General features: G+C 41.0%; 2 protein-coding genes across 5 annotated transcripts; one reads left to right on the plus strand and one right to left on the minus strand.

Moving 5' to 3' along the window:
• Window positions 1–11,070: 11,070 nt before the first annotated feature.
• znf644b (zinc finger protein 644b) lies at window positions 11,071–57,646 on the minus strand. The gene is made up of 8 exons (XM_044043632.1): window positions 57,423–57,646; window positions 51,823–51,875; window positions 19,704–22,115; window positions 18,507–19,052; window positions 18,345–18,419; window positions 15,093–15,191; window positions 13,163–13,250; window positions 11,071–12,878 (listed from the first exon to the last, which is right to left on the minus strand). Exons 3-8 carry the CDS (start codon window positions 22,099–22,101, stop codon window positions 12,722–12,724), a joined length of 3,363 nt encoding a protein of 1,120 aa, XP_043899567.1. The 5' UTR covers window positions 22,102–22,115; window positions 51,823–51,875; window positions 57,423–57,646; the 3' UTR covers window positions 11,071–12,721.
• LOC122780574 lies at window positions 36,279–39,256 on the plus strand. Of its 4 annotated transcripts, none has more exons than XR_006361707.1 (3): window positions 36,279–36,438; window positions 36,515–36,583; window positions 37,426–37,455. XR_006361707.1 is itself a non-coding variant. In XM_044043633.1 (3 exons), the coding sequence occupies exon 3, from the start codon at window positions 38,060–38,062 to the stop codon at window positions 39,116–39,118; it is 1,059 nt and encodes a 352-aa protein (XP_043899568.1). In that variant the 5' UTR covers window positions 36,279–36,438; window positions 36,515–36,583; window positions 37,947–38,059; the 3' UTR covers window positions 39,119–39,256. The 4 variants fall into 4 exon arrangements, 2 of the variants coding, with proteins under 2 accessions (XP_043899568.1, XP_043899569.1); XR_006361708.1 differs by lacking the exon at window positions 37,426–37,455 and adding an exon at window positions 36,662–36,890; XM_044043633.1 differs by lacking the exon at window positions 37,426–37,455 and adding an exon at window positions 37,947–39,256.
• Window positions 57,647–72,089: the final 14,443 nt, after the last annotated feature.

The raw sequence follows: 72,089 nt of genomic DNA on the forward strand, positions 1-72,089 counted from the left end.
GCTGCCTGTATGCTTTCTGGTGTGTGCGGGCCACCGTAGTTCCATGACACTCAAGATTATGTGACATTCAAACGTTCATCGTCTCCGTGACAGAAATTCGACCTGATGGAACTTTAAAGTTATTTTTAAATTTAAAAATGTGATGCATTCAGTATCATGCAGAAAATATGGTTACATATGGTTGTCCTTTCACATTTATTTTTTCATTTAGCCCAGACCAGTGAGTGAGTGAGTGAGTGAGTGAGTGAGGACAGAACAAAATTGTCGTTGTCATTGCACATTCACACTGTATGACAAAATTGGATTGCAATCCTATGAGTGCAACATCTGCTTATAAAAATGTGTGAGTTACAAACAAATAAGTGTGATTTTTTTCTTTAATTGTAATATTTGATATCATTTGAATGTGTTTTCATGTTAATATTAGAGTTTGTTATTTGTGTGTGTGTGTGTGTGTGTGCGTGCGCGCCTCTTTTACCCTTGAACTGTTGAAATAAAGACGCGCGGCTCTGAGGAGGACCAGGCTTGCTCTCCGTCTGTCTCTTCTAAAAACCCCCTCTGTTTATTTATTTTTCCAGATGCCACCTCATTATTTGCATTTACTTTCTGCAGACAGAGTGACTGCATAAGTGTTGTTGGATTTCTTCACCCTCTGTTTTCCTTCATTGTCGAGATATGAGCAGCGGTGGGACATGAAGTGTGGAGCCATGTGTTGTCAGGATCCCATCTAATCTGCATGTTTGTTTCTTAAACAGGGCATGTTCGCCCCCATACCACCACCCCCAAACTCCTTTTCCTTTTCTGCAAATCAGCAGATGCAACCCGGGAGAAGTGCAATAAAACAAACTCTTGCTCTCAAAGGTGTGCACGGCTTTGTACAGGCGCGTTTCGCCTGTTAGCTGCACATCCTGTGTCTTTTCATCTGTCAGTTATTCCGCCTCATATTTTGTCATTTGCTCTGTATATTCATTTGTCACCTAGTATTCTTTTTTTTTCTTTTTTTTCTCAGTGCCTTCATAGCCTACACACTCGCGCTTGTAATTAAATGTCTTCCTCAAATGCGACAAAGGCAAAGAAGGTTTCTTTTTGTTCTGTTGTGAGGTGTGTTTGATTACTGCAGATGTGATGTGCGTGTGTGTGTGTGTGTGTGTGTGTGTGTGTGCGTGCAGCTCCTGCAGACCTCTGCACAGGAGGAAGATGGATGGATGTGAGCAACAGCATTAAAAAAAGAAGAAGAGTCACGTGTTAAAATGGCCTTGAAGGAGAGAAACCCCCTGTCCCTGAAAAAAAGAAGTGATAAGTGGAACAGAAATGATAAAAAAAAAAGGTAGAACATTCAGGTTATAGATATTTAACAATTAAACTAAAATAAGAGGAACAGATAGATCATTGTTGTGTTAGCCTGCTAATGATAGCAGTGCTAGCTTGCCCGTAAACCACCACGATTCTAATGTTTTATTCCAATGATATGACTTCTTTTTCATCACTTACGTTTGCAGTAGTTACTATATGTTATTTAGCGTAGCCTGTTACACTCAATTCTAGCCTGTTTTTGTGTTTAATTGTTGCAGCTGCACATTATTTAGCATAGCAAGTGTAACACATATGCTAGAATACACCTCAGCTATATTTAAATATTATATCAATAAATATGCATATACTGATCCAAAATTGACTATCACCATGTAAGTGTATATATATATATGTATATATAATATATGGCAGTATCTCTCTCACTACATGTCCGTATGGGTAGGTAATCCCAAAACTCGGATTATTTGTTACAGTAGCACAGTATCAGACACATAATGAAGTAAAAAAAACTATATATATATATATATATATATATATATATATATATATGTATATATATATATAAATATATATATATTTATACATATATATACATATGATACACAAAATTCTAAAAGTTCAAAATAGAAAGGATGATCTGTGAAATACAGGACAGAACTCCACGGATAGACAAGAATAAGGAATAAACAACTGATCTGCACTTGTGGTTATAATAGTTTTTATTAATTTTTTTTAAATGCATCCTGCTGTGTTTTTGCAAATCTAATTTATTTTATTTTACTGATAATTACCCTAAATTTTGTTCATTTATTTCCTGGGTTTTATTTTTTTTTTGTACTGTCTGTCTGCAGTGTTTGTGTTTCAGTCACTTCACGTGCATTTGCTCTCAGAATGAAACGAACAGCGGCCCCTAGTGTCCATTGTTGAAACTGCAGACATAAGGCTCATCCTGGGCTTAGTGGAGAGTGAACACACACACACACACACACACCGAGTGACCACAGGTACACAATCACACACATGTTCTCTTTCTGTGTGAATAATTTCAGATCAGGCCTTGATCTTCATCTTCTCTTGAATGAAGCACAGATATGGACAGAAGATGACTGGAGGGGGGCAGAGGGGGGCAGAGCAGATATGATCGTTTGCCCCAAAAGAGACACTCAAAGACTTCTTCTTTTTTTTTTTAACCACAATTTATTTTTACAGCGATCCTCCGTCTAAATCCTGTCTGTCTCGTCATTTCTGGCTCATATTCTACATTTCTCCTCTCATTCAAATCAAACCCCTCGTGTGTGTGTGTGTGTGTGTGTGTGTGTGTGTGTGTGCAGCCTGTCAAGCCTCCAGTTTAGTGATGTTTAAAGAAAAAAAGGAGGTCAGCTTGAGCCCGGCGGGATGCAGGGCGACTGCTCCCTGACCAGTCCGCCCCCCCACACACTTACACCACATGCAGGGCCCCTGTGTTTGCAAAGCATTTCATGTGGTGTTTCATTAAATAATGACAAATAACTGTTTTCCATTATAGTCATCATTATTTATTATTACAGCTTCTTTATTAAAGCCCTGACTGTAAATGATGAACATCTCGGTAAAGATGATGTTTTGTGGTAGAACATACAGATTTGTATTGAATGCACTAATATGTATGAGTTTGTTGTTTACATGAAGCCATTTTTGCTGCCATTTATTTTTTTGTAACTGATTCCGTGAACGTCTGTGAACCAAATATGTGATTATGCTGCTATTCATGATTTTCTTAAATCCCCAAGACATACAGTATTTCTCCAAAGGCTTTGAGCCATTACTGATGTTTCTGCTAACACTTTACCATAAGGGAGGATTAATTAACATTGGAAATGCTGTAATAAGCATTCACTTACTGTGAATCCATGTTTTAACTACAACATTTAATAATATTTAGGTTAATTAAGGTAGTGCAAACTGTTTATAGGAGTAACTGAAAAAGTTAGCAAACTAAAATTAAGGGTATGATTAACAAAGACTTTACAAATACATAAGCACGTTAAACAAGTCTCACGTGAGCACAATTCTTCATAAGTGTCACAAGGAGCATTAATCAAGGGCAATAATGGTTAATAATTGCTTCATTATACTTAAGTAACACTTCATTTGTACATCCAGACATAGTTAAGGGATGCATTTTACACTTTACAATAAGGGTCACAAGGAGCCTTAGTAAAGGTTAAGTATTGCTTAAGTAATGCTTAGCAGACTTAACTAAGGATTATTTAGTGCTATTACACATAAAGGAACTGTCACTTATACATTAACTGTCAGGTAACAATTATGAACCTTGAATAATATAAATATTAATAAATGATGTTAAATAATGTTCATAAATGGTTCATTAAAACATTTATGTTAGTTAATGTACCCTTATTATAAAGTGTGACCATGACGGCTGCATTATTAAAGTCATAACTGGAAACAATGGTGCTAATTATGCAAAGGCTGTTATGTTATTTTATTTTATTATTTTTTTTTGCAAAGCAACATTTACCTTCATGTGCTTTATTTTGCAGTGCACCAAATAACTGGATGTTACTTAGTGACATGGCATCATTCATGAAAGAAGAAGTTTCATGTTGTTGGCTGCTTTGTTAAAATCCTAAGTGTAAACGATGATGCTGATAATGTGGTTTTTGTAAATCAGTCATTCACACGGAGTCCATTTTGGAGACTTCAAAGCACACTTTAAAAGTGTCTGCTTCCTGTTGTGTCGCGTGAAATGTGCTGTGTATTGTGTGCGTGGATGTTGAGCACGTATAAAACTCCTGGCTCACTGCAGCAGTGTCAGGTGTATCATCCATTTACAGCAGATAATCCAATCATACTTGTCTGCCCAATTAGCCAAAACAATTATTGTAAATTTGACTTTAATTACACCTCCATTTGAAGGCCCCGGCTGGCACAGCAGATCATCTACGGTGCGGTGATTAAAGCCCTCTCTGCCCCTGTGCTGCCTTTAGGGCAGCGGCTGATTAGGACCCGTCAGCTGCAGCAGTGAACGGAGCCAGCCATGCGTGTTGTGCAACATGACCCACTGTTGTTAGACCTTGTCAACATATTAACCTGAATTCCCCAGTCATTATGGACTTGACTGCCTCCATGAGCTGCACAAAAAAAAAAACTACACATATGTATCTGTAATTGATTTGAAAGAGGAGGAAAAGGAGGGTAGTTGCTCTGAACCACGACATCAGAATGTCCCACATAATAAAAGCTTGAATGGAACCAATTAAAGCTGCAGTTACAGTTGTTGTTGTTGTTGTTTGTTTTAAAACTGAAATGTCAAAACGAATAAATAAATAAATCTATATTTTTTTAAGGGGTATTATGCAGAGACAATCAGAAATAAACAGATTTGACAAGGAAGAGGAGGAAGATTGTTTTGCCAAAAGGTTCATATGAAGCGCATTTGATCCGTGTCAAAATATATTGATCCGCTGTCCTTTCCTGAGACAGTTGATGTCTTCCTTCATTTCTGGCCAGCCATCTGCACTGACTGAAGAGGTCAGACTCTTTGTCTTCTTTGTAATGTGCACATGTCAGCGAGGAGCTGGTACGATACTCGTCAGTGGTTGGAGACCGGTCACAATCGCTGGATTGGATAAAAAAAGACAGATGTCAAAATCCAATATGATCCCCAATTATCACATTAATGCTTCATTAAGCACGTTTGCCACCACTGTTGTGTGAGCAGAACACGAGCGAGATCGTCTAATCATGTCAGCTGGTTAGATTCATTCAAACAAAAAGGAACCATGACTCTAACTGATGAACGAAATCAAAATAGTTCAATTCATTTAAATAAAGGATATACGTGTCTTCACAGGAGCAGCATTACATACTGTAGCTATATCAGTATCAACATCATTTTGGTATTGGACACAAAAAAGTGGTACCCAGACTACATCCACATCTCCACTTAGCGCTAAAGTTTGGTTTCATTTGTCATGTTAAACAACTGTATGCTTTTCAATGCACGGAGCGTCACTTCCTGTAAGTTGTTACATAAGGGAGACTTGGACCTTTAAAGGTAACTTTAGCTATAAAAAGTTCTTCATGGTAGGCGTTTAAACTGAATCTTTGCTAGGGAAATCTAGAAAACTCTTTCTGTAGACAAAGACTGGAGAACAGCTCACAGGAAATAGGTGGGTTAGCTTATTGAAAACCGTCACAGGTACCAGAATAACTGATCCATGCTGTCCCATGTTTGGGCAGCCTTCTGTGGATGTAAATAGGAGAGTGTTTACACTGCAGCCTCTGGATTGATTCAACAAAGAATCATCACAATGAGAACTGAAGGGGAAAAGACAATAAAATGCACACGCCTAGAAGAAGGACCACTAAAGTGCTGGATGTCCACCATTGTTGCTCTTCATTTACCGCATCGCTTTCCCTCCTCTTCACTGACGTTTGGTTGGGCTTCACTGTGTCACACTGGTACGATGAATGTTACACTATTTGTAGGTACAGCTGATGCAGCTGTTGCCATCCAGCCTGCACTCCCTGAGGTGGAAACACAAGCCATATAAGGACTGACTGTTCCAAACCGTACCATGGCAAACTGAACTGCACTAGTAGTCTTTATGCTGCACAAAAGTACGTTTGTAAATGAGGATAATGGGTTTTCCGTAGCCTTTTAAATGAATTGAAGGCAAGGGCCTGGCTTTGCACTGACTTGTTGTCCACCACAGGCCACTGTAGTTCCCTGACATGCTTGGCAAAGAGGGGAATGAGCAGAGGAGAAATCTGCAGTCTCACCATTAGAGGGTCCTAACGCTTACACGCTGCACTCTTAATGACGGGACTGTGACAGTGCCAATAAAGTCGACATACGACAAATGATCATCCGAGACTGAGAGTCTTAGTGATAGTGAGCTATGAACCAATCACTGTCTCGTCTCTAATGTAGGGAATTAAAAGAAGCTGCTGTACTGTCTCTGCAACTTGAAGATGAAGCACGTATAGGAAATAACAAAATGTGAAAATAGATTTTCTCAGAACCGTTATAATGCTATCGTGGTCATGGGCGTGTCAGACAGACTTCACTGTATATTTATAATGTCAAAAATGACTAAGTTAACACTGTAGCAGAATAATAAGGGAGGTATTTGTGAAAGTATGCATGTATTACAGTACAGTAACACCATGGGAGCAGTGGGGTAATAGAATGGAAGGTGTTTAGTAATATTATGGAGATGTTATCTTACATGTAATGCAATTTTCAGCTTAGTAATTACAATGGTAATAATGCCGTAATAAGATTAAATCACTGCCTTACTACAGGCTACCATTATTATAATACTGTCATATGAAAAAGTACAAAGATATTACTTGGTGATAACTATAGAAATGAGTTGGGATTACCATAATGTTACCTGTAATAGAATGACTGCTGTACTATGTCCTCCATGTTCTTAACTGTAAATCTTTTGTTTGAAGGGTGGCGCTCACTCTAATTTATAATTAATAACGAAAACCTTCATCAAATAAAGAACTGCTGCAAATTGTATTGAATTGTTCCATCTCTTCCCCGAGTGTGTTAGTGTGCACTCCTGTATAAACAAATCTCTTTTTTCCAACGCTTGTTATACAGCCGAGGTCTGAGGGAGTGGCCGAAACCGAGCTGTCGGGGCCAAAGGTTTTATGAATTTCCCTTCAGCCACAATCAGTGCAGCTGAGTTTCCTTTGGTGTATCCAGAGGTGAATAATTTATAGGAGGATAAAAGCATTTGTGATGGAGAGCGAGACAGTCAGACAGTAGAAGGAGGAAGGCTGGCTGGGAATCCCCCCCAACACACACACACACACACACACACACTGAAACACACTCAACTCCTTTCCACCCCATGCCGTGTGGTGGCCTTGTGAGATTCCTCCTCGGACGAGTGCTTGAAGTGCAAATCTATGTTCCAACTTGTTCGTGGTGCCTGTCAGCATGTTTCCCTCTTGTCAGCGGTGGTGCAGTGTGGCTATGTGTCACCCTTGTTCCACTGCTGTAACAGGATCATTGACAGGCCAGTGACACTGCCCAAACAGATAATGGAAACCTATTGATTTTTCTTCTTCCTCCTCTTTTTCTTTTTTCTTTTTTCTTTTTTCACACAGGCCATCTGTAGGACTTATGAATAACTAGTCAGAGCACAGGTCATGATCGATGGGTGACTTATGTCACTGACACTAAATGGTTGTCCGTGTCGAAGAAGTTTCAAATATACTTTACACGCACTAATGCAATTATAAATGAATACAATTTAGTAATTGATTATTTGAATATTGGCTGTAATTGGTTGCCCACAAGGCAATAGTCCATGGCATATTGATCATGCAGAGAGCAACAACATATCTTATGTAATGAAACTCTTTCCTAAAATAAGCTTACAGGCAAAATTGTATTTTATCTGCTTGTCGCAGTTGTGGTTGGAGCATAAAGGACGTGGATGGAACCAGACATGGCACCTGTGTCACCATGTTGCATCACTGAAGATTGGAACAGTAAATATGCTCATAGTGATATCAAACACACACTTCCATGGGCACAATGTTCTCTCAAAACCCATATCTGAAATCTGCATTTACACTGGTTAACACAAACCAGAAATTTAGAAATCCTCGCTTGAAAGTCTTAAAAGTCTTGAAACCTCCACTGGAGGAGGACGAGTTTGAGCCCTCGTCCTCCATCGCACAGGTTGAAGGAGAGTCACGTGTTTTACGTCATTCGCCACTGTGTTATTTATAAGGACGCACAAGTCACATTGATAGTGTAATATCCAATCTGTCCATTTAGATCGTAGATTAATGCTTGGTATCTGATGCATTTCCACTTATGAATGAGGCCTGAATCTAATCTGATGAAATCTGAATCCATATGTTTTTTTTTTCCTGCTTACACCGTCATGGGTCATATAACATTTGTGCCTCAAGGGGGACAGTTTAACTGTAGTCTGCTGCTTGGCTAACTGTAGTCTGCTGCTTGGCTAACTGTAGTGTAGTCTGCAGCTTGGCTAACTGTAGTCTGCTGCTTGGCTAACTGTAGTCTGTTACTTGGCTAACGTAGTCTGTTACTTGGCTAACTTTAGTCTGTTACTTGGCTAACTGTAGTCTGTTACTTGGCTAACTGTAGTCTGCTGCTTGGCTAACTGTAGTCTGCTGCTTGGCTAACTGTAGTGCTGCTTGGCTAACTGTAGTCTGCAGCTTGGCTATAGTCTGCTGCTTGGCTAACTGTAGTCTGCTGCTTGGCTGTAGTCTGCAGCTTGGCTAACTGTAGTCTGTTACTTGGCTAACTGTAGTCTGTTACTTGCTCTGCTTGGCTAACTGTAGTCTGCTGCTTGGCTAACTGTAGTCTGTTACTTGGCTAACTGTAGTCTGCTGCTTGGCTAACTGTAGTCTGCAGCTTGTCTGCTTGGCTAACTGTAGTCTGTTACTTGGGTAACTGTAGTCTGCTTGGCTAACTGTAGTCTGCTGCTTGGCTAACTGTAGTCTGTTACTTGGCTAACTGTAGTCTGCTGCTTGGCTAACTGTAGTCTGTTACTTGGCTAACTGGCTAACTGTAGTCTGTTACTTGGCTAACTGTAGTCTGTTACTTGGCTAACTGTAGTCTGTTACTTGGATAACTGTAGTCTGTTACTTGGGTAACTGTAGTCTGCTTGGCTGCTCACTCTTGCTCACTTTGTCACATGAGTAAACAAATCTAAAAACTTAAATACAAGCATACTAAGTTATATTTATCAGAAACTAATGCAATGTGGGAGGAAATGTTTTCCTCTCAAAGCATAATTTCAAGTTCAGTTTTGTGAGTCTTAAAAGAGGTTAGCCTAAAGCGTGCTAGCTGCCTCTTCACACATCTCACTGTAAAACAGTATATTGTGAACAACAGACACAATGTCAACCCTGTTTTTCACCATCACATGAAAGGTGTGCAAACTACATTTAAATACACAGCTTTTTATATGTATATACATTTAATAGATGGTGTGACCCTCATGTGGAGGACAAAGCAGTAAAAATATGGATGGATGCCTCCTATATATATATATACATATATATGTGTATATATACATATATATACATATATTTAATTTAATTTAATTTTTTTAAATCCAACAACAATGGACAGTGGTATCTATCTCTAGGGATAAATCTCACTCACAAATTACCTAGCTTCTGATTTCCATGATGAAGGATTAATAAAATCACAATGTATCTTAGTGGTACTTGTATCTGTGTACATGTATTCCAGTTGAGAGGGCAGTTGTGTTCTGATGTGAGACATTTTATGAATGTGAATCATCAAATCTGATCTGTAATGAATCAGATTTGAACAATGTGGCTATTAATCTGAACACAACCTTAGTCTGACTTTGAGAAATTCAATATAAATCCAACCAACATCTCTACACGTTACAAATGTAACATACACAATAGGAAACTGCCTGATGGTGCTCAAAGGTTTTCCTCATGTGTCTTCAAATTTTAATTTGCTACATCCATAGTCAAAGTGTTAGCTCTGGATTAAATGTGGCCCTTGTGTTTTGGGCGTATACAGTTGACATTTGCAGTTTTAATGGGGCAATCTCCAGAGAGGAGGCCCCCTTTGATACCCATGGCAATGATAAGCATGCATTGGCTGCCTACCATTGGACCCCAGTGGCAGATGGTGAGTGTAGGTCCTGCAACAACACATCTTTATGTCAGCGTTGTCCCCTCCCACCCACTCACTCACTCACCCACCCCCTTCCCACTCCCTCTCGCTCTCTCTCTCCTTCTCCAGCCAGTGGAATAATGAAAAGCCTGATTCTGGTCATGGCTAACCCAATCTCATTATAATTTCTCCTTTTTTATTCATTCAGCCCCTTGGGATGCTGTCTGCCAGCAATGTGGCTTTCAACCTCCAGAGAGAACATCTTCTGAAACAGCCAGGAGACCTAATGAAGTCACAGAGTGGCACAATTATTTCCCAAAGAAGGAGCATTAATGTACTTCACAATTCCCTCCGGAGAAGCATGATGACAATTGGTTTGTACAGCTTTGATCGCTGCTTTAAATACTGCCCAAGATAAACTGCGGGGTTGGCCCCCTCTGCCACTGGTAAGTTGAAAACCCAGACATGGCGATCAAGCAGTGGATACATCAAACGCTGAGCCATGTGATGCTACAAACTGAAGTTTAAAATAACTCACAGGCCTGAAATTACACACAGTGGAACAATAGGGTAAAAATCTTACATCCAATAAGGGTTGTAAAAATATGGCAAATAAAGGGGGAGTAGTAGTGCCTAGCACTCTTGCCTCGTGGCAAGAAGACCCAGGTTTGTGCATATTGGATTTCTACAGGTATTCCTGTTTCTTTCCACAATCCAAATACATGAAGGGGATACGTCTAAATGGACTGTGGTTGTGAGTGTGAATGGTTGTTTGTGTGTTTGCCCTGCGATGGACTGGTGACCTGTCCAGGGTGTGGCCCTGCCTTTTGCCCTATGTCAGCTGGGAAGTGGTAGACTAAATAAATGTGCTTTATGCAAGAAAAAAATCTGTCATCTGAGATTAAGGATTGAAGATAGAAAAACTGGCTTCACTGACAGATCAATATCACATTAAAACGTGAATGTGAGTTTATGGTAAAGGAAAAAAAAATGCAATATGAATTACATTACAATGTGAAATATTTAATGTAAAATTAGAATTTTAGAAGTTACATTGTGAACACTTTTGGAAAAAAAACATGATACATTTCCTGTTATATCTTATCATAACAAACTTTATTGTAAAAATATTATAAACCTAATTTTGGTTTGGTGTTCACCACCCTGGCACAGGACAGATTGTGAGTCCCTTGCACAGAAAAGTACAAATACTTAACATTAACAGTAACACAGTAAGACAGATTTCATCACAACTGCAAACACTAGTGCAAAACAAAAATAATACAAGTGCAACTTAAGCATTTTCCTTTTACAGTAGATACAGCAAAAGATATTTGACAACATACAAACCTGTACTCTTAATAAAATGTCTTACACTTCAGCCTTTTTCTATACCCCATCTCTGAAATGTGAGGATTATGAGGAGCAAACACTCCTGAAACCTTATGACTGGCTCTCATAGCTTGCCGTAGCTTCAACAATGTTTATTAAAAACGTACATGTTGGCATGCTATGCTAAACACATGGCATTTTGTCTTGCCCTGATGTACTGTGCGCACGGCTGCTCTACGGTCAGACTCGTGCCGCAAGCACTTTTTACCGCTGACAGCATATAGTGGCTTTTCTAAGCCAACAACGTACATAAGTGAACAAACACTAGCCGCATTGCTAAAATGAGCCCGATTGTGCTTCTAATAATGAATGTTAGGTTGAGAGCCATATCGCGGCGCGGTGCGGGAATACTTCGAGACCTGTATTTATTTTTATGCCATATAAGTCTTGCATATAGACTGAATGGGTGAGTGCTATAAGGGACGTGACACGGGTGCAAACAAAAAAGAACATGTGAGAACATGTGATCAGAGAAGCAGGAATCAAAACTGAATGGAAATGTGAGAACAGTAAGAAAGACAATTTAATATTATAATTCAACATGTTGAATGAAGAGATCGAAATAGGAATATTACCGTTATGTTATCTACTCGAGTGTAATTGAATGTTTCAAGACATAATATGTACATAAATAAAATGATAAACCAAATGTTTATTATAGAGCTTAAATGTGTATTTAATTAAGATAAATGTAGGTACAGTTACTTTATCTGAATTATATTGGCTTTTAAAGCAGTATATACAGTATGAATATTAAAAGTCATAATGACAACACATTGCTATTCATGTGAGAATGAAATCCTTCGGAAATACAGAGGTGCCACTATAAGAGAGAATAACAATAGGTGGCTTTAACTAAAGTTTTTTTTACAAAAGTTTTCTTGATATAATTCAAACAGAAACAGAAGGTTCAGCAGAACACAATAATGAATTCATTTAGCAAGTACAGCAGTGGCAATGCTTAATTTAAACTTTGGCAAGAGATTTATTAAAATACATATATAATCAGAGGTGTCTCTAAGTTACAAGTATCATTCTATTCTATGATAATGTTTTTAAAAATATCGCTTTCATCACGATAATAACAATAATAATAATTATAAGGCACTTCTTAATCATGTGAAATGCATGCAAAATATACTTTTTCCAATATTTAGCTCTGTCACTGTGTTTTCTGCTGCTGTCATGTCCAATGTAAACAACAGGGAAAACAAATCACAAGTTGTATTAGCTAATGGGATAAGCCATTGACCATTATTATTACTTTTACTATCTTAACTATTATATGCGTACACAAGCAGTTGCAGATGAATCTAACATAACAAGTTGCATAACTTTGTGTGCCTATTAAACATGCTTATGTGTGTTTTGTGACCAAGACTCTAAAACCTCCACCATGCTGGTTCCTGAGTGAGGCACACTGTTGTGCAGAAGGTGCCTCTGTAAATGCCTGATCCAGTCCTCCTGAATAGAAAGAGGGCCCTCGAAGACTAGATCACAGAATCTGCAGAAGGACAGGAAAAGGAGGAGTCACGACTTCAAGACTTGGTGGGGGTGGATGGATTGTTTAGTTCAGTGGTTCTGAAATGTCTTATACCAAGTACCACCCGAGATAACATTGAGCTTTCAACGTAACAACGATAAAATATAGTGGTGTAGTACCACTCGCGTACCATATACCACAGTCTGAGATCCACAGGTTTAGTGTATTATAGTTTGTTTAGTTGAATCAGATCAGGATGATAGGACTTGAGTCCGAGTGAACCATGTTTACACGTGTAACCTCACCTGCAGGTGAGCGTGTACATCTGAGCGTTGAAGGAGGGTGAACTCTGCTTCTGTTCGGGCCTCAGTCTCTCCTGTTTGCGGTCACAACCTGCAATATAGTGTTCACTTCTTACAGACAGGGTCACCCCAAAGCAAACATGCTCCTCAATATGTTATTTTCCCATTACATGAATGAAATAACTGGGACTACAACTAAGAATTTGTTTGGTAGTTTGAAAAGTAAGTCACTTATCCCACAGTTAGTCATCTGTATGTATTGTTTGCGCTCGTACGGGCCCGGTAACCAGACCAAGTGACTCGTATTACCACAAACACAAGTTCTAGTAATATGCCACACTCATGTACAGTACATTCCAAACATGAAATATGGTAATTTTTTTCCCCACTGCCTTGTCTTTTGTATGCTTTACATGTTTGAGGTAAAGATAAAAGACAAAAAAAGCTAGGCTAATGTAGACCGGTGCTATGTTAGCTTAGCTCATTAGTCGTTATTATGCTACGGTCCATTTACTTTAGCGTGTTATGTTTTTTAAACGTATTAATCTAATTTTTAATTGAATCAGCTTTGTTGTAAAATCCATTTTTTATGTGTTGGGCTTCTTGTGCTTGAGTTGTTGGGGTTGGAAAACAATGGTCAGTCAGTCAGTGTTTGGAGGGTGAGGAGCGGCGGAGACATGAAAATGAGCGTTCTCGGCCCAATGAACAGGACACGACCCGACGGCACGTTAGCAACGTTTTATTTTTAATTTGTATTTTCTAATTATTTGGAGTTTGACAAAAGAACACAGCGGAATGTAAATGGCTGCATCTATCGGTTTTGTTATATATCAATCTTTTGATCTGCCACAATAATGTAATAAAGAATTTAAATGAAAATACCTCAAGTTGAGGGCAAGTTGAGGGCTCTAAGTAATTTTTAGGTGGGATTAAAAAAGAGATTAATTAGATCAATTAATTACAGATCATAGTCAATTAATCGCTCAATCTTTTTAATCTCTTGACAGCACTAATTCCAGTATGTTTGCGTCCAATCCATATAGCCATTGTTCGCTATTGTTCGCTATTGTCACAGCAAACAGTGTACCAACATGATTTACTGTGAAACAAATGCAACACAGGGCCACACGGTGGTGTAGTGGTTAGCACTCTCGCCTTGCAGCGAGAAGACCCGGGTTCGAGCCCCGGTTGGAAAAAGGGCCTTTCTGCATGGAGTTTGCATGTTCTCCCCGTGTGTGCGTGGGTTCTCTCCGGGTTCTCCGGCTTCCTCCCACAGTCCAAAAACATACAATGTGGGGATTAGGTGAATTGGACACTCTAAATTGACCATAGGAGTGAATGGTTGTTTGTCTCTATCTGTGTGTGGCCCTGCGATGGACTGGCGAACTGTCCAGGGTGTACCCCGCCTATCGCCCGATGTAGCTGAGATTGGCACAGCACCCCCCGCGACCCTCTGGTGGAGGATAAAGCGGTTAGATGATGACTGACTGACAAATGCAACACAAGTGCTATTAATGGTAAAAGTAGACTTGTGTGTATGGTGGCAGCCTGGAAACCCGTGCCAGGGTGGATGAGGTTGGAAATCCAAGTTCCAACTACAAAGAATAAAAACTAGAATTATTAAAACAAGCATTTATAAGTATATTTTCAGTGAAATGCTCCAAGTTTTTTTTAATCCTTTCATATGTTCTTCTGTATTAGTGAATGTAGTCGTCCTTTTATTTATTTATTATTATTGTTAGTATTGTTATTATTATTAACAATACTAATAATAAAATAGAATGCATTGAAAATTTCATGGTGACACATTTCTAGACGCTGCATTCATCATAAATATTCTATTCAGTTGGAGCCACTTGATCTAACGTTGATGGCAGATTTTTTAATACAGCGCACAGGAAACACAGGTGTGTACATTTTGTCAGAAACATACCTGAATCTTCAAAAAGAGCAAACCTCTTCCTGCTTGAATCGCCATGGAGACGAGCAGACAGACTGACAGCAGCAGGGAAGCAAATCTGTCTGGGCTCACCTGCAAGACGTAGAAATTCAAAGTCAGAAAAACAACGAGGCTAATGCATCGAAAACATGTTGTGTTATCATAGTTTAGATTTGTCTAGTTAGTTTAGGATCATCAAAATCTGATGGCATTTTAAAGGGAAACGCACCGTGGGACGGTGTTTGAGTTCACGCAGTAATTTCATTATTGAGACAAACTGTCTCAAACTCCTCTTTCACCTGCTTTCATTCCCAACATGTGATTTGCACTTCCCTGTTTGAAAAGTGTCACAGGAAAAGTAGAACACAATTGTGTGTCTTCAGGGGGAACAATTTTCACATACAGCACCTCAAGAGGGTTAGGGTAGAATACACACACTTACACAGAGGGGGAGAGAGAGAGAGAGGGAGAGGGAGAAATCACAGGTTAGTCTCATAACCAAAACTAACGCTGCTAAGAATCAATGTCTGTTCATAAATACTCTGAATGACAAGAGGTAAATCCAAACAAGATTCTACAAAATAAAGAAATAACTTTTCTTAATTGTACTTTTCATTTCAGTTTATAATTATCTAGATTATGATTGTTTGTGCAGTTTTACATGTTTTTTTTCCACTCACAAACTGTAAATCCATCTTCATATAAAACACAACTGGACTGTAGTGATGGGAAGTTCGACTCTTCTTACTGACTCGGATCTTTTACTCTCGGACAGTAAATTGAACTAATCTTTTTTTGAGTCATTACGTTCATTTCGTTCATTTTTACAGCGAGTGGCGCTGTATCCCTCTTGTGGGCGTTGTAAAAAAGACCGCGGTTCTCAAACACTTAACACTGTAGGCAACATCGTTTTGCTTCAGCTGACAAAGTATAATAAACAAAATGCAATTCAAACCATATGAAACCCTAGGAAAGCAAATACACACCTCAATAAAGTGACAAGTGACTTGTGTCCTGTATCCTCTCTGCCATTGTTGTTTAACAGCACGACAGTGACTCGGTAGCTGTCACGTGACCTGAGGACGGACGCTCGTTCAGTTGAGTGAATCCTGGACTAATCATTTCTATTTCCTGTCCTGCTGAGCTTATGCAGCTGTCTGCCATCATGTGGCGAAGGAAGGTACTGCATGAAAATGAACGAATCACTCACTGAGATGACTCATTACTCCCGAGTCATATAAAAGATTAGTTCATTTTGAACGAATCGTTCACGAATGACACATCACTACTGTACTGACAGTTTCACAAAGAGGCTTCTTCAGTTCTGGAGAGGCATTTGTGTTTTGGACAACGATGACCTGAATGAATGAGAATCTAGATAAATGGCGTGTTTCCGTCTGTCGTCTGTCTGTCTGTCTGTCTGTCTGTCTGTTTCCACCGACTCGCCTCAGCACGGCACGGTTACGTTGCGTTTCCACTTGCATTTTTTTAGCGAGCTGTACTCCGGTCATGGAAGTAGTACTGTACAGACAGTTTTCTAAACAACCGCTTTACAAGTCACTAGTCTCTCATTTGTGTCTTGTGTAAACCTAAGTCACCACAGTTCCATGCATGTGTGTCAGTTAGTCCATTATTTACCAAGAAGCTAACAAGAAACGACAAGGAATCAGTTGTTTGTTGGGTTCCCATCGCTGTGTTGTTTCATAGCACGATTCACCGCCACCATTTTACTGGATCTGTGAGGATGCGGTAAAATTCTCTCCCATTAGCCTGTCTTCAACTGTTTTGGCATCCTGCAGCACAATAGCTATCGCCCATCTTCACTTATAGTATGAAAACAGCTGGTAAAGAGATGAGTTGCCTGAAAGATTGCCTGAATCTTCTATAGCCCAGAGGTGAACAGCATAGAATCCTGCCAGAGGGCGTAACCTTGTTTGTGTGATGTCAGCTATCTGAGCTCTCTATATTACATTTGGTTACAGCTCGTGAGGGAAACCTTGCAAGGCTTTGCAGTTTAATTAAGATTGGAAGTTTCAGAAACAACTTACAGAGCCAAGCTTTAAGAGTGTCCATATTTATTTCCCACACGGTGAAAACAACAACTTATCTCGTGACCCTCACTGGAGCATGTGAACGAACAATATTAATATTGCAAGATTAGATGAATTACTGTTGATGAATTACAACTCCTCCTTACTGCGTTGTTGTGATCTTGGCAAGAGAAGTATTATTAACTAATCTAGACAATCACAATTGAATGTGTATGTTGTTTTGTTTTTGTTGGCTTCTTATGTTTTTAGCCTGTTGTATAAATAATAAAAATCATTTTCCCTCTTGGTCCCTGCCTGAAAAGTTTGATTTGGACAAACATTAATCAAACCTGTGCAAACACGGATGGAATTTTTGACTCAACATCAAGAGGCACCTCATGATTATTTAATATGAACTTCAAAAACATCCAAGTCCCAATATATGTTATTTTCCCCCCACATATCAAATAATTATTCTGAATTATTATCTGGCTTCTGCCTACAGTTTATGTGGCATTTGAACTGTGATACGGTAAAATTGCTGGTTAAATGCTGATGTGGGTACATGAACAGCATACAGAGAATCTGTGGAGCAGCAGCTGTGTTCTATTTAAGCTAAACAAATGTTTTATGGGTGGAACCACGTGTCAGAGTAGTGGTTAGCACTGTTGAAGCAAAAACACCTAGGGTTTATGACCTGGTCCGGTTTTGCTGCAGAGTTGTTGATCTCTGTATGTTAGCCCTGCAGTGAACTGGCGACTTGTCCACGGTGTACCGCGTCGTTCGCCTTGTGTCAGCTGGGACTTCCAACCAGAAACCCAAAAAAAACTATCACCAAGGGTTATCTGGTCTCACCTCAGAATGTATGACTAATTTGTGAGGCTGATACTTGCTGTGATTGGCCCATCTGTGTTTGATGATGGACCTTGGACATAAGTCAATAATGTGAATTGTTTTCCTCATAATTATCAATTGACTTGATTTCATTCATTGTCTACTTCTATATCCCCCATATGAGGGTCACGAGGGCCGTTGGGGCCAATCCCAGCTGACATAGGGTGAAAGGTGAGATACACCGTAGACTCACCTGTCCATCACAGGGCCAGAGAGACAAAAAACATTCACTCTCACATTCACACCTATGGTCAATTTAGAGGGTCCAATCTGCATGTTTTTGGACTGGGGGAGGAAACTGGAGAATCAAGAGAAAACCCACATGTGCATGGAGAGAACATGCCAACTCCACACAGAGAGGCCATCGGCCGGACTGGGCAAGACATGGGTCTTTTTGCTGTAAAGCAACAACGAGAAATTTGAATTAGAATATTGTGATGCCCTCAAGTGAATATGCTCAAAGCCCAGGAAACAGACTTTCTACCTTGAATGTGGTTTTGCTCCACACTTGTCGTCTCCTCACTGCAGAGCTTTCTGGCAGCGCACTCTTTCTGGCTGCTTCTTGTTGGTAGCTCCATAAGTTCTCGTCTGGTCTTGAGCAGTTTAGCTAAAGTACTAGAGGAGGCCTTGATACCTCTGTGTGCTTCTGTCTGGCACTGCATCTTCTCTGTGAAGGTCTGCACCTCATGGTTTGGTACAAATCCACCTCCTGTGGTTTGTGGCCTCTTCATCTCACACTGGAATGTCACTGGTAGAACAGCATGCATCACGTCCAGACTGCTGTTGCTGCTGCTGATCTTCTGAGAGGCTGGAGGTTGGTCCTTCTTGAGAACCCGCAGGATGTGCTCATGCTCCTTTTTGTCCAGCAGCAGTCCGTTCAAGATGCACAGCGGGGACTTAGTGGTGCCGCTGACACTTCTACCTATTTTCTTCAGGTGTCCCCTCACATGGTTGGAGAGGCCGGTCTTTGTATCAAACTGACCGCAGTATAGTGGACACATATGTTTCCCCCTGGTTTCTGGCTTCATAGCTGCATTGGAAGATAAAGTCATTAGAAGCCGTTACATATTAAAAACAAAGACTTCCGAAATTCTCTGAAATGTTCCATCATGATATGCAATGACAATATTCATGCAATAACAATAATCATTGGTGGGAATGCAAGATCTCGGTGAATCCAACCATTAGCATAACCATTAGCCATGAATGTTTATAGTGAATCTGACTTTTTACAACTTGGGAAAATGCTGATTTATCATTTATTTCATCAACCAAGTCAATGGACTACATGCACAAAGAATCACTTACAACTGAAATATAAGTCAGACCCTTTAGTTTTAGTAGAGATTCAACATGGACTACAATGAAAAAAAAGCACCATCATGAGGGGACAGATGTGGAGCACTGCTGAATTCATCTCCCATATATATTATATATATATATATATATATATAATAATTCATATATATATTATAATTCATCACTAAACACTCTTTGGTTTGGTCTTCAGACACTGACTGTTGAACATCTCTGCATCTTTGGCTGTGACAACTTACCAGAAAAAGTCAGTCATATTTACAGTAACCAGGAAGTGACTGTCAATTGCAGATCATAGGTAAACATTTTTTGTATAAAAGACACTTAAGGTTTTGATTGTCTATATTTGACTTAAATCTCAAACCTTTTCTGGTTTTCCTCATTGCGGTGCGGGTCCTCCTTCTGGTTCGCAGGCGATGGTCCTGCAGCACCACTTGCTCCGGCGTCACCATGTGTCGAGCGTTATAGTTGAATCCAGCTCGATGAAGGTGCCCTCGCATGTGATTGGACAGACCTACTCCGGACTCAAACATGGCCGGGCAGTACGGACAGCGCTTGTGTTTGAGCACTTGCGAGGATGAGACACCAAAGCTGTCCCTTTTGGACGCGTACGGCGATTCTTGTGGATTTTCACACACTGACGTTTCGAGAAACTCCTCCTTGATGACGAGCTGCTCTATGTCACTGCAGTCTTCAGCCTCATCATCTTGACTTTGGTCTTTGGCGGAACACCTCTGATCATACGGGTTCCCTTCACTCTGGTTAGCCTCACAGCCTTTCTCCAGCTCCCTGACAGCAGAGTGTTTCCTCTGCCTCTGGCTAAAACCTGGAAAAACACAACCTTTCACTTTGTCAATACTGCTTTGGAGAAGTGTTGACATGTTCCTCATTGATAGAGATTTTTGGTTAACTCGGCCTTGTGTGCTTCCCTCACAAGACACCTGGTCTAACTCAAGACTTGGAGATGATGGTAAGACCGCTCCAGTGTCAGCACGGTTCCTTTGCGCCGAGCAGCCATTTCTTTCAGCGCCGTCTTCTTCCACCGCACAGGTGAGATCAGTTGGCACGTCGAGATTGTCTCCCGGCCGCAGGCATAAATTCCCGTGCCTGCTGATCCTCCACAAATACGGCGATGGTGCTCGTTTGTTGCAGCTGATGTGGAGCTTGACCTGAGGGGAGGGGACAGTGGACGTCTGCAAGTGACCGTCCTCTTTTCCACTGAAACGCTTGGAGAAAAAGGCTTCAGCTCCAGGCTGGTGTGAACGCTGACTCTGCAGAATCCCCATTTTACACTGAAACTGGACATGTGCAGCTTTCTCGGCGTGGCTGGCGTGAATCGTTGCGGTGTCCTGAGTGCGGTGTGTGACACGTAAGTGTAGTTTGAGTGCCTGCTGTGTGAGCGTGACATAGTCACACTCGTCACAGAAGTAGTAGTGCTTCACATTGTTGCGCGTCGCCGCATGCTGGACCAAGATTTTTGGACACCTGCAAACCGAGGCGGGGTGAGGGCACAACGCTGTGGTGCCCCCGCCTTCAGATTCCACGTTCCTGAGGCCTTTGATTTCCTCCATCAGTTTCATAAGTTGCAGCTTGTCTCGGTGAATAATGATGTGCCTCATGAGGGAGTTCCTATCACAGAACAAACGCCCACACTCCGTGCATATAAAGGCCTCGCTCTTCACCTGATTATGCTTGCCTAAATGATACATCATATGTCTATGGAAATGTGTTTTTTCCTTGAAGTTAATGTCGCACATTGTGCACGAAAAGAAAGATGGATGGAGTTGCTCTGTTTTCAGCTGTTCTACTTCTTGACTAACACCTTCTTTATGTTCAGGGTCATTTTCATCATTACAGCCTCGCTGTGCTTCACTACAAACACAATGTTCTCTCTCTAACACCATGTTCCTTGAACGATTTCTGAATGGCAACGCAGAATATTTAATACCACACTGTGCAACTACAGAATCATCTTTGTGAGCATTGTCAACATTTCCAGCATCATTACGGCTGCATGTGTGATTTAAGCTGTTGTTGACCTTTTCTCCAGAGCCCCACATGCTTTTTACATGACTACTGTGCTGCTGCACTCCACTCCCCTGCTTTTCACCACCATGTAAGACCCAGTCTCTTGTTGAATCCCACCTGATTACTTCAGCATCACCGTAATCATCAGAGGAGATCTGAGATCTCATTTCTATTGTTTCTTTTGTGTGAGGTATGCTAACATGCGTTTGCTCCACGCTGTCACCTGATGGAGCAGAACAGGCCAGTTTAGACTCATTCTTCTTTGAGTGAGATGGCGGCGTGTTGACACATGGCTGTGTGGCCGGTGTTTTTACAGTGGGCCCCACTGTGTTTTTCCAAGCGTCTGATTGAAGCTCACTAGGTGGTGGCAACACCTCAGGGCTCATGTTCTTCCCCTCTTGCCACGCGGCGCCCGGGACATTGTTGGATGAAGCGGCACCTTTGTTCAGGACACGGTGCACCTCTGAGGTGGGGTGTGAAGCAGGTCCATTAACAAGTGCTCCTGAAGGCAATGAATTGCCTGCTTGGGGAACAGCAGGGACACTGCTGTATACAAATGGAATCAGCTGGGTTCCATTTAAAGGGTTTTCGTGCTCCTCGGAGGACGGGCCTGCAGCATTGTTTTTCAGACAAAAAGTGTGACTCTGTAATGGCTCCTGAGTGTGACCCGGCCTGTCAGACATTGACGCCACGTCTTTGTCCTCTCGTGCATTCTGTGGCTTCACGTCAGACATAGTAACGGTGATTTCTGAAATGTAAAGACAATAATACAAAGAACATTAACGCTGTTCTAATAATTCAAAGCATGTTGAGCATGTGTAGATGAAAATAATGCAGAAGTGAGAGGGCACCTTGAAAGAAGACTCAGTTGCAGTTTAAAAAATTAAAATTAGCAAATTGCATACAATTGCGTCTAATAACTTACAAAAATAAATACAAAATACTCAATTCTTTAATGGTCTTTATTCAGCTGGGCAATACAAATGTCCTGATATATAGATATTATACTGTATCTTACTATAAAGCTGGACCCAGAATGTTTCTCTGAGCTCATGCCAGTCTTTTTTAACATGTGTGCTTCTCACAAGACAATGAGAATAAATTATAATCAGCTATATGATATATGAAACATAAAATAGAATAGATCTTTATTGTCATTGTCACAGGTACAAGTATCCACCCTCCAAAATGCAGTAATGTCAGTAATCTAACTGTCATTGAACTGTACAAACTAAAGTACAGTTTATAACTTAAAATTGAGAGGATTCTTTTGTCTTTTTAATGTTTGATAAAAGATATTTACATTTGTGAGAACCACTGAATGCATATAAGGAGAAGAGTTAAGAAGAGTGCTTTTTCATGTCATTGTATGTCAATTTCATTCTCTGATTAATTGATATTACACTAAATGACTCTCCATCAGTTCTGCAACATCCTTTAACGCCACAACGTCACAGATATCATATCACTGTGTCGATATCCAATATCTAACAATACATCTCGTCTCATGTCACGTCAGTCTTGACGACTAGCACTTAACACTGCAATTTTCACCCATTCACACACGCATTCATACACTGCATCTATATGCAGTGCTTCTTCTATCACACATCACTCACACTCATTCACACACTGCTGGCAGAGAAGCAGTGTCGGTGTTCTGTGTTTTGCCCAAGGAAACTCTGGCATGCAGAGAGCCAAGGATCAAGCAACTGACCCACTGGTTAGAGGACAATACACTCCACCGACTGAGCCATAGCATCCCTCTAAAAAATAAAGAAATAAAAAAGTCTAAATCCTGATTTGCAACTAAACTTGACCTATTACTGGACTTAAAATGAGAGCTTTTATTCTGAAAAGAACACTTTTAAAGTTGTGTCTGACTTCCGGTCCCACTTGTCATCCATATATATTTATATATATAGATATATATAAAAACATATATATTATATATATACATATACTATGAACAGTCAAACTAACAGTAACACAACATTTTTTTTTAAACAAGTATATGATTAAATGCCCATCCAAAGTAAGTACAGCACAGCAGGTCTGATAACATGTACATGTTTTTTTGCCCCTCTCATTTACACTCACGATACTGTATTAGTAATAAAAAAAAAAATGTTTTGGGGCTATTCTTACTCCTGTGCCAAAGGAGAGCTTCTGTGGTGCATTATGATTTCCCAACACCCTCTTTCGCCACCATTGTTCACAACAAATCCTGCTGTTAGCCCTGAACGCCCTGGCGACGATGCTTAATTATGTGAGCGTTCCTCTGGGACACAACCTCCCCTGCCTTCTCCGCCTAAAGTTCTCAGCCGTCTGCTAAAATTGACCAATTTCCATGGGAACAAAGTACACCTCCAATGAGATCACAACGCGTCTTATCACTCCGTGATGGTGCCAACACAGATCTCAGCATGAGACTGTTGTTACTCGGATCCTGACAAATTGGCAGCCACACAGTCTGTCTAAAGACGCAAACACAGACCTGCACACACAGACAAAATACACATAAACAGGTGCAATAACTCTCTGTCTTTGTTTTGTGGCATATTCAGGTGAACAAACAGTGAGTGTTTACGACGCACAAACAGGTCAACACGTGCACTTCTCTGTCCAAAGCTGCTTTAAACTCAAATTCTAAGCTCAGTGGATTTGACTTCCAGAGCTGGTCGCTCTCTACAGGAAGTTGCGTTGCTAACGAAGTGTTAAATTCAGCGTTAATGAGTGGCTTCACTGTTACCACCTCTGAGGTAAAAACCTTCCCAGCTCCATATTCTCCCCATCTGTTGTGGTGTTAGAGGTTTCGACAGTGGAACAGACGTTCTATATTTAAAGCAAACCTCACCGTTAGCCCAAAACGGCGGGGTGGCGATACCATCAAAATATCTTGGTGTAAAATGTGCAAGCCTCATTAACAGCCGACTCACACAACTGGCTTCTATAAATATATATTAAACTAACACAGGCTTGACAGAAATGCAATTTTTTTTTAAAGGTGTATTTGCTGCTGTTTACGAGTCAAAGCTAAAAGGCTGACTTTACCTCACCTGAAGATATTTACAGGGATTACAGGCTTAAACACACTTCAGCTTCATACACAGATCAATGTGTTTGATCATTTTCTCAACCATGTTTCGCATTTTACCCCAAGATGCAAGATGTGGAGGCATTGATTTGTTCTGTTACACAATAGAAAACAAACTAAAACAACCAGCGCTCATGTTTTTAGCGCCAGTCAAGCGTGGGGGGGGGATTTATGGGATTTATTTACTATGTCAATTTTAAATTCTTATGATTTTACATTTTGTGTAGTTTGTTATCATTATTACCATGACACAAATCACAAGATAAATCAGCCATATCTGTAAAAACTCTTTTCTATTGTAATCATTTTGAATTTGTAAATTACTTAATTGTGTCTATTTCTTAAAACAAATACACACACATCTTAAATCAAAGGTTGAAAACCAATTTTTGGGGACCCCAAAAAGAACTCCCACAACCAATCTATGGGTCCTAGACCAATCTTTGAGAAACACTGCTGTTGACCACAACCTATTAACTAATAATCTAATTAATGATCCATAATAACTTGAGATGTTATTGTAACTTGAGACTAAACACAATGACAGTTTTGCACACCACACACTTTTTCTCGTGTGATATCAATAATGTTTTTCAAACCTGTATCTGGTCAGTGTGAGCTTTAAGGCTGCAGCGAACCATTATTTTCACAATCGATTAATCTGTCGATCATTTTCTCGATTCATCGAATAATCGTTTGGTCCATAAAATGTCATGTTCTCAAGTGTCTTGGTTTTGTCCACAAACCAACATTTTTTTGTTATATGGAGCGCAGAAACCAGACAATATTCACATTGAAGACGCTGAAGTCACAGAAAACACTCAGACCGAATAATCGATTATCAAAGTAGTTGATAGTCGATTAATTTAGTAATCAATTAATAATCGATTAATCGAGTAATCGTTTCAGCCCTAGTGAGCTTTTACATCAGATACGAAATTTCACTAAGCAATATTGCAGCTTTTAACTTTTTCAGACCGAAGTCAACCAGAATGTTTTGTGTCATTAAGAAATATTCAAAAAAGCAAATGTGCACTAAAACAAATAACATAGAGACTTGGCCAAAGCACTGACGTGTTTAACTTCTCCTCTCTTTTACTTTTTGTTTTTATTTGGTAAAATCTAGTGGTCGACTGATGTTTATCTGCACTGACAATTATTCTAAGTTACTGAGATGGATAACGCTTATTTCTAACCGAGGTGTAAGAAATAACGGTCCAACCTACTACTGTGTCTCTTCTCATTCATACGGACATTTAGATGTCAGCTGTCGTCGGTTGAGGCAGCGGCTTGAGAACACTTAACAATCAAAGTTTTTATTGAATCTTTCTTTGAAAAACACACGCCGCCATTCAACCATCTAAACCTTGCACAAGCAGCACAATCAACATAATCATAATAATAATAGTAAATAAATTAAAATAATGGGGCGCTGGGTGGTATTGAATCTTACAATAAGATCCTCAAAGGATACAGCCTGTGAATAATTTCAACCAGTCTGTGAAATCAGGCTAAACTTGACTTTTCCAGTGTTTGAGGATTGTTCTCACAGCAGTGATGATCCCAGCTAATGCCAGGGCAGCCTCTGATTTAGACACCTCTGGTGGTAGCAGGGACTTATCTCCAAGCAGACACAACAAGGGACAATCTGGCAATGTTGCTGCTAACCACTCTCCAATTGTTTTAATCATTTACACAAAGGAAAAAGAAGGGGGGCAGTCCCAAAGAAAGATGGAGATACCTATGGTATTAATACATTTCCAACACTGATTGGCCTTCATTAATCTTGAAATTAAAGCTTAACCACAGGCCAACCTGCGTAATAACATAATTACTTGAAATTACTTCAAAATGTCAGTGATCTACTCTCCAGTGCATGAGAGCTAGCGAAGGCAAAGCAGGTTTCACAGCTTATTGAGCTAACTGGTAAAGTTAATCACTGCTGCAGCATCGACAGTGTGTTGAGCTAAGAGGAGAAGCTTCAAGATGCATTCAAGAAACCTCTCAAATTTCATCACCTCTGCAAACACACATGCGGTCCACTGACTAAATGTGATAATATAGGAATAAAAAGATGTTTCTATAAATGCAATCACTGATAAAACAAAAATGGTTATGTATATATGTGTATATATATATATATATATATATATATATATATATACATATATATAAATATATGTATATATATATATATATACATATATACATATATGTGTGTGTATATATATATATATATATATACACACACATATGTATGTATACATATATATATATATGTACCCCAATTAAAATGAATGACCCACAGGTCATATTCACCATGTATTTGTGTCAGCGCTGCCCTTTCATTTCATTTTGTTTTTTTGACACATCACCATCAGTGATTGTTAGTATTGAGGCAAAGTCCTGACCAAACATCAGACGATCAATTACCAAATTGATTTGAATTATGACGACGACTTTAAGCAAACATAGACTTTTCCAAGCTCTTACCAGATACTTCACTGTGCCTCCAGTAAACTTAGGTTTTCAACTTCCTCATTTCAAAAGCAGCACAGGATCTGAAAACTCTACAGCGTTGACATGCTATATATCTGTAGACATGGAAACAAGTAGCATCATTTTTTTTTTAATACACTTCTTACATAATGTGTCACTGGAAAAAAACAAACCTTTACTTGCATGGTAATGTCATTTTTATGAAACAACATTAATTAGACCAGTGACTTCCAAAGCCTGGGTCGGTACCCACAGATGGGACATGTTTTTTTGTTTAGAAATTATGTGTATATGTTTTAATGAACATGCATAAAGAGAAGCTGTGATTAATTGACCAAACATCGCCGCCTGAGAATTATTTGCTGTTGTCATGACCAAATATTCATCATGATTTGTGTCACGATAGTTTGTCATCTTTCATAAAATATTGGCTTATTGACTCTAGACCTCATGACATCTCCCGCATTAAGTACAAATGAAATGATTTTGTTTCTTCTACCAACTCATAACTTCACCATCAAAAGTTAGAGCCATACATAATGAATGTGAAAACACTCCTGTGACACATAAACAGTCATATCTTCTCCTGGACCCCAAATATAACGACTCAAAGAACATTTGGGAAATTCTTTTTGACTGCAGATGTTTTTTTTTTTGGTTATTTAATGTCACAAACTGCAAACACAAACTTTTAAGTGTGGCAGAAGATTAAACTGATTTAGCAGGAGGAGCTTTGGTGCTGTAGGCTTGTGAACGTCTCAGCGAGTTCCTTCCTCCTGTTGGACTGGAGACCCAAGCTGGCAGCACAGCGGAAGCGCTGTTGAAGTCCAACTGGGACCAGTCAGCCAAACCATTTCAACTGCTGGATCTGTCGGTACAGATCAACAGCCAGACTCATATTCCTCTGCCATCGCCTTGACTAGAGAAATGTCTAAAAATGGTGGTGGTGTTGGTGGGGGGGAGGGTGGAGCGCCAGTCCCTCAAGTACAGCACTACACAACTTCCCCAGTTAATGGGATCTATTGATTCATTTGACACAATGTGAATTTATGAAGCTGCCGCTTTAGTGTCAGGGAATCAAAGCTTGGCTCAAAACAAACAGATCCAGTTTGACACTCCAGTAATCCCAGGGTGAGTGTGTTTTCTTAGCAAAGGTGCCACAGCAAAATAAAAGCTCAACATACTCTCAGGTTACGCCGGAGCTGTCTTAACCCCGCAGTTACACGCAGAATCAAAACACTAACACTTTTTATTACAATTTTTACTTAGAAAAGGAAAAAGGAAATTAAGTTTCAGCTGAAGTAAACATACAGCTCATGTCTTCCAGTGAGTCATCTCTTTCAAATGGAAGGTTGTGGGTTCAGTTCCTGGTTCTGCTAGAATAAATGACATTGCTTTGTTAATTGGGTTTGTAACCAGAGGGTTGCCGGAATTCTTATTTTCCTCTTTACTATTTCTTCTTGTGCTAACTTAGCTACTCGGTTGAGCCCAGTCACAAAACTAGATATAATATCACTCATTTATTTAATAAAAAAAAAACTGAAGAAAATGTAAATAGACTACAGTTTTTAAAGACACATTTTTTTCTTAAACTAGATTATTTTAGTGGTAAAAATCCCAAGAATCCAAATATATTGTAATATAATGTAACTTATTGTCAACCCACTGTAGCAATATGTAACATCTTACCCAATGTTTGCCATTGTGCAGCCCTGATATTCTCTAGAAAAACTCTATATTGTTTATGCATACAAAATTAAGAATTTATAGTATTTGGAGGGGGGAAGAACATCACATTATACTGCCTTCCTCATAGTATCCCATTGAATTGCACTATACATTAGCGCTGCACCAGAAGGTTTTTTAAAGATCACAGGTTTGGATATAGGATAAGGAAAAAGTAAAATCCAAAAACCCTGAATATGACAGAAATGCTTCACTAAGCACAAACTGCAAAGATGGAAACAATAAGCAGCAGCTGACATTTTAACTGAGTCATGCTGCGAGTAGAATATTTGTTACAGCTTTATGTTTTTGAAAGGTATCCAGTACAATACCAGTGTACTGATATGTAATTGCTATCAAGCCAAATTATATAACATTTTCAAATGAAAAAGAAAGAACACCATTGTTAGTAAATGCTGACTCAGCATTCCAATTAACTACTAATTTCTTTCAATCTAAATATAAAATAGAGAAAAATCTTAATTTTAATTTTGAATAATATAAATAAACACAGCTTTATATAAAATGGCTTCAGCCACTCACACATGGCCTCTCTCTGTATTACACACGCTTTTATCCCTCTGAATTCCTGTCACCCAAAGGTCATTTCCATAATAATGGTCTCCATTCTCCCAAATGGGATTTTGTCTGTGATTATATATGCAGGCGCATTGTGCAGACACTATCAGCCTTGTCATCCTGAATCACACAAATGTAATTACACAAAGCCTTTGATAACTAAACAATGTAATTTTATGCTCGAGTGGAAATATACACTGGGAGTTAAGGCGACTCAAATTATTCACAAAAGGAAACATATACGAGTGCAATCATTGGTGTCCTGCACAGAGCAAATGAAACGCTAATGCATGTTTATATCAGTGATGCCTTCAAGTGATATAAAGACAAGATTCACAGGCAGGGAACTCTTTGAAGTGTTCACTTAAAGCATTGGTTTGACATTTAAACTCAGACGTGAAGATCAATAAAACTCCCCATCAAAGTGTTGACTTATTACACAACTAATTAGGAAGTGTTGGAAAAGTCACACAAATAAAAACAATGGGACAGGATTTAAGGTTAAGGAGATTTGTGACTCCATTCAACTTGTGTGTTGTGATTCACAATATGATTTGTGCTTTAATAGACATTATATATACAGTGTGGAAGTGAAAAGAACAGAGATTTAGATTCAATCTGTCAAAAAGTTGTTGTTTTGTTTGTTTGTTTGTTTTAATTAAGGTTAAATATGTGAGATTATAGAACTAGAATGGCACTTGTGAGACCACAGACCTTTGCCAAGACCCATAATGCACTTTTCTGTAAGATCTGAGCCAGACCTTGCAGGAAAACTAAAAAAAAATAAAATAATAATTAATAAATAAAAACCTGGATCTGCACATTTACTCTGTAGCAAAAGGTTATGGGATTTTACCCTGTACATGCTCTGTCCCTGAATTTGTTTTTTGTTTGTTTGTTTGTTTTTGTTTTTTACAATGGAATTGTAAAGACCTGAATTATAAATAAAATTGCACAAATGGGAATATTGACTGTTTCATATTGTAAAGTAAGCACTGGTGTGTTGGCACCAAACGTGATGCAAATTCAGACAAAATCAGTGCAAAAACACAACTACATAGAAAATAAATCCTCACCATCGCCCCCTGGTGGTTGGCTGCAGTATAAGTCAAAGTTAGCAGGTGAGATGAGAATAGTAAAAGTCGACGTACATGTCAAACAAATGTTTCCAAAGACGGTTTTAGGTAGTTTATATGCAGTGGTATCAATTAGCATACAGTATTTTCAAAAATGTCAAGCCGCTGCTTTAACTCGTCAAATAATGCACCAGGAAATCGTGTTCTCCAGTCAAAGTGCAACACAATCTGCCCACAACAAACTTCGCCGCACCTCCTGTGCTGGAAAAACGTGTGTGAAGGTAGATTTACTGATGAAAAAGGGTGAAGCGAGAACATTCGGAGTGATAAAAGGGGACAGGGAGCGCGTGACAGTCGGGTTAAGACAGAAGTCATGTTCAATAGCAGGTAGAAACATCAAACGGCGAGTTCACAGGAAACCCACGCAACCTTGTCTTGAAGGAGGATTTTCTGTTGTGTGGAGTGGATTATATCTGTTGGGGCTGCTGACACGGCCTCATTTGCTGCCCATACTGTTGGAGGGGGATTAAACGATATAAACTTTAAAGCTTTAAACAATACCTTTCAAAATTAAATGGATTAAGGGAGGGATGTCTGATGGGGATTTCCCGAGGCTTTGTTAGTTTTAAACTCTACTCCTTTTAAAGAGGCGAAGAGGAGATGGGGGGGGGCAGAAATTTCTCAGGCTTGTGACCATTTTAATGAGGCAGAGGGCAGTCGACACAAGAGGGCTGCCAAAGCAGATGGCTCTCATAAACATCATATCTCCTCTGTTTAGACACACATCTTCTCCGCTCGTCTCCCCCCAAACACTGAGAGGAAAACAAACCACAAGCAGTACCCACTTGCTCGCTTTTGGCAAGCTGCGTTTTGACACGTCGAAATGGCACATTTCCATTTCCTGCATTTCACCCCCCCTTCATAACAATATGCATGAGCAGCGCAATTGATATACATAACCTCTAATCTGTTATAAGTATGCAGAGGAGATGCAGTGATTGCGGCGGTGGGTATTTTTGTGTTCCGGCAGTTAGGATGTTGACTTTTTATTAAATGTTATAATTACCATATAAGCAAAGGTGTATAAAAATATGAAGCAAGACAGAAGTTGTTGCTGTGCCTAGACTTTCTACTGCAGCTGAGACGGGGGGGGAGATGAAATATATTAAAATATGTGTAAGAAACTTTGTTGCTGCGTCTTTGCCGCAGACATGTGACCATTCAGATGAAAGGAGTCGGTGTCAAACTGCTCTCCAAATTGAGGACGGGCTCAAACACTGCTGAGAAGACATCAGTGAGCGCAGATACAGAGGCATGTCAAGCATCGCAGATATTAGGATGAAATCTCTCATTATCTTTCTTTAGAACGTAACGCCAGTGCGATACGACAGGAGCGTGGGGGTGTAGAGGGGCCCCTCTCTCAGTCACTAATGGCAACCAAAGTGGGTCCTCAGTAGTCACCTTGAATTCTATTATTAGAGCGGGACAGAAAAGCCTGTGCAGAAACTGGATCGAGTTTGTCGGCCTCTGCCTCTCTCTGATTGGTTTTGGAGACAGGGGTGTGGCTAAAATTGTGATCGCCCACGGGGTCAGGGACACCTCATGACCCTCAACTGTGGTGAAAAGTCAACAAAAGACAATCAAGACTCCAAATATTGATATTTATTATAAATATGTTGCTCTAAACCTATTTCCCTCTCATTTGAATGTTGAATCAACTCCTCGTGGTGGTAATGGCCGACTTTGGTGAAAGCAATGCAACTCATTTTAAAGAGATGGCATAAATTGCAGAGTCTGTAGCAAACAAGGAGAAGAAAAATGCAAAAACCATGGTGGTGAAAAAGTCACGGGGAATTTTAAGGCCAACAAAAGGGGATTTATCTTGTACACCATTCCCACTGGTCCAAACGTCTGTGAAGGTTCTCAGTCATCCAGGTCATAGTCATCCAGTGGTTAGCTGTAGGCGACTGGACTTGTTTGAAGTTGCTTCACCCCTCATCCAAGAGGCTCCTTCACTTCTGACTAACTGGAGGAAAAATTCAGGTATTTAGCCTTTGAAGGCTGGAAACCTGTCTAGAGAGTTGTTAAGTTGAACAATGCAGATGGTTCACCCCTGTGACCCAGTTTCAGGTTGTTAGTTTCACCTGAGTCGAGGTGTGAAAGAGGGCCGCTCGGGTCACCTGAGAGACAGAGTCTGCTATTCAAGCAGGTCCAGTCGCCTACAGCTAACTGCTAAAGAAAAGTGGTCGAAAATAAATTCACTTCTGGGTCAAATATCTGCTTGGGCTCGGATCAGCATTGGTGTGAAGGCAAGACCTCATTTCTTCTTTGCCTGTTAAAATTTGTGGCAGCAATGTAGATTCCTGCATCATTTCCAAGTTAGCATAGCTGTTAGCCATGAATGTCTCCAGCGGGACAGCTCAGTATGTCTTAATTTCATCAATGATTGATTAAAAGAGTTGATCAGCTGAGCTGAGTCGAGTTGTAGCGAATAGCCAATACACAAGCATGACTTGATTTAAGTGAGTCGGACTCTGCTACAGTACACCAGGTGGCGATATGTTCTCTTTCAGCTTCTTAGCATTTTCCAGAGAGCCGATTATGTCAGTGACCAAAACATCATTAGTTGCATGGCTAGTTTGTAGTATTTTAGGGCCATCCCATATCTTCCTAAATTCAGACTTCTCGTCATTCCACAAATGCACAGGTCTGGATTTAAAAAAAAAAAAAAAAAAACTATTTCTGAGGCAAAGCCTGGGGGCGGGAACTGGGGGAGCATGAACAGAGCTTCTAGGCCAGATTGGGTCAGACGAAATGTTGCATATGCTCCCAACCACATTATCTGGGTATGTTAATGTTGAAATTTGTACTTCGTCCTCCGATTCTTATTGTTTACAATGTGCCTGTGACGTCATAGTGGAGTTCAAATCCCTGGTACATGGGTGAAAAAAAGGACAGAAGCCTTGACAGCAGTGGGAATCTCTTGTCACTTCCCGAGGTCTACACACACACACACATGTAAGATGATTATTCAGTACTGCTTGTCAATCGTGCCTTTTCAACCTGGATCAATGCGTCATCTTGCACCAGGAGCCTGTATCAGTGCCCGTCATTAACATGTGAGTGCCACTCTATCAGCTCCAGCTCCAAATAAATCAAAGGGTCGGCCACAGAAGAAAAGGGGCTAATATTTCCTCAATAACCCCAGAGAGACACCATGGAGAGATGCAAATTGCCTCCCAGGAGAGCCCAGGGAACGTGAAGTAGAAACTCGCTGGGAGGCAACTGGAAGCTAATGAGTATAATGGTAAATGTATACAAGGAGAGGGAGGAAAAGCCTCTCTATTCATACCAATTAATACAATCTTATCAATGGAGGTGTATCTGGAGAAGGAGGGCCCCGCGTCTAAGCCCTTTTGCTCTCCTCCCCCTGTTTCATCCTCCCAAAGCATCTGTATTATTCAACGAGGGCCAGGCTGCGGTCATTAGGCCTGTGGGAGGCTGAGCCAGGCCCCGGAGTTAAGGAGATTTTAAAAACCACTCACTCCACACATCAAAACAAATTGGGCCAAATCAAAGGGGCTCAAACGTGTCCTTTTCTTTAAAGGGGACGACGGAGGAAACTGCCAGTGGTGCAAGAGCCTCAGCACAGCAGCAGCGCGCGGAGACACGGAGAAGAAAAGGCAGGAGTGGATAGAAGTGGCTCAGTCATGACATCCAGATGCATTTGTGGAAAGAGGATTAGTGAAGATTCTACTGCTGTGTCATGAAATGATGTCATTTCAAACTCGTATTTGCATAATTACCTAAAAATGAGTGTCCAATTTACCTAATACCCATAGTGCATGTTTTGAAAATACAAATAGAAACTAAACTGTGGCCTTTGCATACATGAAACCAACTAAAAAACTTGACTTTAATAAATTTGAACATGCAAAAACATGTGTTTTTTATGATAGCGCCATGTGGTGACAACGATGAGCTTTTAAATGTGGTAAAACATTACACAACTGTACTTTAAAGTGTGTCTTGTTGAGTGTTACTACAAACAAAAGATGCTCCACAGCGCCACTACTGGTCCAAATCTCCACAGCGTCCACTAAGTTACCTTGAAATCCGTACGGCCCGGCCACTGACTGATCATTTAGTTAAGCATTTTAACTTCCTGGCAACGTAGTTCAAACGTTTCTCCTTCATTTGTTTCAAAAGTAAAAAAAGAAGAAGAAGAAAAAGGTCAATAATTAGAAATATACTTGACAGACAGAGGCTGACTGCAGGAGAATTTGCCTCCTGGAGATCACCAAGGAGACCGAAATGAAGGTTAATCACCACAGAGCTTTTTACATGAATAATCCCGTACTCCAGATCTCACTGAGCATCAGTAAAAAAAACACCCTCTGTCAGCATAATTGTGCCTAACCTGTGCCCCGCCATGCTTAAATCTGGAAAATATCACATGCAACTCTGAGAATAAAACAGGAACTTGATGAGGAAAGTGCTGAGCTCGACATTAGGCAGGTTTCGCTGATTTCCCCGGGTTCGTGAAACACCTCAAATGTGACTGCTGGAATGTTCGGGAGGATCAAACCTGAATGATATCAATAAAGACATTTTGAGCCACTTTACTGTTTGATAGTATGTCATTTTTTTTGTTTTAGAACGTTCATCCAGTCACACACATTGCTCCATTATCCACACACACACACACACAGACAGACATATTACACATACTCAGCCACAACATTCATATTTGACATTCAACATTACATACACCGGCACACCTATATTCAGTCATAAACCTGCATACACACACACATACAACACTACTGTATAATCCAAAATCAATAAAATAATAATAAATAACACAAAAATGATTGAAATAATTCTTTTACAGATACCTGCATCTATTAACATACATATCTACTTTTTTTTTGGTATAAATTACATACATTATTGTATTTAGAAGTTAAGTTGTGCTATATTGGGTTACAATTTAATCTCTTTTTATTATTAGAATTATTATTAATTCAACTCCAAAATGGGCAGCAGATATCACGTATCACACTTTATAAGCTCTAGGTTTCGCATGAACAATAAATGCAGAGCTCTGATTCATCTCTTGTTTTATCACCTCTTCAGTGTGAGGTGATGTGATTACACGGCGGCGTAAAGTCAAGCTGCCTCTCAGAGTGAGGAGCTGCTACATCAGTGATGATATTCTGCCCCTTAGTGGAGGAAGTGATCCATAGCCTGAGAGAAACAGGGAGAACAAGAGGCCGCATGTTCAGAGAGGGAGCAGCAGGAGCAGGAGTGTGAAGAACATCTGCAGCTTCTGTCTTTATCCAGCCTTTGATGGACCAAAGCCTGTTTCAGTCCAGCACTGAAACACTTTCCTCAACAGGGATTAACCAAGCTGTCATTTAATTCACATGTAATCCCTTCACCACACGAAATTCACATCTATATACTTACAGATTCTCTGAAATCACTACTCAAGATCCACCTTCATAGACTTAATGTCCTTTAATCTTGTGTTTCATTGTTTTACTTACAGTTTGCATCATTGTTATTATTATTATTATTATTGTACACATAACATTATTATATACAGTACATCCAAGTGGTCCATGTTACCAAGCTGTAAGGGCCTTTGCTCACCACACATTTTCTCACGTGTTTTATTTGCACGTTAATCGTCGATACTCGACTTTTGCTTTTAGATTTTTACAAAGTTCTGCACCTGACAGGTAAAGTATATAAAGTATCTAACCAATCAAAAAGCATAGATGCATGCTGATTTCAAACAAACGGGGCGTTTATCAAATCTTCAAACAAGCATCCTAAAGTCAGTCCTGAGGAAGTGAATTCATAAACATTAATCTCGTCATTTATTTGCTTAATCCAGATCCTATTGATGCCAAAAAGGAAGTGTAGTGGTATGAGGCACCACTGATTTATTTGGTTTGACTGCACTCCGGCCGCTCTGCCTCATTAGCCAATCACTGCGCTTACCGAGGGAAGAAAAGTAGGCTGTGTCCCTCCTCCTGATCTCTCGCTCCCGGGTCGTTGTATGTGCCGCTAGCATCCGAGCACAGGTAAGCACAGATGGCCCTGCTGTTTTGTGTATATTCGCCCGTGTTTCATTCAATTAAAACCGTCATTCCCTGATAGATCCGGCGTCTTCACCGCGGTCGAGCCGATCGTTCGTGGGCGGTGTTTATTGCTGCAACCAGAGCATTGGTGAGTGATGACAGGCTTATGTTGTTTGCTGCTGTAGCCAGGGGCTAAGCTCCTCTTCCGCTCCTCTCCCTCTAACAGTCTGCTGGTTGTGTGCTGCATGGTGGCTGTCTTCCCTGCCACGACTGATCTCTTCACCCCTCTCCCTCTTTGGACGGGATGCTAATGCACCCGGACTTATAACTGTAACTGTAACGCTAAGGCTAGCGCTAAAGCTAACGCTAGCGCTAACGCCAACGCCAGGTGTAAACACAGCTGATTAACTACGGCTGCTTCGCCGCTGCTTCGCCGCTGTTTCGCCGCTGCTTCGCCGCTGCTTCGCCGCTGCTTCGCCGCTGTTTCGCCGCTGCTTCGCCGCTGTTCTGCCGCTGTCCTGTTGCTCTGTGACTGTTGCTCCGACGGCCTGGTTCCGATCCGGTCGGCCGCCTGTGGTCAACCTGTTTACCGTTGCTACGTGTGATTGCATTGTGTGTGCGTGTATGTGTGACTGTAACTCGTACTGGATGCTACGAGTCTGCCCGAACTCTCAGTCACTCGCTATTAGCTTGTGAACTGTGTGTGTGTGTGTGTGTGTGTGTGTTTTAAGTGTAATCCGGCAAGGTTTGGTTGAATTGTTTATTTGTTTACTCTTTGTTTAATGGTTGAACTTATGTTAATATGATTCATTTGAGTTAAAACTGTCAAACTGGTTAATTGTTGAGTTTATCTCTGGCCAGAGACTCTTTTGTTTCTTGTGTTTGGTTGATTTATTACTATAATTTAACATTTTTCAGTTTATCAATTGATCATTTACATTTGGTTCCTTAAATTTGAGCCCGTTTAATTGTGTTTTCCTCTCCCCTTAGCGCTGAAGGCCGACGGTGGTGGTGGTGGTTCTCCTGGGTGGTGGTGGTCCTGTGTGCTGTGTGATCCCTTTTTAAGATTTTCTTTGTTTACACGTCACCGTTTGCTGTGTGTGTGGGGTGTCCTCCTTTTTCTTTTGGATGTCACTTCCCCTACCAAACCCCTCCTCCAGCCGGTAAGCCTCAGACTACATCCCCCTTTTTATTTGGGCTCTCTTTTCTTGTTTTGTTACAGTGCCAATCTCATGATTGTTTTAATAATAAATTGTTAGTATGATCATTGAACTCCGTCTCATTCCCTCCCTGAGTAAACGAACCTGAGTGTCTTTTTGTTCTGAAGGTACTAGTCGACCTTTACTACTGGTCCTTGGCCAGAACCCAAGGTGGCGTTGTCGGTATTTGGTGTATAGCATAGTAATAACCCTCGTGTCGCCACAAACCTGGCGTTGTCGGAAGGATACACTCAGTGGAGGTAGAGACGTGTGTTCTATGTTTTCTTTGTTTTTTTGCTTTTTGATTTTCAGATTGCCGTGTGTGTATGGATGGCAGCTTGACGAACCAGCGGTGAGCGTATTGTTTTTCTCTTTGAAGTAGTGGCTCTAGCATTCTATTTAGCTGTAGTTGTAACTGTATCAAAATGGAAGGAGAGCTACAAGAGTTGAGGGATTTGGTGGCACAGTTGAGGGCAGAGAATGACAGATTGCAGCTGGAGCAGGCTGTTCCCGTGCCTGGTCCTAGTGCTGCACCTGCTATTCCTGCTGAACCTCTCCTCACACCGTCCACTTCTACCGCTCATGTAACCGAGCGACTGGTCCTTGTACCCAGAGATAGAAAGTGCCCAGCGTTTAGGGGTAGATCAGGTATAGGGCTAGATGAGTGGATTGAGGAAGCTCAGGCTTGCATGAGGGCTCGCCACCTGTCCACACTTGATCAGGCATTCTTTCTTTTTGACCATTTAGAGGGAGAGGCGCGTGAAGAAATAAAATATCGCTCGACTGCTGATAGAAGTGACCCAGCCAAAATTATTGTGGTATTGCGAGAGCTGTATGGTTGCACTGATTCGTACGTTGCCTTACAGGAGGCGTTTTTCTCGAGGCGACAACAGGATGGGGAGACTCTACAAGAGTTCTCCCTCGCGTTAATGAGTTTGATGTCTGTGGTGAAGCAAAGTGCTCCAAGCGAGATGTTAAATGCAGATGTTCTGCTGCGCGATCAGTTTATCGAAAACGTCATTGATGGTTCCCTTCGTCGAGAATTAAAACAATTAGTACGCAGGCAGCCTACTGTCTCTCTGCTGGATGCTAGGGCGGAGGCAATTAGGTGGGAGCGAGAGGGATTACCAGGGGGTGTGCGTGGCCGGAGCCACTCAGTTCCTTTGTTGACGGGCTTGCAGTGTGGCGTCCAGACTGCTTCTTTAGTGGCTAGTCCACCCCAGGCTTCAGAGCTGCAGGAGGTGAAACAAATGTTGAAGCTCCAACAGGAACAGCTTAAACATCTTACTGAAACTCTTGCTCAGCTGCAGATCAGTCAGCAGCGTAACTATTCTTACCGTGATCCGGTAATCTGCCGGCGGTGTCAACAGCCTGGCCACTTTGCCAGGGAGTGCAGAGGAGAGCGTGTCCCTCCTCAACCTTCAGTGTCTGCTTCCAGCCGACCAGTCTCTCGGCGGGATCCAGCTCAGCATTCGGGAAACTAGCGCCCGTCGAACTGCGGAGTCAAAGTTCGGGGGGAGTTGCCACTGGCTCACCTGTCTTGTGGGGGGATCGGAGAGAAGCTAAGCTAATCAGCACTTGTCCACACCTGGATGTGGTTATGGGGGGAGTAACAGTTCCTTGTTTAGTAGACACTGGGTCCATGGTGTCCACGGTCAGAGAAAGCTTTTTTCGTCAATACTTTGAGACTTGGGACCAAGAGAAACTTAAATCTTGCCATTGGCTTCAGCTTCAAGCCGCCAATGGATTGCCCATCCCATACCTCGGTTACTTGGAACTCGAAGTCGAGCTCTGTGGTAGGATTTTGCCAGGGTGTGGGTTATTGGTGGTCAAGGACCCTCCAGCTGATGCATCTCCTCCTGCCCCGGGTGTCTTGGGGATGAACATTTTACGAAGGTGCTACAGCACCTTGTTTGGGCAACATGGCTCTGCCCTGTTTAAGTTAGCCACCGTCACTGAAGCACCAAAGTCAGTGGTGCAGGCATTGCAGAGGTGCCATCAAGCCTCTCTGACTTCCTCTTCTGATGCTATTGGCAAGGTTAAGCTGCGAGGCAAGAAAGCTTTCCGCATCTTTGGTGGCACCATGCAGCTCGTTCCAGCCACCTGTTCTGCACAGCATTCTGGGACGACTGTGCTCTTTGAGCCCTTAGATCGGGGTCTCCCCGCTGGACTGCTTGCATCTCCAGCACTGGTTCGAGTTGAGGGAGGTACTGTGTATATACCTGTTGTGAATGTGGGAACATCTGATGTGCTGCTTTACCCTCGTACAGAGGTTGGTGCATTGCGTGAAGTTTGTGTGGTGAGCTTACCTTCTGGTATTGAGGAGGTTCCATCTTATCTGGCCACCGTTGCATCCCAAGCTGTGGTTCCCACACTGCAAGACCAAATAGATGTGGTTGATCTATCTGCTTTGCCAGCCGAAGAACAGAAGGAAGCCAGCCATCTTCTTTGGAAATATGCTTCTGTCTTTTCCGCTCACGATGGAGACCTGGGGTGCACCAACCTGATAGCACATGAAATACCTCTTCTTGACGACACTCCCATCCGTCAACGCTATCGACGTATTCCGCCATCAGAATACGAAGTGGTCAAGGAGCACATTAATCAGTTGCTTGGTGCACAGGTTATCAGGGAAAGTTGTAGTCCGTTTGCTTCGCCGATTGTGCTGGTTAAAAAGAAGGATGGTAGTCTGCGCTTGTGCGTAGACTATCGGCAGCTTAACCACCGTACTCGAAAAGATGCATTTCCTCTCCCTCGGATTGAGGAGTCGTTGGATGCACTCACAGGAGCCCAATGGTTTTCCACTCTGGATTTAGCCAGTGGCTACAACCAGGTCCCAGTGGCAGAGGCTGACCGACCCAAGACAGCGTTTTGCACTCCTTTCGGACTGTTTGAATGGAACCGCATGCCCTTTGGGTTGTGTAATGCGCCCAGCACTTTCCAGCGACTTATGCAGCGTGTTTTTGGAGATCAGCAGTGTCAGTCGCTGCTCTTGTACCTGGATGACATTGTTGTTTTCTCATCTTCCTTTCGACAACATCTTGAGAGACTGGAAGTGGTACTGCAGCGCTTACAACACGAGGGCCTGAAGGCCAAGTTGTCAAAGTGCTCCTTTTTCCAACAGGAGGTGCGTTACTTGGGCCACATTATTTCGGCCGAAGGTGTTTCCACCGACCCGAGCAAGCTTGAGGTGGTGGCCAACTGGCAGCCTCCCACCACCATCTTGGCGCTGCGGTCCTTTCTCGGGTTCGCAAGCTACTATCGTCGTTTTGTGGAAGGCTTTGCCAAGTTGGCTGCCCCTCTCCATCGCCTTGTAGCTGAACTTGTGGGGTCCAAGTCTAAACGGTCTGAACCAGTCGTGGACAAATGGACAGGAGAACATCAGCGGAGTTTTGAAGCCCTAAAATCTAAGCTCACCACCGCACCTGTGCTGGCATACGCTGACTTCTCCCTTCCTTTTATCTTGGAGGTTGACGCAAGCCATGGAGGCCTGGGCGCAGTGCTTTCCCAAGAGCAAGAAGGAAAAGTGCGGCCCATAGCCTTTGCCAGTCGTAGCTTAAGGCCGACTGAACGCAATCCTGTCAATTATAGCTCCATGAAGCTGGAGTTTCTGGCACTAAAATGGGCTATGGCTGATAAATTTCGTGAATACTTGCTTGGCCACAAATGTCTTTTTTTCACAGACAATAACCCGCTTAGCCATCTATCATCGGCGAAGCTTGGAGCCCTGGAGCAGCGTTGGGCAGCCCAACTCGCGTCATTTAACTTTGAGATCCGTTACCGTTCTGGCAAGAGTAACACAAATGCAGATGCTCTGTCTCGCTTGCATCCTCCCAGAACCACGGACCTTGAGACCCTTGTCTCTGGTACATCACTTCCTCAGCCATTGCAACAGGCTCTCCAGGCCAGTGGGCCTACAGCCTACCAGGCTGCTGTTCAGGCCTTGCCTCCGCATCTGCCTGCAGATATTGGAGAACTTCAGCGAGCTGATTCTGTGACCCAGGAAGTTCTTGTGTTTTGGCAGCAGAAACGATACCCGAATTATGACGAGCGGAAGCAGTTCTCTCCACCAGCCTTGGTGCTTCTTAAGCAGTGGGAGCGATTGGTTGAACGGGCCGGATTGGTGTACGGGCAGGTCTCTCGCTCTGACGGGGGAGAACTGGTTTTCCAGGTACTTTTGCCAGCTGCTCTGAGGGACAAAGTCCTCATGGAGGTCCACCAAAATCACGGGCACCAGGGGGTGGGCAGGACTTTGGAATTGCTCAGGCAGCGGTGCTACTGGCCTGGGATGTCGTCTGATGTGAAGCGCTGGTGTCAAACCTGCGAGCGGTGTCAAGTGGCTAAGGACTCTGGGCCACCTGTTCGTAGCTTCATGGGACATCTGCTTGCTTCAGAGCCTAATGAAATCCTGGCAATGGATTTCACCAAGCTTGAACCAACCCATAACGGGCTGGAGAATGTCCTTGTGCTGACAGATGTTTTCAGCAAATATACACTTGCCATTCCCACTCGTGACCAGCGTGCCTCTACAGTGGCACAAGTTCTCGTCACGGAGTGGTTTTCGAAGTTTGGTGTTCCAGCACGCATTCATTCCGATCAGGGTCGCAATTTCGAAAGTGCACTCATTCGACAGTTGTGCGGTCTTTACAACATCGAAAAATCTCGCACCACACTGTACCATCCGGCAGGTAATGGTCAGTGTGAGCGTTTTAATCGCACTCTTCATGACTTGCTGCGTACTTTGCCTCCCTCTAGAAAGCGTGACTGGCACTCCTGTCTACCTCAGATACTGTATGCCTATAACACCACACCGCATCAATCTACTGGGGAATCTCCGTTTTTCCTCATGTTTGGTCGTGAGGCAAGGCTCCCTGTTGACTTTTTGCTGGGAAGAGTGCAGGATCCTGTTGATGGGACAGTAAATGACTGGGTCCGAGAGCATCAGACCCGGTTACACGTGGCTTTTGACGGCGGCCGAGACCGGCTGAGGGAGGCAGCCCAACGCCGGAAGGAAAACCATGACCAATCTGTCCGGTCAGAACCACTGGTGGTGGGCCAGTCAGTGATTCTAAAGGAGTTTGGTTGGAAGGGGCGTCATAAGATCCAAGACAGGTGGAATCCGGTGGTGCATCGAGTGATTAGAGCTCCCCCTGGCAATGGTGCAGTGTATACAGTTGCACCAGAGGATGACCCTGCCAAAATCAAACGGGTACATCGAACGCTGCTTAAAGCCATAGTTGGGATGGCTGCTTCAGGCGACAACCCTGCTCTTCTTCCCATCCCCCTTGGCTGTCCGGCAGTGTCTGAGAGCTCATCTGACGATGAGGACTTGATGGCTGTGGTAAGGGATCCCCTTCCCCCATCACCTGAACACTCTGCTGGAGAAGCCCAACCGGCACCAGCAATACTCGTAGCTTCGACAGTTCCGTTGCACCCTGTTCTTTTGACTTCTTCAGTCTCTCCCTCTCCTGGGAGCAGTGACACCGCTGAGCTACGTGCAGTACCCTTACTCTCAGCACTTCCTGCCCACTCGACGGCACAGCCCCCTTTCCTAAGCGCCGCTCCCTTGGCTGTCCCTCATTCAGGGAATGATGAAGTTGTCCGGCGACGGACCACTCGATCTACCGCTGGACACCACTCAAACCTTCATCACTTACCCAGGCCTGCCAACGAGGTTGCTCAGGAGGGGCCTTCAGCCGTTCAGTCAAGTGCTGTGTCTGCTTTCTTTAGACCGTGGTCATAGAGTTGAGATCTTTAAGTGCATCGTCGGGTCGACGATGAAAATGGGGGGGGTGGATTGTAGTGGTATGAGGCACCACTGATTTATTTGGTTTGACTGCACTCCGGCCGCTCTGCCTCATTAGCCAATCACTGCGCTTACCGAGGGAAGAAAAGTAGGCTGTGTCCCTCCTCCTGATCTCTCGCTCCCGGGTCGTTGTATGTGCCGCTAGCATCCGAGCACAGTTAAGCACAGATGGCCCTGCTGTTTTGTGTATATTCGCCCGTGTTTCATTCAATTAAAACCGTCATTCCCTGATAGATCCGGCGTCTTCACTGCGGTCGAGCCGATCGTTCGTGGGCGGTGTTTATTGCTGCAACCAGAGCATTGGTGAGTGATGACAGGCTTATGTTGTTTGCTGCTGTAGCCAGGGGCTAAGCTCCTCTTCCGCTCCTCTCCCTCTAACAGTCTGCTGGTTGTGTGCTGCATGGTGGCTGTCTTCCCTGCCACGACTGATCTCTTCACCCCTCTCCCTCTTTGGACGGGATGCTAATGCACCCGGACTTATAACTGTAACTGTAACGCTAAGGCTAGCGCTAAAGCTAACGCTAGCGCTAACGCCAACGCCAGGTGTAAACACAGCTGATTAACTACGGCTATTTGGCCGCTGCTTCGCCGCTGCGCCGCTGCTTCGCCGCTGCGCCGCTCGCCGCTGTTTCGCCGCTGCTTCGCCGCTGTTCTGCCGCTGTCCTGTTGCTCTGTGACTGTTGCTCCGACGGCCTGGTTCCGATCCGGTCGGCCGCCTGTGGTCAACCTGTTTACCGTTGCTACGTGTGATTGCATTGTGTGTGCGTGTATGTGTGACTGTAACTCGTACTGGATGCTACGAGTCTGCCCGAACTCTCAGTCACTCGCTATAAGATTGTGAAGTGTGTGTGTGTGTGTGTGTGTGTGTTTTAAGTGTAATCCGGCAAGGTTTGGTTGAATTGTTTATTTATTTACTCTTTGTTTAATGGTTGAACTTATGTTAATATGATTCATTTGAGTTAAAACTGTCAAACTGGTTAATTGTTGAGTTTATCTCTGGCCAGAGACTCTTTTGTTTCTTGTGTTTGGTTGATTTATTACTATAATTTAACATTTTTTCAGTTTATCAATCGATCATTTACATTTGGTTCCTTAACTTTGAGCCCGTTTAATTGTGTTTTCCTCTCCCCCTTAGCGCTGAAGGCCGACGGTGGTGGTGGTGGTTCTCCTGGGTGGTGGTGGTCCTGTGTGCTGTGTGATCCCTTTTTAAGATTTTCTTTGTTTACACGTCACCTTTTGCTGTGTGTGTGTGGGGTGTCCTCCTTTTTCTTTTGGATGTCACTTCCCCTACCAAACCCCTCCTCCAGCCGGTAAGCCTCAGACTACATCCCCCTTTTTATTTGGGCTCTCTTTTCTTTTTTGTTACAGTGTCAATCTCATGATTGTTTTAATAATAAATTGTTAGTATGATCATTGAACTCCGTCTCATTCCCTCCCTGAGTAAACGAACCTGAGTGTCTTTTTGTTCTGAAGGTACTAGTCGACCTTTACTACTGGTCCTTGGCCAGAACCCAAGGTGGCGTTGTCGGTATTTGGTGTATAGCATAGTAATAACCCTCGTGTCGCCACAGAAGTAAAAATATAATGAATAGCCTCTAGGGGGCAACACCACTGGTTGCAAGAGAAACTTTTGTTGAATTCTATGGGAAATGTTGCTTCTACAGCTTACTTGACACAGCATCAGCCAGCAGTCAAGATTATAGGTGATGTCAAGAGCAGTTGCTAATTGGCTTAATTGCATCATGTTGGTGAGAACAGAGAGGATACATGAAAAATAATTAGCAATTTTGTGCTATTTCATTTTGTCACCGTTGACGCACAAAGGCCTTGATATGCATTTCTACAATGATGATATTTAATATGATATGACTGTCATAGGGGCCACACGGTGGTGTAGTGGTTGCTTTTGCAGCAAGAAGGCCCAGGTTTAAGCCAGAGTTGGAACAAGGGCCTTTCTGCATGGAGTTTGCATGTTCTCTGGCTTCCTCCCATCCAAAAATATGCAATATGGGGATTAGGTAAATTGGACCATAGGTGTGAATGGTTGTTTGTCTCTATGTGTGGCCCTGCCATGGTACCCCGCCTATCGCCCTATGTCAGCTGAGATTGGCACAACGCTCCCCATGACCCTCCTGTGGATGGATGACTGTCATGGTTAGGGTTCTCCTCTGTTTGTTTGTCCCTGGTTTCCATGGTGGCCCGACCTGTGTTTGCCCACTTTAAGCTCGCGCCCACTTCGTGCCCTTTTGAGGCTACATGGACACTAAGTGAGTGTACTGAGTGGGCATGAGCTCGAAGTGAGCAAATTATGCAGGTCCCATGTGGTTTCAGTAATATCGTCCCCAGAGGAAGCCCATGTGGACAAACACGGGAGGGGACACCATGGAAACCACGGACAAACCCGCTTGGGACCCATATTGTCAGCCCCAATATAACACTTAAGGTGTCTGACACTGACATGCTGGCTGGGGAGTTACTCTTTGTTGTTTTTGTCAAATAAACTCTCTGAACTTGGTCTGTCTTGTCTGTATTCTGTACACTGGGTCCCAAACGTTATTGCCCCTTAACAAAGACAAAATGTAAGAATTTTCTGAAAAAGATTGAAATCTTTTTGAAGGATTTATTCAATGACTGAGTCCCTGTGAAATTGAGTGTATCAACGGCACAGAAAAGTACAATAATGATTTTAAAAAGGCAGCAGAGGGGTACGCTAATGAACAAGAGTGACAGGTTTTTGTCACTAAACATGTTTAACTGTGAATCCATATCTTCCTTTTTGAAGTTTTGTTGTGGTCATCTGCTACCGATCAGTGTTCTTATGCTCTTGTGAAAGTGAAAGAGATTAAGAAGGAATGTTACATTACATTACATGTCATTTAGCAGAGGCTTTTATCCAAAGCGACTTACAATTGAATTGAGTACAATCAGCGAGGGGTGTTACTGGTCATTGGCATGGAAGTGAGAACTGTGTCAGTTTTGTCTAAATGCCTTAACTTATATTACATCTCCCCGGTTATGTGACTAATGCAATAATGACCGTTAAATCATCATCATTTTTATGATATGAAACTTGACTTTTAATATTGATTATTTCAGAATCACTGCGATCACTGGACCCCTTCTTCGTGACATTGGCTGCAGACTAGATAGCCAAGCCGCTGTCCTTTAACTTAAGCCGTAATTGTAATAAAATAAAATAAAATAAAAGTCGTCTTTGGTACTTCCTCTGCTAAATGGAGGTGAACCTTTGGAAGTTAACAACTATAGGCTATTTTGATAGTCAGTGACCAACTGAAGCTGTTCTTAAATTCAAACGGGATTTTAACAGATTTCTGGTTTTAGAAAATCAACACAGTGCTGTTACTGTCACTTACACACATACATGATAAAAACACTACTCCAGATTCATCATCTCAGTCTGTCCACCTCCTCTTTTCTTAAGGTCTCTGAAGCCCCTTTTCTACTTATGATCCCAGCTCGTCTCGGCACAGCACGGTTAAGGTTGGTTTTCCACTAGAAAACAGTACCTACTCAAAGTGGGCGGAGTCATCGCTGCACGGCTGCGTGAAAACTGCCGCGACTTCGTTTTACACGTGATACAAACGAGTGACTTGTAAAGCAGTTGTTTTCCGTGTAACTGAATCATTAGAATCAGAGACTTAAAATGGTTTGATTCTTTGTGTGGGACGTCTCTTCCTGTGACGGCACTCGGACCAATCAGTGGCCGGCAGTCTGGTGACGTCATGCATAGAACCTACTCAGCTCGCTTGGAACCTCGCCGTACCAGGTACTAGTGTAGTGGAAACATAACTTAACTGTGGAAACATGCCATAAAGGAGTGCCACAGGGCTCAGTCTGAGCACCCATTTTATTCTCTATTTATATTAATAATCTTTGTGAGTATGTACCATTTTTATGCCGATGACACGGTACTCTACACTGACATTCTGTATGTGAATGTCTTCAGTCTCTAAATACTGTTTATCGCTGTGCTTTAACCCTTTAACAGGCAGCGTATCACAGACGACACTTATGTGCAAGTGCACTTTGCATTACCGTAATTAAGCGACAGTTTGTGCTGATGGAAAAATTCCAAATTTGGTTTCTGAGAGCTGAGAAGTTGCACGTCAAAACCAAACCTGTGGTTATTACGGTAATTATACTCACACTGTTGCAGGAAGCCGGTAAATCAGTGTCTTTGTCACCAGAGAGGAAAGAGTTGGAAAAACACCTGTTTTAGAAGAATTCTTTGGCCGTTTCTGGACATTGAGACAAACATATACTATTATTATAATGTTAAAATCTCAAATTTAACATGAAAAACCTGGTGTTTATGTACAACTGCAGTGTTTTGTTTTGTTTTAAATAAAAACTTTTTCTTCATTTTAAATTATGAATACACTATTTTAACAGCAAATTGTAAATAACAGATATTGAAAGTTATTCTTGAAAAATGTGCAAAAGCACTTACTCTTAGGACATGTTCTGGCCCTTTTATGGTTACATTTTGAGGCTTAGGTGTTAAAGGGTTAAGGTTTTCTACAGGTTGCAGTCACCTCACTCATGACTGTGACTTGTATGCCAAACCTGAGTGTCCTCCTTTGAGTACACCGAGGTATTCTCACTGGGTGACACTGGGTTGGTTCCGTCTTATTTATGAGTTTGGATTGAATTGGGGAAATGAGCATTCAGTTATTTATCGCTGATGTACAGCACTTTGTTGTTGTTTTTAAAATGCTTTATAAATAAAGTTGGATTGGATCAGATTGAAGAATCCATTGAACAGTGCCTGTGTTTTTAATTGTTACTGTGATCTCAAGGACTGCACTTTGTAATTGCCAAACTGTTTTGGAATTAAATTATTGTCTATTTCAATGTATTGTCTGTAATGTGTCTTTTAAACTTGTATTTATTATGACGTGTGTTGCTCACCTGGAAAAGAGATCTCAATGGGACTTTTTCTGGTTAAATAAAGGTTAAAAAAAATGAATGAATGAAAATAAAATGACCTTCATGACCTGGATCTAACATTTGAATCAACATTTAACAAGTTTGTGTTACATTAAAATAGTATTATTTTTTAATTGATGCTGTGCAAATAAGTTTGATGAAAAAAATGGCCCAGATATTTATCTGATTATCAAAACAAAGGCAGTGACTAGTGGCAGCAACATTGAGTTTACAGCCTCTTACGCATATAAATGCTGTTTAAGTTAATTAAAGCAGGGGTAGGTGGTGAAAAACAGAGGTTTGAGTCAATGCTGGAAACACCTTATGTATTCTGTTCATATGTTGGGTTATTTGACATGGACACAACATACCATTGTATTAAACATCTCTGTAAATTGTGAGTAAAGTTTTATTACAATTATTGTCTGACTTCAGTTTCTGGTTAGTGAAGGGAGGTGTGCAAACAGACAACAGGAGACTCAAAAAGCAACAGTATTTCTTGTCATCCCACCTGTAATCTAACCTGATGGCCTTTACATACACAATAGACTGTCCTTGAATGAAGATCTCTGTTGCTATCTCATTATTTTATCAAACTAAACTGCAGAACAAATCTGGTGAAAATAATGTGATTTTGAGGTATCGCCAACATTTACAACAATAATCCATTAAACGACTGAGCTTTAAGAGGGAAAGCACAGTGAAGGAGCAGACACCAGCAAATATTTACAGATTATTCAGCAGAATTACTGTTTCTAAGATATTTCACAGCAGTGTTCACCACACTTTCTATACTGTACAAGGACATGCTTTTTTATTGCAACTTAGTGTTACACAAATCACAAGATAAATGGTGACACAAGCAAATTTTGTGCACAATCTAGCTCAGGGGTGTCAAACTCATTTTTGTTCAGTGGCCACATACAGCACAATTTGATCTTAAGTGGGCCGGACCAGTAAAAATAGTAAAATAATAGCATAATAACCTATGACCAACAAAAACCCCTTTGTTTTTTCTCCTTTGTTTTACATTTAATGAAGGATAATTTTACAAAACATGAAATTTCTTGAGAAATATAAATGAAATTTCAACAATATCATGCCTAAATTTACTATTTACTATTTGCATAAAATTTTGTCACAGGTATCTGGAATTGAAAAATATTGCATTTGACCTTACGTTTAGATTGTAATCATAGTGTGAAATTTTGACAAATTCATCCTTTGGGCCGGATTGGACCCTCTGGCGGGCCGGTTCTGGCCCCCGGGCCGTATGTTTGACACCCCTGATCTAGCTACTAATTTACAGCCATTTCTGTAACACCACGTATTATTCTGCAATGTAAACAAATTGGTATAATAAAAAACATGGGGAAAAGTCTTTGGGAAAGACAACTCTGGACATCACTTGAGCTTCTCATTTATTTCCAGTTTCAACATTAAAAAAAGCTCCTCGCTGTGAACGGAAACTCAAACAAAGACTACAAACACTAGTTGCGTATCAGTGATTCTGTTTCACAGTGAAAAATAATCATCAGCCATCCTGTCACTCCCTGCAACCTGCCAAGTGTAGGAGCAGAGGCACTGACACATGTAACTGACATCTCAGATTTAATTTGACTGGTAATCACACCCAGCTAGAGTGTCAGAGCGTTTCACACATCTGAGCTACAGTTTCAGGTGTTAAAGTCAGTAAGAAGACGTACAACTGTGCCTCCGAGCGGTAACACCTTACCAGAGACGCTCATATTGTAGGTTGATTCTCCACCATTATGATTGTAATCATGCTAATACTCGCAGATTCTTTACACGCGTCTGCTTCATTTTCAATTAAAAAACATCCAGTGCTCAGTTTGAGCTCAGTTTCATCTGTACATAAAACACCGCGACGCTGCATGTCACCATTTTCAGAATCAGAAGCTGATAATGTAGTTTCTCTACATCCTACAACTCCATCCTAAAAGACCAAGGACTCATCATTCAGTCATTCTTTGAGCGACGGTGAAACGACAATATAATTTAATTGTTGTCCTCTGTATGTCTACTGGAATTATGGATATAAAACACCAGAAAAGTGTGTTTGCACATTTTCAATGTCAAAGTAAAGCTACAACTGCTGACTGAAAAATGTTATTAATCCAGAATAGTTTTTTTGTTTTTGGTAGGGATGATACGGTGAGTAAATGAATCATGCACCTCAATAAAAAGCACTGACTGAAGATTTTTGTCACAATCATAAGTGGGGGAAATTGTGAGCAAAAATGCAGATAAGCTCGTCAACATGTAGCCTGCATCATTCCAGGACATCCTGTTAAACGCAGGGTGGGCGGGGACAAGAAAGTCAATCCTCGGGAAACACAAGATCTAAACACACAGTCACAATAATTGATATTTGAATATGTGTGCATTGGTCTTTTGTTCTCAGAAACTTGATTAATGTTGCTGGGAAGATACTTTATTTTTAAGTCCCAAACATTTATGACCCAAAGTTTTGTTTTTATGATGGTTTACAAATGATTTATGGATGTAAAATATAGTCTCCACCCACTGTTTCCCAACACGCACACCTCACGGTGACGTTTTTAAGACATTATAAAAATCAAATGAGAAGGAGAAGCTCTTTTTGCAACCAGCAGTGTCGCCCCCTTGTGGCTCTTCAAGATATTGTTATATTCTGCTTGACAACAAGAGGGAAACTACAGAGGGAGGACTACATCCATTGTTTTTATTTACTGTCTGACGTCATCATCCTAACAAGTTAGAGACCTTCAGACTGTAAGTGTTGGTGACAGTGTAGAACCTGATAATCTAATTTCCCAATAATGTGATCATCACTGTCCTGATGATTGTTCCAATATTGGGAAGTGCTTACATCATCAGGGTTTCATGCATGTTGCATGGATTTATGAGGAGATCATTATTATTATCATCATCATTATTATTATTATTATACTGTCATTATTGAGAATGACAGTATCAGGTTCTACATGGCCTTATTATGATGATACCAAATGACACTGTCTGTTCAAAATTTGGAAATGTTTTGGTGCATGGATGATGACAGAATGGAAAGGTTGTTCAAGTTAAAACCTGATAAGCGTGTGTGCTTTGTGTGTAAAGCCTGGAAAAAAAGGTCAGCAGGGATTATGTGTTTAGTAATTGGTAATTCATGTTGTAATTTGGTTTCTGGTTTGTGTTTTTTAACTGGACATATTCTCTGTTATCTCCCTGATTCTTAAGATTTTATTTGTCAATGTTGTATTTTTATTTCCAGTATTTTATTTATTTGTATTGTCTTTTGCTGATCTTTAACCATGTACTCTAAGGTGACCTTGAGTGCTTTGAAGGGCACCCTTATATTAAAGGCATTATAATCATTATTATTATACGTTTACAGAATTTGGACAGACAAATGTTCCACCTCAAACTCACCCGTCTGTGTTGAAGCTCTGACTCCACATCACTGATCTTAAAGGAAAACTCAGCTGTAACAAAAACAAACAGTTGATGTTGTAATTGAATGCCGTTAATAAAGCAGACGAGCAGAACACCACTGATCACCTGAAGAACAACTCTGTCTCAACCTTGTGCTTAGGATTCATAACTGAGATCCACTGACATTATTGTCTGCACAAAACATCCAAACACAGACTCAAGGACATGTCGGATGAGCACGATCAAATTAAGTGTTGGAATGATTGACAATGACTGTATCTTCAAAAAAAAAAAAACAACAATAATAATGATGTTAACAGCAAAAACATTTGTTACATGTTTTTTTGTGATGATAAAAACACAGAAATTACCTTTAGTTTTCTTATTACTTTTAAAGCTATACATTATATGCTATGCATGAGCATTGCAAGTGTTTGCGAAACAAAAAATGTTATGTTATTCTGTGTGGAGCTGCTTTCAGCTGTGCACTGAATTTTGGATAAAATCACTCAATTATACAAAAGGAGCTGAAAGTCAGAAAGAAAAATGTCTGCAAATGTTGCTCTGGACATTTTCTGGATCTGGTAAACAATGCAAGATCATTACTGTCACCAAATCCATCGTTCTATAGTCCCAAATCTACTAAGCAAATAACAAGATAATCAATGAGGTTAGATGTGTGTGTGTCAACAGCGGAACTCCATATGTTAAGGATGGATTTTGGTTTAGGTTGTAAGTTATGGTCCAAAGAAGAAAGTATTAGATTTTAGTGGGGTTTATTTAATGGCATCAGCAATTATTCCACACGGAAACAGAGCAAAATCTCAAGAAGTGTCACCCCTGTGTTTTCATGTAGACACATTTGTGGGAAAATGTTGTTTATCTTTGCTGACCTCGTCTTCCTCCTCTTGTGTTTGGAGATTGTCTGGTCTGTTCACTTAGTTACCCTGGCGTTCTTCATTCTGTCTCAGCTACTGTGATTGAATACATTGTTATGTATACTTTTTGAATAAAGCCACAAATAAAACAACAAGGGAAAAGATTCACATTGTGTGGACGGGGCCTAAGTCTATCATTTCCACATTGCTCCCTTTGTGTTCCTAAATCTAAATCTTAAACTTTATTAATCCCCTTAGGGAAATGATTTCTCTGCATTTGACCCATCCTAGGATTAGGAGCAGTGGGCTGCTACACTGAGTAGCGCCCGGGGAGCAATGGGGGTTGGGTACCTTGCTCAGGGGTACCCCAGCCCTTTTGACCTGAGCAGGCGAGGCAGAAAAATCACTTGGCGCAAGTAAAGTGAGACGGATTTGTGCAGCAGCACTGAAAAGTTTGTATTTCAATCACAATCACAACACGATTGTGTAATAATGATAATGTAAACTCCACCAAGACTAATCCAGTGATCCCTACACAGCTGCCTGACTACATGCCGTCATGTGCCAATCACATCCGCTGCTGCTGTTTCCTTTGACATGCAGCTCCAATTATGTTTCCTGGATGCAGTCTGGACAAGTAACACTCGAATTACAAAACAGAAAAAGTACCATAGAACACACACATGAGACAACATCACGCCTTTCTCTTCTGTCCCTCTCATTCTGCGTGTGTGTGTGTGTATTTATGTGTGAGAGTGAGGGTAGAGAAACTAGGTTATACACCGCAGGGTCTTAGAGACTGCAGACTGTTTTGGTAATTACTCAGAAATCCACAGGGGGCGATAGAAGTTCTGCACTATAGCTGTAAAACAACTGTTAACCTAAGGAGAGCATATTGAGAAGCATATTGGGAAACTGTGCAGTGTCTGCAGAGGTTTGCACCGTCTGAGTGCAAAGTAGTTGAGATGAAACAATACTCATCGACTCAATTAGCGAGGCAATGTGCTTTAACTGGGATCCATGTCACGCTAACTTAAGATATCAGTGTGTATCTTTGTGTTATGGCTATATACCTAACTAAATGAAAAGCTATGTTTAGCTCTGACCCTGATGTGAGGATCAGTGTGAATCTGTTCACACTGGCAGAAAAAAAGAAAATGAGTAAAGAAACAGTCACAACTTTATTGTTAAAGGTTTGCAGTCCTTGAGTAAACTGTTGCTGTTGTTGACCAGCTGTAGGTTATCTCAGCCCAGATGATGGTTTTGAGTTATAATGATTGTTATGTTTTGTGTTCTAATGTCAACTTGGAAGATAAGACATGTTGATTTTTGTTAAGAACTGCTAAAAAAATCTCTGTAAGTTTCTGTGAGATCCTTAGTGAAAATGACCTGTCACTTGTTAGCAATTGTTCTTTTTGCACTGAAAATAATTTGTTTATTTTTTTTATGTAAAGAAAACTGCATTGAGTGTAAAAATGCCAAAGCTGAAAAATAAAAACTCAGGATTTGTAGAATATTATACACTGTAATTTTCTTTTTTAGAACTGATAACTTATAAAACTGGCATCCAAAAAAGTATTGTTCAGGAACCGGTATCGAAGTCAAGGTATCGGTATTGGTACCGGTATCGAAATGTTTTGATTGACACCCAGCCCTAGCAGACACATCAGGTTTTTTTAGATTGATTAAATTCTTGAAAGTGTTTAGACTAAATTGTGTTAGTTGCAATGTGCTTTTGTCATGTCCTTGTTTCCCTTTTCTCTGCTCTTAAAATAAAGCATGTTGGATTAGCCTCAGTGCATAGAATGTGTTATACAATTTAAATTGCTTTGGGATCCATCTCAGGTAACAGTTACCTTTTGTTTATTCTTACACAATCATCTTCTTCCTGGCCTCTGGGAAATATTCTGACAGTTTAACACAATAATGAAAAGAATCTGTGGCTGGGTTGCTCTAATGGGAACCGTAATTTGCTTTTAAATGTTAAAACGTGAAAAGCTTGGCATCACCAGGAGGAACGACGTGTGATGCGATTGTATGAAAACATGCCGCCCTGATTTCCTCACCTCTGCCGCATAACTGCAGACCTCGGTGTTCTTGGGTAGATCCACCTGATTACTAAAATATCTCCACTCTGCAGATGCTCCGCGGCTGAGTTTCTAATTCAGGCCGGTCCTCCTGTTTAAGGAGTCCCAGGTGTCTCCAGTTATAGCTGCGTAAGCAGCCGGCCAGGCCAAAACACAGCACACAACTGTTTGCTATGCTGAGTGTTCGGGGATTCCGGGCTTCTCGGTTAAAATTGTTGACCTTGTCAAGTGACATATAATCAATTTGTGGATAACATGGCTCAGACATGCAATTTATTTAGCCGAGCGGTTGACTGGTATAGTGATGCAGTAGAAGGTGTGAGGCGGATAATCTGTCACTAACTCCTCCCTGTAGCTGTGTGAGATCATGCTTAAAGCCCTGCAAGGACCGACGGACTCAATTATGAAGGTCCACACTTTCATTCTAGAATATCTCAGTAATAATAAAAATAATAATAATAATTGCTGCTCTGCTGCAGAAACACAGCAGCGTCTCCACATTTGCTTGTTATCTACCGTTATCTACTCTAATTAACATGTGAACAGCCTCGTTTTGTTTCAGTGGTTGAGATTATATTCATCCTGCCGGTGGCCAGTTGACTCAGTTTAGTATAATTTATAGGACTGCAACAATTAATCCATTGTTAATGAACAACTAAATGAATTGCCAACTATTTTAAAACATCATCATTTAGAGCAGGGCTGGAACTTGTCTGGTCAAAACATGAGTTTCCATCATGATAATAAAGTAAAGACATTCATAATGACATATCAGAGAATTTCAACGTAAAAGTGTTTTGATACGGAATTATGAAGCAAAATAAATCCATTCATATCAAAAACATTTTAAATGTGGAAAATAATAAGATGTTTGACATTACAAATGTAAAACACTTAACTTATTAAATGTAACATTTAATAGTGTAATATTTAGTATTATATTCTATCACCACACGGACACTGTGGGCCATGTTTTTTATAATAACATCAATGATGTGGTGGGCCACATGTAATGGATTGGGGAGGCTGCATTTTTGGACATTTTATAGACCAAACAACTAAGTGATTACTCCAGAAAATTATTGACATTCACATTGATTTAATAATGTGATAAAAAAAACAATTGTTAGTTTGTAAAGAACGAGATGATACAGCTTATTAAGAATAATGGTCGTGAGGCAAAGACACAGTTGAACATACATTTGTTTTCAGCTATAAAATAATGCTGGATTATTTTTGTATATATTTCAATTGGATTTTTTCTGTCAAAAATCAATGATACGTACATTTCTGCGTGCATCAAGGACACAATGTCTGAGTAAAGAATTTCTGCAGTTTCAGTCAGGAAGAGCAAGGAATTATAATATTACTACATTTAAATAAGAGTAGAGCAGCAACTAGCGATTATTTTCATAATAGATTAAACTGTCGATTATGTTTTAGATTAATCGATCGTTTGGTCCATAAAACATCAGAAAACCTTGATTGTTGATCGTGTTCATCAAACCTGGAAATGATGATGTTCTCAAATGTTTTGTTTTGTCCATAAACCAAAATGATTCACTTTTAATGATTTCTTTGTTAAAAAATACTCACATTTAAGAAGCTTAAACAATCGGAAATCTTGTTTTAATCATGAAAAAAGCTTCAAACTGATTAATCAGTTATCAAAATAGTTGATTCATTTAGTAATCGATTAATTGATTATTAATTGATTACTAAATGAATCGACTATCAACTATTTTGATACTAATTGTTTCAGCTGTTTCAAATAAGAGTAATAATTAAGACATCGTAACAATTAAAGTAATAGCTGAAGTGTTGTTATATGAGGCACTGCCACATTTGACCATTTAACAAAAGGTTCGCCTCATAAAATCTACACCTGGTTACAATGTCATTCGACAGCCTTTGGTGTGGGAGAGTGAGTGGTTTACAAACCTCAGTTTCCAGACACAAAAGGCAGTCAATGCATTCATAAGATATTATAGACTTGTGTTGAACAGAAGTTTAACTCATTGAGTCTTTTGTGAAGTGGCTCATCTGTTTCCGTTGTCTTCCCACTGTCAGCCATGTTTGCTTAGACGTACTACACAAGAGGAGCAGCAACAACAACAACAACAACAACAACAACAACACAGAAACAGTACCAACCACAACACTAACACTTACAAAATGAAAGTTTTGATTATGCTAAACATGTATGCTGATGTGCGCTGTATGATGTGACTCAAATCATGTTAACACAACTACACTAACAACACTGTAACTGTGTGAGGACAAGAAAGAGAATGTGCAGACAAGTCGCTCTACATTAAACAATCACTAACCATATCAGTTCAAACTGAATTGCAGTTGTCTTTGTGTCTTTCTGTCTCCCTGTCCAAATATCTAACATTTATCAGGACACCGCAGAGCTCCAGCTGTTCACTGTTACTTCATATTGGACAAATGGAGCGACAGTCGGATGAAATGTGTCAGAAACGTCTCGGACTACAGTTTAAAGCAGGTGCTGTGCTGCGTTCACGGTCACTGCAGTGTTTTCAAAGCGGAGCCGACTGACGGCACCGCGCCTGGCTACACTCTATCACTGCGCACATCAAACGGCACCGCGGACCGACAACACACTCACCTCGGAGTCACGTCCACTCGTGTCCACACAACTTTGTCGTCACTCCGCCTCGCGTCTCATCTCGTGTGCGTCCGTCTGCTGCTTCAGTGCCGCCATTTTGCTTTAAAAGCACGCAGGTGGGTTGGTCGCGCTGTGGTCCAGGACCAGGAGGAGAGACGGATGTTCACGGCGGACGTCACAGAGACCCCCACCCGCACCCCACTTTGTCCCAGAAAAACCCCACACTGCAACAAAGTCAGTGAAACTGGAGGATTCCAGTGTGTTAGCTTAGCATATTATTTTAAATGTCGAGTCAGTGTTTGTGTCCCATTGGCGGATCTAGAGTGGGGTCCAGGGGGGCCCTAGCTGAAGTGCCCTTGTCTTTTTTTTTTAATTTTACAAAACTATATTTCTACATTAAATTGTACACAAGAAAATAAAGGTTGCCTCTGTCCTGTTGGTGTATGTCAGTAGTTGCTTATTAAACGACATCAGAGACGAAAGATGAATGCACTTCTACACCCAAACAATAGGTGGCAGTAATAATAATAATGATGAGTCAATAAAATAACAGACAAACTCTCACTAAGGTTACATGTGACGATGCATCAACAATGCACCAAAGTCCATAGAGAAAATCAGTGATAAGTAAATTCAAATGTGTTCATTTATGATGTCCATGTTCCCTTTTTTTCCGATTTACCTTAGGGACACAAACTAACCAAATAATATCCCCAAATGTATTTATTTATTTGTAATTATAATATATAATGTATTTAGTCCCATATACTATTCCTAAATATTATGGGCTAAAAACAAACAATTTCCTCCATGGACTTTGGTGCAGGAGTGCACTCTCCTGCACTTTTCTTGACTGAAAACCAAAAGGTTGTGTAACAAGGCAGAGTGAAAACGTCTCAAACGCACAACAAACATAGTCAGCTCTGGTTAGTGTCGATATCTCAATACAAGTGCTCTTCAAAATTCCTGAACTTTCACTTTAAATCCACCTCAGACTATAGAAAACCACACAAACAATCCTTGTGTGTGTGTGTGTGTTTGTTTTTTGACCAGTTGGAAACACAGTTGTCGTGTGGTTCCTGTGTGACTTATGAGTATATATTGCTATTATCAACAGAAAGTATCTATATACAAATCTATTTAATATTCATATAGTGGGCAGACTTTGTTTTTGCTAAATGATTTAACGTGTGGAATGCAGATCATGAAACATTAATATAATATATAATATATTGAGAAAGTGTAAGACATCAGTAAATATGTGTGCGTTCATGTTTATCCACTCCACACCAGTGTTCATTAAATCATGGTTTTTGTTCCTTTTCCGGCAGAGATTTGTTTCCTTTAAAGTTTTAAAGTGATTTCCAAGCCACTCACTGTGTGTCAGTCAAACTCACCTAGAAAACACACAGCAACATTAAGGAGTGTTTGAGATATCAGGACTGACACGAGCCTTGTGTCTTCAGAGCATGAAGTAATTATTTTAATGGCCCGCCATCGCTGCACTCTAAAGTTTGAGAGCAAAAATCTCCAACAATTTATTATGCTGTTTGTGCCTCACGCTGCTAGTTATCGTGTGCAATTTATTTCCTACCTTGGGGTACTGCCAGACATTTTATCCATTTTCACTGGCTCACTTCTTCTGCTCCTGCACATTGCTGACTAAACTCGTGCCTCCAGCCATGGTGTTGGAACATCACAGAAAATGACATCATTATACTGAAGCCAGTTAACAAAGAGAGGCAGTGCAGCAGTTTAAATCACAGTGTGCGTGCGTGTGTGTGTGTGTGAGTGTGTGTGAGTTCACTTGTGCACAGGTGAACTCACTCATTATTAAAGGTTGCCTCTGATTCAAGGTCAGCAGCCAACTCTCCCACTGCTCTACACTGCTTTAAATTCATCTTTTTATTCCCCTCTGTTCTATATTAATGTCCAACATGAGGCTCATCCATGTCTGCAGCAGCCTAATGACAGACGTGTATGAATACTTTATTTACACCAAGCGGCAGCCGATCATGACTTCATCAGAAGAATGTCAGCTCATTTGGGATTATATATGTATAGTGGCATATTTATCTCCTATTCAGTTACAATGGAAACATCATCTACAAAACTGACACCATGTGGAGGACAAAGCGGTAGAAGCTGAGTGAGCGACATCTTTTTCTATCTATTTTTTTGGAGTCGCCCCTTGTTATTCACCACAGAGACCAGAAGACTCTGTGGTGAGATGGGGAACATCCCCGTGTTTTTGGAGAGAACCCATTCTGACCTTCAACCTTCTTCTTGTGAGGCAACAATGTAAGCCACTGTTTGACCCAAATAAGACAATTATTATCTCTAAAGTTCCAGTGTAGAACTTCAATCAGTGTTTGTGAAGTCCTAGTGCATGTCCAGGTTTATTTTTAGCCATAGAATCAAACTGACAAACTCACACTTGTTTTTTATTATTCTAAACGCTTGTGTTATGTTCTTAGAGTTTCTTTGTAATTGTTGGAATGAAATATTTAATGTACTCTTTGGCTGTGACATGCATGCAGCTCATGGAATAATAGACAACAAGTCAAAATCATTATCAGTTTGATAATGATTTTTTTTCTCTCTCTTGCAAAAGGAGATGTTAATCTCAAAGAAACTTAGTCTGGTTAAATAAAGAATACTTACAAAACAGTGATATTACAATGTTGCAAAGTCTCCTCTTAATCCCTGCGTTGGCATTAATTGACCACAAGGTGGCAGAGTGGAGCCTGGTCTGCCCACTCCTGCTGTGTGTGTTATTAACCAGCGTTAAATCACTGCTCACAAATTGTATTTTGATATGCAAAATGCTTTTTAAACGCATATATTATACGCAGTTTTAAACCCTAATATCAGTAAATATGGCATATTAGGCTTTTTAATATTCTTCAGAGATGATCAGTGTGCTTATGCAGAGCTTCAGCATTATCAAATATTAATCCTTCCAAACTTGCTTCTTTGATGTGGATGTAATTTCTCACTGGCGAAGCAGATCTCACACAGTGCGAGTGTCTTTCTGGAAAAGCAGCGGGCCATGATTCATTGATGAGCCTTGATATTCACGTTCTAATGCCTGTGCAAGATCTTAAACAGCTCTTTCTGCCCGAGAAATGGCTGTAGCACAGTGGTGTGCAGCCTCACACTGACTTAGTGTGGAAAACTAAATTAAAGATCAGCCACGGATGTTTTGTTAAAAAGTGTGTAGACGTCCATAAGCAAGTCAGTGTTTGTGTGTGTGTGTATTATGTACACGCTCACGACCGTTTGGAATTCAGAGATGCCGTAACAGTGATTTGTACTTTTAACCATTAACACCGAGTGTATCGCTGACGACACGCTTACATTACCGTAATTACGCGGCCGTTTGTGAAAAGCTGAGAAGTTGCACGTCAAATACTTCAATATGTGAGTATTATGGTCAGGAAGACAGAGAATCAGCATCTTTGTCACCAGAGAGGAGGAAGTGGGAAGAACACCTGTTCATAGTTTCCATTTTTTGACCTGGTCAAAGACTGAAAACATTTTATTATACTGTTCCAAGTTCAAATGCAAAATCTGTAGTGTTTTTATAAATAAACCTTTTTGTTTTCCTTCATTTAAATTTTTTTATATATTTAAATAATTTTTTATTTAAACATTCAGTAGATTGTAAGTAATTGCCAGATACTGGAGTTTATTCTGGAAAAATGGGCTTAGTTTACAGGACATTATCTGGCAAAAAAAAAAGCCCAGATGGATATTTTGCGGGTGAGGTGTTGAAGGGTTAACATAAATAAATAAATAAATAAATAAATAAATAAATAAATAAATAAATAAATAAATAAATAAATAAATAAATTCAAACTGTGATCAAATGAATTATGTACTTTCAGAATTTGTGAAATTTGCAAATACGTCACAGTTCAAAGTTCACCTGGCTCGTTTTTATGAACAAAAACGGTCTATTGTTGTAACTTTATATCACTACTAAAAATACGGTCTAAGATCAATCATAACTTTGACTCAGCCACACATGTTTTAAAGCCTGAATATGCGACCGACTGCAATTTTATTTATTCATTATTCAGTATCTAATACAAAATAATGCTCCGGTAATAAAAGGTTAAGGCATATCATTTAAAATAAAACTAATCCGTACATTCCTTTACTGTTATTCTGCCCAATAATGCATCGTTTTATCATTTATTGCAAATGTAGTCGTCCCTGGATCCTGGACTGAGATATCTACTGGATTAAACAGTGGCACATTTAAACAATCTAAATTAAAATAAGCAAACAGCGCTGCTTTGATTAGAGTCATGTCTATTTGACACAGCAGTTATGCAAAAAGAGGTTTAAGGTCATGGTTATTCATTTATTCCATTCCTGACAACGCTGGCTCTGAGTTTTGGGAAGTGATCTCTCCGTAAACATGAGACTGACATAGATCCGTGAAGACGGAGCCGTCGCGTTGAACGCTCTGCTCGCTCTTTCATGTTTCCTCACTTCAGGGTCTGAAAAGCCGCTAATGAAAAAAGTGGTGGAGCGACCTCGGGGCGAGCCAGAGAACGCAGCCTGCTTTGGTGTCTAATGATGCTGTTAGTTTTGTTTGCTTGTTTTCACACCATGTATCTGAGGAAGAGAAATCAAGAGAATACTGCAAAGTTTTACTCACGTGTTTGTTCTCTTCAAAGCGTGTGGACGAGTCCTGCCACTGTGTGTCAGATGTTTCATCCCCATGATTTCAATGACGTCCTGAGATTTCGCTGTTAAGTAAGAACAGTAGTGTGCAACTTTTAAATACAAACAAATGTCTGTTCCATTCAAACCATTGTCTCATGAGTTCACACAATACTGATTAAGTCTATCAGCTCTTTGTTCCTCTTGCTATAGCAGCTGCACACAAGAGGTGATTTGTGACAACTATTTCACAAAGAAGTGTCCACGAAAGCGTCTACTGCTCAAAAACCTGGTCGTTGGGCAGTTTAGTCCCCGCCCACCCTGGCACTGCTGCTGTACAGACACACACACACACACACACGGTCCCTCGGTCAGGTCTGATGGTTTTGCTTGACATATAATGATAGTAATAGAATGTTTCTGTTCACAAACACCAAACAGAGGTGGAATAACAACAACAACAAAATCAAGAAATTAAAAAAAGTTACAGGTTTAAAGTCACATGAACGACTTGTTTGGATGCCACAGTTCATTGTGTGTTTGCAAAGTGAACTCCTGTTTGGAGATTTGTGTTTTGTAGAAGCTCATTTTCCCAGAGTCATCTTCACAACAAGCGCTATCACCCCCTGGTGGCTATACAATACATTCTTACTACTTTTTACACACAGATGAAAGAAAGTGTAAGATGGTTTGTGTTCACCGAGACCAAACAACATCAACAACAACGGAAAATCAACAAAAGTTACGCACTGCAGCTTTAAGTTAATGCGTTTGCACAAAAGAATAATAGATGGTGCTTTGTGTAGCTGTGAGGTCACAGTGGGACACGCCCCCCCACCCCCCCCCACCTCCTCACTCTGCCTCAGGCACAGCTTCATATATGGACTTGATGAGTCCGCCTCACTATGTGGCCTCTTTGAAAAGCATCAATTTGCTTGAGTCAATAATCACAGAAGACAAACACGGGCCGTCCACGCGCCTTTGTGTTCACTTTCCCACTAATAGGATAACTGATTGACAGTCTTTGGGCTTTGGTGCACGAGTATTATTTGCTGTTTCATTTTTAATTGAGAAACAATTGGGTATAAGGGGCAACGCCACATGCCGTCCCGGGAAATCAAGCAGTGGGACTGTTTTTAATGACCACAAAAGTCTCTGTGCACTCTGATCTCACAGCCACACAACACTGCCAGTGATTTCACTCTTCACAGTCATCATCTTTTCTCTGTGAAATCACATCCCAGTTGGATATCCATCCACCCGCGCCGTGTCGACTTCAATATCGTACATTCATTATTTTGTTTGGCAGACATTTGTGGTGCAGGGCGGGATCAGACATTAGCAGCGGCTATATATATATATATCTCAAGTTGACCTTGAGTTTTAATCCATAAAATAGATGGTTAACTTTTGCAGCGGGAAAGCAAGCGTATGGCACGGTTCATAAACCAAATCACACGATTTCAACAACATGAAGAAGAAACAGGCCGAGATGAAACATAACAAAGATTCTGGATTAGGAATCATGTTTGGAAGATGGACGGGAGCAAGACGTCTACGGACCGTAAGGGACATAACATCCTTCATTACATCCACTACATGTTGTCACATTAAGTCATGACATGTGTGTTTTTTTCAGTTCTTTTACACGTCGTACCACTAATAAATGTCTCAATCAGAGAGACATCAAAATTGTGAGATTCATTTTTTTATCAATCCCGACGAAAAGAAATTAATACTTTTAATAATGACTGCAAGCTGAATAATAATAATGCAGTAATAATACAGTTTTAATGAAATTCAACAGTATATGGAGAAAACGTATCAGCAATACCACACGTAGAGCATCACTTCAGGTTTCTGTTTCCTAATTCCCACATGATTCGATTCATATGACTTTTTTTTTTTTCTTCTCTGTGCTAAGCTAATGCTCCTGCTCCCTCTCTCTCATAGATTTCCTACAGTGGTAAGTCATGTACAATAATGTAGGTTTGTTTATATGTAAACACACATGTACAGTATATATATATATATATGTGTGTGTGTGTGTGTGTGCATGTTTGTGTTTCCCTATTTTGGAAAAATCTGCAATCCCAACCTCCAAAGCCATGAATTGTGACGCAGTAACCACTTTAAATTGCTAGAGGTCACTGTTCTTTAAACTGTCATCGTTGTGTGGTTACATGTCTTTGTCAGTTGTATTACAACGGTAATAAAGGTCTAGAACCTTGGAGAACCTTGAAAGAAGAAACATTGGAATAAAAAAAATAAAGAAATCCACAAATTCCCCTGAAACATATTTAACAGGGGCACATGCTGACCCTGGTGTGGCAGCAGGGGACGATGTACTTGACTCTGCAGCCTCTTGGTCCAGTCATCTCCAACACTGGCATGATGAAACAGCTCCAGCTGTACATCAGCTGCTGTGATAAATGTACTGTACTGCGGTGGAATGCAGACGCTGGCAAGAGGCTGCAGTCTGCTTCTCACTCACTCACACACACACACACACTGCACTGAAGTGTATCTCTGTCTGTCTGACTGTCTGTCTGTCTGAACACCGTGTGCATGAATTCAAAGACTGTAAAGAAGAATCAGCTTCATTGTCTGATCTTCTTACAGTGTGTGTCAAACAAAACTACACCAGAGTGAAGAAAAAACTGAAGATAAAGTAGGAGTGACAGTTTTAATATGTACTTCTACTCGAGTATGAAGTCATTTATTTGTTAAACACGTGAAATCCAAATAACAATTTAATGGAAGAATAAGAAGAAATGCCTTTGCTCCTCTGCTGCTGTTGGCTCTACTAACATTATCAGTCCAGTAGAGGGCGCTGCTGCTGTAGCCAAGCAGAGACGTCAGAGTCTCACCCAGTCGGTAAAAACAGAGAGAAGTGGCCAATAGTATGATTTCAGTTTATCTATGTATTTTTATTCATTTCATTTTATCTTCTTTTTTAAAAAAATGTGATCATGTTACACAAAAACTGTGGTTTAAGCTTAACAAAAATAAACATGCCTTGCTCAGAGGTACATGTGCTGGGATTTGAACCTGGAATGTTCCAGTTACAGTTGAACCTCATTCATTAACTACTATTTATTTTTTTTATATGTGTACATGTATATATATATATATATATATACATATATATATATATATATGTATATATATATATATATAATGTGTATATGTATAAATTGCAAATAATACTGTGTCATGTCATGCATGGCTGAATCATCCGTATGACTGTGTGTGTGCGTGTGTGTGTGTGTGTGTGTGTGTGTGTGTGTGTGTGTGTGTGTGTATGTATGCATGTGTGTGTGTGTGTGTGTGTGTGTGTGTGTGTGTTGGGTGCTGGTGTACATGCTATCATGCTGAACAGTTTGTCCTGACTTTTCGTCCCCTGACCTTTTCCCTCCTACACACACGCACACACACACACACACACACACACACACACACACACACACACCCACCACACACACACACACCCACACACACACACACACACACACACCGCACACACACACACACGCACAAGTTTTGGTCTCCATGAAGACTTGTGGTCCTGACAAGGTCAGTGTTTATGGCAGAAAAAGTCCCAGAGAGGTAGCAAATACAAGAACACACACACTCCGCTCCACTCATCACCTTTTATTGAGGAGGATTTGGAGCAGTTGTCCTCGTGGTCAGCTCTGGCTCATCCTCGTCTCTTTCTCTCTGTGTTTCAGTCTGACAGCTGTCCTCCTCCTCCTCCTCCTCCTCCTCCTCCTCCTCCTTTGTCCCTCCCCATCCCAGATATTACACAGAGTGAGCTCAGCTTCATGTTGCACAACTCTCCGTGCTGGTTCCCGTCCAACACAAACCCTTCCTTGCCTCTGCAGTGTGTTTCCATGAGCGGTTGCCGTGCCAACAAACACATATCGTGAACAAACTCTCAAATCTGCTCCTTGTGCCATCTGTAATTTCTCTGACCAACAGCGTCTGTGCTGCCCCCTCACATCTAAACGATCGATAAACTGGACTAATTGTTTTAGTTGGAACACGAGCCATGCTCCTCCTTGACCTTTTTATAGTGCTGTCGAATGGTGAACGCCAGCTGTCGTCTTTAGCTGAGTCATTAGCTCGTCTAAGGTGCTGATGGTTCCACTCCCACTCCTCTCTGTAGATGTAGAGACACAGCTGACTGGACAGAAGGCAGGATGTAGTAGGAAGAAAACAGTAAACAGTAAAAAACACGAGTAGTAGCAGCCAGAAGAGAGTGAGTGAGTGAATTCATTCATCAACAGTTTTTCATGGTCCATCGTGGAGAGACTGTGAATTGTTAACTTTTCCACGCAAACGATATCAAATGAATTCTAACGACTGCAGCGTACTGTCATGTTTCCTCTCCACTCACCTGTGAGGGAGGAAGTGTCATCGTGGGGAGGGAAGTTCAAAAGGAGGAGGAAGGAGAGAACGGGGACTTTTGTTTTTCCATCTTCACACCGTAGATGATTTTGGCCACTTAAGAAATAATTCTTCTTTTCTCCTCAGTTGACATTTCAAGTTTCAGCGGCAGTCCTGTTTTCGGGTTTGATTTATTTCATCTATTTTTCCTTTTTGGAGACGCGCTGGGTCCTGCGGTCCTACCACTGCTGGGCTGGAACCAGACACTATACCCACGTTATTATTATTTTTGCCGGAATCTCCAACCGTTTGCTTTCATTATTTTTTTTCTCTGAAATGACACATTTATGTAGAAAAAATCTAAATTACTGATGGGATATCGCTGTGGCGTCCTTTATCGTCGGTCTCCTTCTGAACCGTGCTTTATTCTTAAAGGAGGCTGTAACATGTTATATGAAGACAACTTTAAAACTTATTTTATTAAGTTGTTATCAGTTCACGTATTTTTTTAAATGCATCAACCATTTTCTTTTTTTAATGGTAGCGTCCTCTGAGTCACCGTCGAAACCCTCATGTTGATGTAAGCACAACTTTCAGGATGTTATGATTCATGTGTTCAAATAAATCCCAGAAGCAACAGATTAAAAATGCTAATCCAAGCTCGGCAGGTAAAAGCAGCTGATGTCACAGAACCATCACCAAGTTTATTGTAAAGGATTAAAGTCATTCATGGCGAGGGAAGACTCGGCACACACTCGCTCACACCTCTGCATTCAGGAGATTCATTACTGTATATTTCACTGGCATTTATTTGTCTTTTATTTTCCTCCTCTCTGGACCTTTGGCTCTGACTCAGAGTCTGTATCATCGATAGGAGGATAATTTATTCCTCTCCCTCCCATCTGGAGGAGAGACCGCTGCTCTGCCAGGAATAGGCAGATTCCTGCTGGGATGCACTTCCTCCATACAGCCGTGTCATTTTTTTGACCATACATAACCTTCCCTGGCTCGGATCATTGGCATCAATCTGTGACGCAACGTCTGCGAGACTCTCTTTAGTTCTGCAGATTTCATTTGGTGATTAGTTGTCTGCTCCCTGAGCTTACACCAGATCGCAGATGTTTTTGCTGATGTGTGAGCAGCAGCAGCAGCAGCAGCAGCAGCAGCAACATAAGCAGCAGCAGCAGGTGGCTGCAGTTGGACAGGTAAGAAAAAGAGTAGCATGTCTGGAAAAATAAATAGACACAGACGATCAACAGGTAACAGCTGCCTCATGCTGTCGCAGATGTTGTCTCACTCTCAGATGATTCCGTTTATCATGATTTGCGTTTGTTCGTCTCTGCAGCTCATGGAGTTCCTTCTGGAGCCACTTCCTGTTTACTGGTCTGAGTTGATATCATTTCATTTACCTGACACACTCAAGCTGGAGACGTCAGGCTCAGGTAAAGGTGGAGTACACACACACACACACACACACACACAATCAAATGGAAGCAATCAAAAACAAACAAATAAACAATAACTGCACCAGCCTTTTTCTAACTGGAAGTTCTCGGGGCCTAACTAAAGTTTAGCAGTCTTTTGGTCTCGCTGTAAGCTGGACTCATTTAAGTGTGGTGGGACAAGGTTTGGATAAGAGACGTTTCTGAGGCAAAAACTGCAACTAAAAAAACCCGCGTCAGCGCGAAATGATTTCGACGACAAAACCCAAGAGCAAAAACCAAAGACTCTGTGTCTGTGTGTGTGTGTGTGTGTTGTTTGCATTTGCATTGTTAAAACAAAAAAAATGAATTGCACCGCAAATGATTGATATTTGTAAAGTATTCTTTGTCATTCAAAGGTATTTATTGTTTAAAAATGATAGTTATAATTGCACATTTCTTATTTTTATTTGAAAATTGCTTTCTCACAAAGCAACACTGAGGTTATTTTTTATCGCGGGGAGAAACTTCTTCCTCCAAAGGGGCCCAACAGAAAAAGTGCACAGTTTACTGTGTATAAAACATGTGATTACAGTGTTTTAAGGATTTCAGATAAAAACAATCTTCTTCTTTGTGCTTCTCCCTTTGGACAATGCCATAGTGGATGTGTCTTCTTCTTTTACTTCATCCTTGATAACACTCATGAACCTTCTCTGTGGGCTTCCTCCATCTTCAACATCCTTTATCAAATAATCACTTTACCTCGTCTACGTGACCAAACCATCTCAACCTCGACTCTCTTACTTCATTTCCAAACTGTCCATCCTGGTCACTCCCGGCAACAAAAAGAATTATTTGTTAAGTCATTTAGTTAAGTTAGTTACTCAGGGACGATGGTGGATCAGTGGTGGAGCCACTAGTCGACATGCCGACACTTAACTCCACGCACACCATTTACCATGGATTTGCTTAGTTACACGAGGCGATCAGTGACGGCAGACTTTACTCCATTCACATCTGTGGTGCAACACACACACACACACACACACACACACACACACACACACACACACACACATACACACACACACACACACATACACACACACACACTGAGATGTGACAATGGTAAAAAGTGATGCAGTTCATAAATATGAGGCAACATTCTTAATAGCAAGACTTCAACAAAGTAACTTCAGACCAACTGAGCACAACAACAACAACACAATGACAAGGATGTTGCGCCGCTTCCATCCATTATCTTTCCTTTGCCCTAACCAGATTTGTTATGCCTAAGCCTACGCCCACATTCTTAACGCACAAAAATCTCACTCTTTTCACAAATGAGTCAGCTGTTTGTCAGCCTGAGGCCGTGGGCTTTTCCTATCTGCTGAATCAACACTGAAGACGGTGACATAAGAAGGCCTTTTCCTTGCTCTGTGCAAAGACTGTGCTAAATATTCAAAGCACACACAGAAACATTGTGTGTCAATGGGAGTCGACCAGCGGCGGCTAATCTAATGGTCTAAGGGAGCTTTTTTTGTGTGTGCACCGCAGTTTTCATCACAACAGAGTGTGAATTTTAACGAGTGCCCACGTGACCAGCTTCTCTCCTGGGAACGGAGAGTTAGTGCGGAACGCTGCGACCACATTAGCGCCACCGCCGTCATTAACCGTGGGTCCCCATCCGGTCTGAGCCCACCAACCACCAGCACACGGTCTGTGGCATCTCTCAAACACAACACGCGACATTTCCTTGGCTGCAATCAGATCTGGCTTCAGTCTGGAACACAGACCTGGACTAAACTGGCACCACGTGAGGCCTTTATACTGAGAACTCCTCTTAATAGTCATGAATTGGTGTTAAAATGATTAGTTAACAAGCTGCTTATGTCAGATAGCATCTGTTCTTCTCTTGGCTCTGGAGCCACAGGTTTGACAACAGACAAGAAAATGCATTCACAGTCACACTTTATGACCTTCTTCAATAACTGTGTGGGGTTCTATTGTTGTTCTATTTTTCATACCTATTTAAAAGGTACAGCATGTTGAGAATATGCACGGCTTTAAAACTTAAAAGAACGTCTTCTACTGTCTTCATGAGAGGGTGAGAGAGAATGTGAGGAAACACTCACTGATGTGTGTGTGTGTGTGTGTGTGTGTGTGTGAGACAGAGAGCGACGATGAAGAGCAGTCGATGAAGAGCAGGAGTGATGCACTGCTGAAGATCTGCAGACGCCCCAACAACAGGTCAACACCAGTGAACCTGTCAAATGAGAGCGGACTGGCTGAGTCCCTGCAGAGTTCAGTGCTGCACCAGCGACACCTGAACATATTCAACACTTCAACAACCACATGGTCACAAAATGATTCATCTGATGAATATTTATCTCTGAAATCCCTTGTTTTTATTTTCCTCACTGACAATAAAGTAGACAGTAGTAGACAATAGAGAGCGATTCTCAGAGTGATGCAAACATTAACACAGACCTAGAAACATAGACAAATGATATGGGTGCTGCAAATTTAAAAATGAATACATAACTATTAAAATAAAGAAAAGAAGTTATTGTCTGAAAGTATTAATGATTATTTGATATACATTTGAATGCTCCTTTCTGTTCAGTGTTATATTTCTACTTATTTTCATTTCATTTCCCAGTGAAATCACCACATCATTCTTCTTTCTGCTCTGTTTGTTGTCATAACCATAGTGATTACTGACACTGGCACTAAATACAACCACATCATCACTATCAAGTGCAGTTGTTGGGTTCTTTAGTGCAAATTTCACTTCAGTGCAGGAGACGTCAGGTCGTGGCTCAGATTACTGGTACAAATGAAGAATCCAGGTGTTAGCAGCTGTAAACCACTGTCTCAGACAAAACTGCTGTGGTTTGATTTCACTGTCGTATTGTAAGAAATAATAAATAATCTACAAAGTAAAGACAATACTTGGATTTCTTTTGGCCACAGTTCATGGTAACTATACAGAAAAGAAAAAAGTGATGGTATCACCATAAATAGACCAGTGAGGTGACTCTGTTAAGGCTGCAGAGATGTCACTTATTCAACCTGATGTACTGGAGTGATGAAGGAAGTTAAAGTGTCTCCTAGATCTGAGTATGTAATATAGAAAGTCTATGGAAGTAACCGGTTTTCTTTATGATATCACTTATGTTGAATTATGAGGGTTTTTTTCCAGTGAAAGAAAAGCACGAGTTGTTTTGAAAAAAGTTCAAATCTGTATCTTAGCGTCTACTGTGTATGCAACTTATAGATTTAGAATTGTTCCGATACTTTCCAAAGACATTCATCCACAAAGTCCATAATAGAAGGAGAGGTGGAGGGAGGTGCAGCTGCAGAACGCATTAGCACACGTGTGCGTCTGCAGCTCTCACCTTGAACAGGTCTGCTCTGCATCACATCCACGTCTCATTCATGTGCACAGGAATATTCAGAAACACACTGAACACTCAACACTGAACAGCTGCTGGTGACAACAAACACTTGTTGGTGTGTTTATTAAAAAGTCAACACACAGACACACATCTGAATTCTTTGTGAATTTAGCACCGGTCGCACCAGGCAAAGCAAAGCGTGGCTATCCTGACAATGCAAAGTACGGATACACCATACTATTGATACAATACTTGGCAAATACTGGCTTCAAAATATATTATTGGCAAAAACGCTAATGACTACATTACTAAAACAAGGCCCTCAGCTAAAGTGCATGTACTGTAACAGGCTAATACTAATGCTGCCACTATACCACCACTGGTAGTAGTAGTAGTAGTAGTAAGTGAAATGACGGTTAATCAGTTGTGAGGATAGTAGTTAACCACAGACATGTTGCTAAAGCATTTCAGTAAGTTCACACACTCACACGCCTCACATGACATTACTGGCACTGAGACGTGATAACATTGAAACAATGATGTGAAGTCATTCACATCATTCATACAGCGGTCTTGAATTAGCAACATATCAGCCAATCAGAAAATAGTATTTCTTGTTGCCGGGTAAAGTACTCGTTCCACGAACGCGCAGGTTTCAGATGAGATGGAAACAGTCGGGTAAATCACTTCAATCAAATCCCTTATTAATTCATATCATTTATCTTATAAAACCGAAACTAGCAGATAAAATAATAAATAATAAAACCTATTATTATAAC

Source organism: Solea senegalensis, linkage group LG14 (assembly GCF_019176455.1).
Source record: "Solea senegalensis isolate Sse05_10M linkage group LG14, IFAPA_SoseM_1, whole genome shotgun sequence".
Taxonomy (NCBI): domain Eukaryota; kingdom Metazoa; phylum Chordata; class Actinopteri; order Pleuronectiformes; family Soleidae; genus Solea; species Solea senegalensis.

Coding starts and splice junctions, on each gene's coding strand:
- znf644b (XM_044043632.1), bottom strand. CDS start 22,101: ATGTCTGACGTGAAGCCACAGAATGCACGAGAGGACAAAGACGTGGCG. Junction 19,053..19,703: donor AATGAGGAAAACCAGAAAAG/GTTTGAGATTTA, acceptor CTTCCAATGCAG/CTATGAAGCCAGAAACCAGG. Junction 12,879..13,162: donor ATGTACACGCTCACCTGCAG/GTGAGGTTACAC, acceptor GTCCTTCTGCAG/ATTCTGTGATCTAGTCTTCG.
- LOC122780574 (XM_044043633.1), top strand. CDS start 38,060: ATGGAAGGAGAGCTACAAGAGTTGAGGGATTTGGTGGCACAGTTGAGG.